The sequence below is a fragment of the Nesoenas mayeri genome (genome assembly GCF_963082525.1).
Source record: "Nesoenas mayeri genome assembly, chromosome: 12".
Classification (NCBI taxonomy): domain Eukaryota; kingdom Metazoa; phylum Chordata; class Aves; order Columbiformes; family Columbidae; genus Nesoenas; species Nesoenas mayeri.
Genome location: NC_137547.1, coordinates 23,282,716 through 23,336,201, shown reverse-complemented (window position 1 = coordinate 23,336,201; position 53,486 = coordinate 23,282,716). Strand labels below are relative to the sequence as shown.

The 53,486-nt window shown below is 47.2% G+C and overlaps 1 protein-coding gene across 8 annotated transcripts; it reads right to left on the bottom strand.

The window, feature by feature from the left end:
• Positions 1 to 3,227: 3,227 nt before the first annotated feature.
• Positions 3,228 to 52,780, bottom strand: SLC12A4 (solute carrier family 12 member 4). Of its 8 annotated transcripts, none has more exons than XR_013922655.1 (25): positions 52,329 to 52,779; positions 33,035 to 33,129; positions 30,443 to 30,574; positions 24,906 to 25,052; positions 22,973 to 23,027; positions 22,447 to 22,577; positions 21,761 to 22,002; positions 19,685 to 19,899; positions 18,582 to 18,746; positions 18,392 to 18,490; positions 16,355 to 16,412; positions 14,797 to 14,971; positions 14,320 to 14,438; positions 13,730 to 13,828; positions 13,261 to 13,380; positions 12,427 to 12,531; positions 11,262 to 11,430; positions 9,980 to 10,175; positions 9,158 to 9,327; positions 8,850 to 8,981; positions 8,647 to 8,754; positions 7,748 to 7,932; positions 5,084 to 5,217; positions 4,214 to 4,388; positions 3,228 to 3,608 (listed from the first exon to the last, which is right to left on the bottom strand). XR_013922655.1 is itself a non-coding variant. In XM_080351651.1 (25 exons), the coding sequence occupies exons 2-25, from the start codon at positions 36,839 to 36,841 to the stop codon at positions 4,297 to 4,299; spliced, it is 3,315 nt and encodes a 1,104-aa protein (XP_080207777.1). In that variant the 5' UTR covers positions 36,842 to 36,945; positions 51,714 to 51,807; the 3' UTR covers positions 3,228 to 4,296. The 8 variants fall into 8 exon arrangements, 6 of the variants coding, with proteins under 6 accessions (XP_080207777.1, XP_080207778.1, XP_080207779.1 ...); XR_013922656.1 differs by having other exon boundaries at positions 3,228 to 3,486; XM_080351651.1 differs by lacking the exon at positions 52,329 to 52,779 and adding exons at positions 36,670 to 36,945; positions 51,714 to 51,807 and having other exon boundaries at positions 3,228 to 4,388.
• Positions 52,781 to 53,486: the final 706 nt, after the last annotated feature.

Below are 53,486 nucleotides of genomic sequence, written 5' to 3'. Positions count from 1 at the left end.
CACTTCTTAGAAAATTTGCCACTGTATGCCCAATTTAAAGAGATTATTGAGTTGCCCTAAAAATACTGACAGGCAAGTTGTAGTAGATTGTGGGCATATGGTTAGTAATGAGATTCTAATTAGATTTTGATACTTAAGCCTGGTGTGAGAAGGGTCAGTCTCTTAATCGTGTTAGACTTTGAAGAGATTACAGGAGTGACTTTTTCCTCCTTACAGCCTCTGCATCAAGAGCTGACTCTCTTTAACTAGATTGTGACACTAAATGTAACTTGATAAACATTGGTGCATTATGCTGTATTAGCTATAAAATCACACACACAAATGTATTCATTTTGTAACCCCACAATAGTGAATTGCGGTATGAAAAAAGGGACCCCACGTGTACTCCTACTAGAATAAACTCTTGGCATAATCACAAATGTCCAATTAAACAAGCACTGTGAATTCTAACAGGATTTGTTCTCTCTGCAGATTTCACTGACAGAAGTGAATTAGCACGGAAACAAGACTATCTTGAACTTCAGTCTCCCAGTAAGTTTTCTTCAACTTACTACTTCTGTGTAGATCAGAAACAATAGTAAAGAGCATTTCTGCCACTTCTACTGCCATTTTTGTTCTAACTTCATGCAAAATAAGGGTTTCAGGAAAATGAATGCCACTCCTGGTGTTAGAGGAAAGCTAAAGGGGAGAGGAAATTGCGGGGGTCTAAACCCATGGCCTTAGAGGGCATGTGGCATAAAACCTACCACTTGACGTACTCATCTCACACACCTGTCCTTCCTCCACCTCTCCAACGAGTACTAGTCTTTACAGCCATGAGACACATTTCAAGGAGCTAGGTCTGTCTTAAAGCAGATTTCAACAGCAATAGCGTTTATTTATTTACATTAAAAATTGACATGTGCTTTAGATCAGAGACTGTACTTTGAATTAATCTCCCTGATTTTGCATGTAAGTTTACATCTATGGGGGTCAAGGAGCCTTCCCCACTGGGGACACAGACCCGCCCTTACGGCAGTTTCTCCAACAGTGACAGCCCTGCCTGCCTTATTTTAAGGGTGGGGAGAGCATTTTGGACAGAAGTTGCCAGCCATAGACTCCATTTCACTCGATCGTCCACAGACAGGGTATGTGCTGTTCAAAGAGCGGCCTGAGCTTGGAACTCAGTGTGACTATGATGGGAAATTTTCTTCAAACACCTGTGACCTGCCGGTCTGCGCTTTAGCGCTGAGTGATGCTGCCTGGCGCGCAAACCCAGAGCAACGGGGCGCCTGTCCCCCGGGAAAACGGCACCTTGTATGGCAGCATCTGGGCCAGCTACCGTGGGGGGGACAGTGACTCCAGAAGGGAATGAGAACTTTGGCCCTCCGGAGCACAGCACGGGGCAGCTTTTCCCTTCCCAAGGGAGCTCCTGCGCAGCCAGATGTTCCGGGTGACGCAGATGAGGAAAGTGAGGACGGGGAGGAGGATGGAGTGGTTACATTGTTATTTGTTTTTAAACTTATCGCGTCTGATTTCCGACCCGTGCATCTCGGATCGCGAGCGGCACCGGCGGCCCGGCCGCGACCGCTCCCGAGCGACCGGCACCGGAGGCGCCCTGGCGCCCCCTGGCGGCGTTCGGGGGCCACGCAGGACGCGCCCCGCGGCCCCCGCCGCGCTGCCCGAACCGGGGACTCGGGGAGTTTTCTGAAAAGATAACGTGGCGTCTTTGTGCCACAGCAGCATTTTTGCTAATAACTCACAAATTATTAAAACTATACCATAAAAGTATAATTCTGTATACCCATATACAGAGAGCTTAAATCAGCTTTGTCGTGTTTTAATTGCCGTTTTCTCATCTCCTCGCCAAAAAAAAGGGCTGTGGACTAGGGACACAAATGTAACATGGCCATTCAGTTACTCCCACAGAAGCTGACTAATCTAAAAATTACCTTTTTCACTCATGTTTTTCTTACACAACGTTTTCCATGCTACTTGCAGTTTTTACTGACATGCACCCCTGGACTCTGCACTTGGATATAAGCGGAGTCTCCGAGGAACTTATTTTGACCCTTTACGTATAGAGAGATGTCTTACATTATTGGAGCCTATTAAATCCTCATGGTCCACACAATACTGAATGTTAGAGCTTTTAAATCCACATTACATTCAGGGGAGATTCTATGCATGTGGAAGGATATTCACTTGGTTAGTTTGATGTTAAAAACATAATAAAAGCCACAAACAGCTTACCTGAGTCAAGTAATAGATGGCACAGAAATCCTTTTGTGGGGTAGAGTTACGTCATCCAAATGCCTAAAATTTCATAATAAATAAGTGTATATATTTCTCAGCATGTTTTTATTGAAAGTTTACATTTGGTAAAAAGAAAGTTAATGTCTCAAAGTTAGACCTACAAAAGTTTGAGGAATAAAGTTTTCATAAACTTTTTTTATTTCTCCTATGAAAGAATGCTGGCAAATAGGTGTTAACTGTCACGATTGCTGAACACCTGCATACTGCTATTCGGTCCTCCGAAGCTGTAAAAATGATCTATCTACAAGCAGCACACTGTTTACAAATAACCAAGCTTTCCCTTGGTTTTGAAATGCGAGTGAAATGAATTTTGGTTTTCAAAAGCAAAAGAGCAAAGGCACTTGTTAAATAAATCACTACCCACTTGAGAGCGCTCCCTGGAGTGGTTTCCTGGCTCTTGTCTTGCAGGCGTCCTGCGCACACTGGTGTCAACCTGCTCCAATCAGGTGTGTCCTATTTCACAGAGAGAACAAACTCAAGCTTTTAACTATTACATTCTTACAACATGCAGGTTCTTATGATGTTATTCAGGATGAAGACCTGGATAATTTCCCAGAGTTCAGTCTGACAGACTTCATGTTGCTACCTGTCCCCTGGTACAGGATTACTGCTTTCCCAGCCAGCCAGAGATCGTGGGTGATACTAGCTGGCGCGTGCTCCACAGCCCGCCGGTACAGAGATGCCCCTGGCATTTGCACAGGACTGCAGCTCCACACCCAGGAGCCCTTACCCCGCCAGGCTGCTTCAGACACCGCGCCGGCACCTCCTCGGTGCCAGCCGTGCGCCCTTCGGGAACACCGACCCCTCCGCCACCCACCTGCACAGCGGACCCACCGAGGCGCCAAAGTCTGGCCACAACAGCTCCGCACAGGGAAGGACAGGAGGAGTTTTCCTACGTAATTCACCATCACATATGGAACAGAGAATAGGTTCAAAGTGTGTGCATGTTTTATTGAAAAAATACGAATGTTCTGTACATAAGTACAATTCAACAGGCTCGGTAAAATCTCCAGAGACTTATTGGTTAATATAGGTCTTCTTTTCTTCTTTTTCCTCTAAGGGCATAAAGCATACAACGAAGCAGCAGGTCCCCTGTACTTGTGCAAGTGCAATCCCGTCGCTGTGCGTGCAGCATAGCACCTGGCTCTACGCACGGGACTCCAACATGCTCAATGTACTCTGATGGATGGTCTGCAAGAAATTTAAAGCATGGAAGAACTGCACAGAACTGGTCCTTCAATCCACTGATGATTCAAAATTTATTGTGAGATCTCTGTTATCCTGAACAGTCTGCATCTGCGTATCCAATATTTCTGACAAATAAATACAAAAATAAATAGGGATCTGGCCTCACAGAACCTCAAGTCTCAGAAGCAACACAATTTGTAGCAAGCTACATACATAATTTCAACTATATCAACATAATTTATTTAAATCTCTATCAATAAATGTATTAAAAGTATAAATTCTTATCCAATACTGAGAGTTTAGTTCTGGAAATAAACCCAGAAAAACAAAGCTTTTTCAGTCCTCTCTTACAATTTTAGTGTACTCTTAAAAAATGCTTTATAGCTGAACTTCAGCAGAAACTAGCTGCTATATAATGTAATTCTATTCCCCAAACCTAATATAAAAAGCTTTTTAAATCTTTTTACAGTAACTGGCTTTCATGTCCTAACTTTACATACAGTTACTAAAAATACTGCACACAGCAGTGCCAACTAAGAATAGGTTTAGTGTTAAGATTACATGCACAAATGCTGGAGTACCAAAGCAGAAACTGAATAATGTAGCAGCTTCACAATTAACTTATGTTGCTAATTGGATGATGTAACAACACTGCAATCCCAAAGATATGTATGTTGCAAACGGAAAGACAACGAATAGGAGTGGATGAGGAGAAAGTGAGGCAAAAAACCTTTTTTTCTTCTCCATTTTAAAGTGGAATGTCTGTTATCGCCAAGAAGGTAAATGTAGACCAGCGTTAGAAGTTGTACTAAATCAGGAGTAAATTGTGATGACTTCTCGGCCACCTCCTCTAACAAGTAATACTCTCTCCAGACCCTCAGTCAAGACTTCGAGAAACTCCATGTCTGTTTTGGTCAAGTTAAGGACAAATATCGAAACCAAAGGACACAGTGATTAACCTCTGTACTGGGTTTATGTGGCATGGTTTTGGTAACAAGGAGGCTGCAGAAGCATCCTCAGTGAGATGAGACATGGGGCTGCCCCACATCAGACAGAGCCACTTTCAGCCAGCTCCAAAATGAACCTGCACCAGAGCGCAGCCTGCGGCTCCGGCGCCGCTCCGAGCCAGGGGCGGGCGTTCCTCCGAGCGCCCGAACGCTGCGGGTTGGAGCCCTGCGCTCGGAGCTCAGCTCCCCGGTGCTGGGACAGGAGCTACGCCCAAGATACACCCTCTCCTTCGGGACTTGCTGTTCACTCGAGTTCAGACGTTGCCCTGCCCAAGGCGCTGGCTGCTGGGAGTGGCTTCTTACACATCTGCTATTGAGAATTAAATTACATAAATTAAGTTTAATTTAATTAATAAATAAATAAAATCAAGTGAGAATTTAGACAAGACTGATTATAAAGCTACAAGGCTTCCAGAGTAACCAGAAGCAACTTGTATGTTAAGAAATTACTACGTAACAGCCACAAGCCAGGACCCTCCACTCAGTGGACACTTGGTCACACTACAGCCTGACAGCATTTGTGGCAAAATCAATTCAGGAGCACAGAAGGAGGAAGATCTGCTACTTCCACCAGGCCTTGCCTACAAGGATACAGTTTTCGTCACCATCAGTATTCTTTGGAGGACCAGGCATGTTGAGAAGAACAAGTCTGGCATCGTGGGATCTATTTACAATAACTTCATTTAGCTTCACCGCTGTGTGCATTCTTCGGACATTAGACTGGTTCCTGTGGAAGAAGCACATTGAGACGCACCGTTAGAAACATGCCTCTGAAAACTGAATTATTAAAAAGCGCACCTTAGATCTCCTGAATGCCCTGTTAAATTTCAACTCAACACACAGTAAAATTTTTCAAACTTAATGAGAAAGATATGAAAGAGATTTCACAGAGCTTTTCAGGTACTGCTGGTCCATCGGTTTTAAGATCCCTGGAGTCAAATTCTCCAGTTCGCTAATACACTCTTTAAGAAGCACATTTTGTAAAGATGATTTATTGCCTTGCACAAGAGGTTAAGATGCACTTGCCCTGGCTGCGGCTGTGTGCCTGCAGAGCCCTCCCTGCTGGCAGCCCGCGCCGGATCCCCGCGCTCCACGGCAGCACCGACCGCGCCTCGCTGGGCTCAGCGCCGCGTCAGACCGGCACCATCGCGCTCAGCCCACGCTGCCCAGAGCGCGCTCGTCCTCTGGTGCTGAGCAGCAGCTGACGCCTCCAGAGAAAGCCTGGTTTCCTACCCACGTGCAGGCTGGAGGAACACCTGCTTGTGGGGCTCTTCTGCTGTACGATACGGAATTTGACCTTCCCCTCTGCTGGACACTGATGGGCCTCTCTGCCTGGCTATTTGCAAGAGAAACTTACAACCCCAGTAACTTTAAAATCTCAATCATGCTTTTAAATTTGAGTAGCCACTTGGTTCGAAAGTTGTGGGAGAAAAGGTCGTAGATGCAGCATGATCTCATTCATAAGCCTCTGCTCCTTAAGAATCCAGGCTAGGAGAGGTAACAGGATTAATTATTCAGAATATATCATCACAAAGTGATATCAATTCATGCAGTAACAGAACCGGAAATTGTCCTTTGGGGAGTCTGAGCCAGGGAATGTTTCCTTCCTACAGGAAATCAACCATTACTTTGGTGATGTAAAAGGAAAAACAGTACAGAAATAGACTCAAAGGGAGAATAGATTTGCAGCATTTTTTTCTTCATTTTAATAAATTAAAACCAAGTACTAGTAGAAACAAATTGAATACGAATCTGTAGTTTGGTTAATTCAGCTTTAACATGTTATGAGTGAAATTCTTCAGTAACCTCGCTGCTCTTCTAAATACTTAGGTTTGCAAAGAAATATGTTATGTATGCAGAAAATAGAAGATGCAATGGTAAGAATAATGTTTATTATACTAACAACACGATTTACACACTTTGAATTACCTCTCTGTTATTTCATGTTCCTATTTGATTTAGAGAAAGGATATCCCGTCTTCACCACGTCAGCATCAGAGAGCCAGGGACAACAGAGGCCAGATTGTGTTTACAGGAAAGAAGAAACTAGCACCAGAAACAATATACTGCTATTACCTATGTATAGTCTTGGAAAAGCAGGGAATACCAAACCTTTAGTTCTCAACTAAAGTGACATTTGAAATTTGCATCTCCCCAGTGATTTGAACGTGTAGGCTCTAAGACTGTTTACTGTCCAGAAACTGTCAGAAATAACATCACAACAGTGATGGGGAATGAGAGCTTCTCTAAATGAGTAACGTTTCCCATTGCTTGTGTCATACTTTGCTTAAGAATATAGGTTCAGACCCGTAATTGTTTCCTAGCGTGACTCAGTTCTTGTTAGTACAGCTCTTGTGTTTGTTACGTGCCATTTATGATACTTAGCTTAAGCGGCTGATCCAGCTCCCTTTAAAAACTTTGCTAAGACTGCTCAACTAACTCCTTTTCTCTTCTTCCATAATTACATATAGTTTTTCTGCTTTTAGTTGAGATAATGAAGTCTTCCCTCTCAACCATCTTAATGTACTTCTTAGTTAAATAACAAACTTACAAGTTTCCCCACTCTCTGAAAGCATGGAAGAAGAAAAAGTACAGGAAGTTAACACCAAATTCAGCAGAATTTCTACAGTATATAAACTATGTATGATGCATCCTAAACCAGATTTGAATTCTTGCGGATTTATTAGGAAGAAAAATCTAGAACTTTGCCAAGTACGCCAAGCTGAGCGAGTGAGCTCTTCATGTAAGATGTAGGACATCAGAGGTCACAGGAGACCACAAAGCCACAAACAGACCTTTACTTCTAGCTATTCAAGGCGCACACATCTGGTAATACTAAGGCTGTTAGTTCATGTCAGTCTGTCTTAGAGGGTTTTATCAGACAAATATTCTATTCACAGTCATTCACCATCTCCACAGCTTCCTCCTTGCTGTGTTAAACATCCCCGCTACACATTAGATCATTGAAATTATCAGTCTGGGTTTTAATTGTGTGTTTTGTTGAGATATTTGGAAGACGGGAGGAAAATTCTAATAGGATTTAACAGCTCCAACTTAGAATTTGGTTATACCAAGTAAAATATTGCAGGATGTGTGCCACATTTAATTGGTTCGAGATTCCTCAGGAGGCTGACTGCTGTCTTTTCAGTAGGCAGCTCTCATTGTTTATTGCACAAGTCTAAGCTGAGGATTAGGAGACAAAACCACAGCACATCTGGTTTCAGGAGGTGCAAGCTGTTGACTCTGACAAGACTCACGGCTTAATGCTGATGAGATCTCTAAAGCTTCCTACAGCGCTGCCTCGGTTCCGCTTCTCAGCGTCGCATTTCTCCTTTGTCCAGGTCATCTGGATGTTCTCAGGAACTGTGTCGGTCTCATCTTCTTCATCTGAGTAGAGGCTCTCCAGACGTGCTATTGAGTGTCTGTCCTTCACCAGCTGCGCCTGGAGGGCACAGGAACAACGTGGTGAACTCAGAAACTCTATTTTAGATTCTCTGGCTCCGTTTAAGCAATGTAAGAGTGTTTGCTCCATTGTATCCTTTATTTTGTACAGTCAATATAGCATTTAGGACAGCCCTAGCCAATAATCTTACATACCAAATTGACTTTAAAAAGAGTCTCTCACATCATGACGTGGTCTGAAACAACGGACGAGTCTGACTCAAGATTGACAACAAAAATAAACTGGACAAACACATGCCGAAAAATTAGATCATCTGCACCCTTCATAGCTACACGTCGTAACAGTCCAAAATGGAACCAAATCTTCAGTAGGAAAACAGGATAATTGCGACAAACCCCAGACATCCCATATATAGGAAAAACAAGGTGGAGAATGGGATGAGACTTACATCCTTAAGTCATTGAGTATCATTTATATTGCACATAAGAACACAAAAATCGTTTCTACAGCATATGTGCCACTATTTTTTTTTTCCCAAACCAAATAATTTCTAACATGCTTTTGCAAGGACAGCGAGGCTATTCAATGACTACATGAAATTTTGGGAAACAAAAAAGCCACACTAAAAGTATTTCCTTAAATCCTTAGAACACAGGAGTTAAATTTAAGCAGCAGCTATATAAAACATTACCGGCAAGGCACTTTGTGTCATCCACCTCAGCAGCCCATAATAATCAACCAGAAATTACATACCTCCCTTTCCCTCTCTGTTTTTGTCAGCCTCATTTGCCTCAGCATCTGAGATCTCTGCTCCATCATAAGAGTTCTCTCGTAAGTATATGCTGAAATATCACTATTGTGCTGCAGAAATAAGAAAAATACTGTGCTTGTAATCAGGTTATAAGCAAACACCACCACTGGCAGCACAAAGCGAAGATTGGGCTCAAATCCCTTACCATTTCTACCACTTCTACCTCTGCCTCTATTCGGAGCTGATAGAGGAAAGTAGCCAAGTCCTTCTTCATCTGGATGCTGTTATCGTCCATCTGAGCTACAGTAAAAATCCTCATTTTGCATTTTCTCCAAACCTGGTGAGGGAATGCAAACTCTCAGTGTTTGAACCAATACATTTTGCTCTAGGAAACAGAAACTTATCAATATATCCACTTGTGTTTATCAATACAGGCTCTGCTACGGGACCTCGTTTCTTTGAACTAGTGGACACAGAAGCTGGGGGACAAACATTCTTTTGGTAGCTCCTTACTTTGTGCTGTTTGAGAAGAAAAGGAAGCAACATCAACATGCCTCCATCGTGCACAATCCACCAGACGTCAATGTTGCCTTCATTGTAACGCTCATGGTTGCTGGGGTAAAAAGACACGTTTTTGGGAACCAGCAGAGCCAGGTGGGCTGCGGTTGTGCAGCGAACGGTACCTGCCCCAAGGGGAAGAACACACAGTTACTTCCGACTGTGCGACAGCTGCCTATTTTTTTAAATTTTTTTAAAGTACGTACAGCAACGCTTGTATAGACAGGTCAGACACAATGACAGAGCTGGGATAAAGCAGGTGAACAGGAACACGAGCACTATTTCATGTTTCAAATACAAGCGTCCATCTTCAAAGCTAAGTATGAGGAGAAGGCATCTGCTCTGTTCTAACTTGACTATATTAAGTAACTGGACCCCAGGGCAAGGAGAGGGATAGAGCAGAGCGTTAGCTCCAACAGTGAAAGGAGACAGGTAGCTTATGGCCAGTGAAAAGACAGATTACCTAGCGAACCAATTACAGCTTGCCATAAAAACAGTATCTCTCAAGTCTGTAACTTTTTTAAGCATCCATTAGACAGAGGAATATTAGCTGCTAGATTAATCTTTGAATATCTTTCATAAGTTTTTTTATATACAATAAGTGATATTTCAAACATGGGGCATTTTTTGTGAGAATTTATCTACTTCACAATTAATACTAGAAAAAAAACAGACTAAAAACCAAAGTCAGTTTCACAGGGATTCTGTTAAAATCCCCTGTATGCACCATGTGTGTAATAAACATCCGTCTGACCACGCAGACCCTTCAAAGCTCACCTATAAATGTCTTCCAGGACCTCGGGTCTTCGCTCTGCCTCCAGCCGTACGGCCACCCCAGAACCACAGTGTTATGTTTCATGCCACCGAGTCCACAGGACTGGATCAAGTGGGCAATTCCTTCTCGAACTTTATTAGCTACAACTACTTGACAAAATCCTTTCACCTTCTCAATGTCCATCATATTCTTAATAGTCTGCAAGACAGACAAGGAGAAACCTCACAAACAAGAGCAACCTTAACTATTTCTCTATCGTGTGATTACAGTGTAAATTCCCAGTTCACCCATCCGCAACACATTCCAAAGCAAAGTTCTGCTCATCCACTTTCCCCAGTAAGACAGAAAACACCCACTGACTGTGAATAATACTTGTTTAAAACACACATAGTTCCCTTCCAAACAGAATTATTTCTAACAGATTAAGATAAGGGCTTTTTTGCTTGTGCTACAATCTCTTATTCACAGCAGTAGTTAGTGATATCTGTGTTACTATCTAACTTTCCATTTTCTAGTCCTAAAGCACTCACCTTTTTAAACCCAAGGTTAATAACTTCATTCAGATTTCCATTTTCAGAGTTCTATGTAACCTGCTGTGTTATTACATGCAGTTTACAAACATAAGCACCAACTCCCCCCACCTTTCAAGAATACCACACCCTTTATTTGTTTAAAAAACAGGCAAACCTGATCAACACGCAGGCCCATGAATTCATTTTCCCTTTGTAACAGTTTTCCTGTATAAAAAGCCTCTAGGGATGAAAACAGTGATGTGCTGGTACTACATGGATGTAAACAGGGCTATGATGTCGTGTTTACACAGTGAGGAAGATTAAATGATTTCTTAACAAAGTTTCAGGACCATCTTTCAATGCTTTTCGTAATAAGTTTATCACCACACCAAAAGACACGTAAGATTTGCGACTTTTACAGTAACTGTCAGCTATTGAAATGTTTCTTGGTATGCTGCTCAGAAAACTAAATAGTCCTCTTCCCTCCATTAATCAGCATACATAAATATCCTGGTAATTATTTCTTAAAAACGAAGACAGTTTTATGCAGTGGGGCTGTTTACACAAGTTGCAACCGCTGATCTTATTACATTCCCAAAGCCACCACTGGCAGCTGAAACGTTCACAAGCCCTTTACTGAGCTACTACCGCCCAGCCGGCTGTTTCCCGGCAGCGGTACCGATGCGCTTCTGACCCGTGGGGGACTATGAAACTTTTAAGCTATTTGCCCACTCGCCCCGTTTTACTTTGGGAGTTTGTTTAAGGCACTGACCTGTTCAGCAGCCTGGGCTTCTCCATAAGTTTCCAAGAAATTCCCTTGGATCACTGATCCTATGATAGTCAACCCTTTGCCAGCTTTCAGCTGAGATGCAAATGTTAACAATCTAGGGTATTTCACATGCAAATCTTCATCAAGTTTCAGAAGCACCAGCAACTGAGGCCTGGAAAAAATCAAAAACTAAATGTATTTTTTACAAAGGCTTTAACAAAAACACTTCCGAAAAAAGCTGCCTCTCTCATCACTTTAATTGTGCTTGAATATTAACTCTGATACAGCACATTCTTTCTGTTTCTCACACTTTAGAGGGGTTTTAATTAATATTTTATTTCTCTTGATTAAAAGCAGATTTGAAGCACTGAGGGAATTCTTCTGCTGCACTGTTTTGACAAACAAAACCCGTTCATGTACTTAGTTTAAGAGGCTTGCATTACTGTTTTATTTATGCGACTGATTTTCACGGCTCTGTAAAGTACTATTGGAGCGCGCTGCTGATACTGTAAGGCTGTCCTTCCAGACCCACCTGCAGACTTGTGCCAAGCAGCTGGGAAACGAGTATTTTCATCTAAACGCAGATCCCACCTGCTTTCTTTCCCTTAAGGTATTGCTGCATATGGAGTTATTTTCTCTCTTAAGCTACGGCTGAGCAAGTATACAAAGATGCATAAAATTCTCCTCTTTGGTAGGTTCTTGGTCCTCTTGTTCAGAGCCTAAGCGCTATGCAACGCATGACTGAGAGTTCGTAATCTGTCTTTAACACACAAAGCCAGAGGGTGAAATGCTTTCCTCCGTTCCCATTTTCAGTCCTAGAATGACAGCAGTGACTGCTTTGTGCCCCCAGTGCAAATTACCACGGGCTTCTGGACCTCTGTACTGAGGCCTGCACTGCTCCCCCAGGCTTCACTTCCCAACTCACCAACGTCGGAGGTCAATTAAAGACCAAAGGACACAGAAGCGCTGCCCACACGGGGCCCACGCAGGAGGGCCTGGGCAGCGACAGGGCAGCTTACCACAGGCTCAGCGCCTTTTGTTTTTTCCCTTCAGTATTCTGGGCATTTAAATTCATTCACAGAGCCCAAAAGCTCCTTGTTTGAAGTCCAGTTTAATTCCATAAGTATGCAGATAATCGTGACCGTGCATTGCTAGCTGAGGGTGGTACCTCCAGTTCTTGGTGTGTGGAGGCCCCTCCTCCAGCCGCAGCAGGGCGTACCGCGCCGCGCTGAGGGAAAGGCCCCGGATGCCGTCGCCCCATTCCTTCTCCGCACTGTGAAGAACACGTAATTCAGCCAACGTATGGTTTCATGAACATTCACCTGCACACTTACAGTCACACTGCAGAGATTATCATTCCCTTATAAGGAGTTTAATAATGTGATCCATAGCACGCACTGCATGTACATTTATCATTTGTACATGTATGTCTGCAATACTTACACATATCGCATGAGAGAAATGCAGTGTTTTAGCCAAATATATAACCGTGCGGTACCATAACACGTTCTGTGTTTAATTTGTAACCAAAAATCCACTACAGATGATGCTTCCCAAGCACAAACAGGCATTTCAGCACCCATTTTGCTAAAAATTAAGTTACACGGCCTTACGACATCCTGACTCCATCAGGTATTAACCATCTCAGGCAACCGAAGCTGCAGATTCAGCTTGTCAAGGACTGTTCTAGACAGGCTTTTGCACCAGGTACATTGGAATAAGAAGGGTGCCCTCAGGTGTGAGACAGCAGAAGGGTAGATCCCAACCAGGGTTTCTGCTTCCTGTGACTCTCAAGTGTTACCAAACACCTTTAGAGGCTTAACAACAAAGCACTTCAGGGGCTTTTGTGCAGCACTGACACAGTAAAACAATGGAAAAAATAAGGGAAACCCTGTAAGTCGTATCTCTGCACAGTTTCTTCTCCAAATGTGAAGGCCAGAGATAATTCATCAAAACTAGACCCAATCTCCTTCCTACCTTTTCCTATCTAGTGAATACTTACCCTTGGTATTCAATGTACTTGTAAATCATGCCTGCAATAAGCATAGCTACCAAAGCGTAGTACCAAGATGAAATGAACATCAGTGCCAGGCAAATACTCATGCCTAAAAATGAGAGGGCCCTAAGACAAAAAGAAAATATATTAGTGAATAGTGGGGTAGAAAAGCTGAAACACAAGTCAATTATCCTCTTGCTCTTTTTTCTTTAAATTGTCTGTTCTGACCTGACAGTGAAAGTAAAGCTTCCCGTGAATCTCCCTAATCCCAACAGTTTTAGCATCCTGTTGTTGGAATGAAACTCCGATGCCATTAACTATCTGGGTCTCACGCACAACAAATATTACATCCCAGTACTCTTGTCTAGGCCTGATATCCAGAGGAAAGAGAGGTGCCCACGCTCCTCATGGGAGGAGCGACTCCGAACCCCACACCGTAGTGCACAGCCCAGGCACCGACTGTTCTTGTGCTTACCAGTGATAGTATTTAAATCGGGGCCGCCAGTTGGGAGTTCTAAGAAGTGTCTGCACAGCACACGCGAGATTAACGAAGAGGTAGCACATCAGGAAAAACCTGCAAGGAAAGACGCGAAAAGCCCTTCAGCACACACAGAGATCCTGGCAAATATTATAATCACATTCATGATTTACAGTCAAAATATGGCTGCCCTATCATGTGTGACCATTCCTCTGATTTTTATTAGCTCAACTATCAGTAAAAAGTAGTTAGAACAGTTTTTTAATTGAATCAAGTTAGATCTATATTAATTCTGGGATAACAATAACATTTCCCTAAAGAAAATAACAATCTAGTTATAGTAAAAAGATGTTTATTCAGAGCATATTTCAGACTAGAAACAAACAGACTTACACGTAGAGCCTCACATCAGATAATTCACAGAAATAACAGAAGTGGAACTCAGGCTCCAATAATTCTCTTTACTCGTGTAAGATATGGTTCTAGAAGGCCATCCAATTACCAAAACTCATTAGACTGTCAGTCTTTCCCAGCTGGCCCCTCCCCACCCTTTCTTCTCTTTTAATAGCAGCCACCCCGTTTCTTACATGGAGAGAATTGGGGCCACCATGTCAAGGGAAGCAATAAGGATTCCCAGCTCGGCAATTAATGCTGTTAACAGAAGAGCCCATGTCGGTTCACCATTCGCTTTTCCATGACCAAAAATCTGAAGAAACAAAAATATTAAGTGTATCTTCCAAATATTTCATAAGGTTATAATGAAAAAAACCACCCACATTTTTAAAAAAAACCAGTTATTTTCTTAAATACTTTTTTCTCTAGAGCAAGGAGTCAAATTATTCTAACGGCCTTGTGCGCTTCACTGAATTAAATGTTAGACTTCTTCATAAAATGATCATATATGTCTATTCAAACTCCTTTAAAGTTATTCCTAGTTTCTAACAAAATAAAATAAAGCATTAAAATAAAAAATATTGACTTCACTGGAATGCTGGACAAACCAGGGAAGATCAGTTTCACGTCCGAGAGCTCAGAGACCGTGCGCGGAGCTCTCCCGCACGCACCCAGAGGAAAGGAATGATGTTGTCCTTGGCGATGGCCTGCAGCAGCCGCGGCGCCCCGGTGAGGCTCTGCAGCCCGGCGCCGCAGGTCGAGAAGAAGGATCCCACCACGATGACCCACGGCGAGGGCCACGACAGGGTGCCCACCACCAGGTTCTTGTTCACCGCGTCGCCGTACCTGCAGAGGGACACCCAGACGTTCACGTGCAGAGCGGTGTTTTACACTCACGTTTGTTCTTTTGGGTCCGTTTTAAGACATCATTTAAATATTACTAAATATTACATATTTTCTTTATTAGGAAAGATTAAAAGTAGTAAGCAACCCGAGTTACTTTTGATACACAGATAGGAAGTGTCTGCAACCTGATTTCAACAATTCAAAAACTTTCTTCTGCTTATGTATCATAAGATTTACATTATCATCACAACATTATTTTCCATTTTCATCTTGTTCTTAACAAGAACTTAAGTTTAATGTTTAAAAGTCCCAACACAATCCAGTATCAGACCTCCCTACAAAGGACTGGAGGGTTTATTTGCTTGGTTGGTTGGTTTGGGTGTGGGTTTTTTTCTCAGACAATTATACTCACAAGCACTTCATTGCTTATGCCCTGGCAAGAGTCCATCAATGTGAGGGAAGCTGTCAGAGAAAGCACTTGTAGACTCCAGTACTGGGAACACTGTTGTTTGGTTTATAGACAGAAATGTCTGATAACTAATAATCCCAGGGCAGAGATAACCACACACCCAACTTTATCCAATTACAGATATCTGGTTGCATTTCTTAGTTTGGCTTCTATGCAAGAAAATAATCACAAATGCTATGAGGAAATACTTCATCCTATGAATACCAGCTACGAATACAGCGTATGCAGATAGAGATGTGTGTTATCTGCCTGTCTGGCACATTATACTAGTTGTTGGCTTGGTGGACCGTGGTCAGCAAGCACAAGAAAGAGCAGCTTTGCAAGCTTTGCTAACGCACGGCATGCTGGAATCATTCGGCTTGGCTTGCCCCGCTGGCGTCACCGTGCCGGCACGAAGAGCAGCAGCAGCGCCTCGGACAGCGGGGAAGCCAGAGAACAGCTCGCAAAGGCAATTTTGCCAAACTCAGTAATTAACAAAAACAGGACAATGAATGAGAAAAAAAAAAAACCAACAAGGTTCATCTGGAGAAGAACAAAAGAAAAACAACAGCTTGTTGTTGTTGTTTTGTATGTTGGTTCCCTAGGGAAGAGAGAAATCAGAAATCTGTGATGTACTGTTAGGGTCCTGGTCTCTGAATGAGTGCCCCAGAAACTGAAAAGGGCGCGCTGACACGCGGCAAAACAGTTTTGGGCAGGGTGGAGGAAGGAACCAAGACACAGGATGGAAAGTCCGTATCGAATCGAATACACAAGAGTCTCAAAAAGTTGTTGAGAGTTTACATGCAAACATGGTTTAAAAGGTGCCCAGAAGTAAAAGTAAAAAAAAATAACAGTAAGTGGGGGAGGGGACCAGCATGAGATGGGCAAGAACACAACCTCCCTGCAGAAGAGAGCGCTGAAACGGCAGCACTTACTTGTCTCTCAGGACTACACCTTCTATGCAGGCTCCAAATAATAACACACAGCTGAAGTCTGGAGAACAGGGTGTGCTAAGGAAGTAACATTATTTAGACATGGCCAATGAACACAATTGTAGAAAGTGTTGTGGAAAGTCCAACAAGTGTCTCTGTTCTACAGCATCTGCACTGCAGCATCTCCACAGGCACAGGGCAAGGCTGGTGGGTAAATTACGGTCTCACTGCTCACATATACCTTCTAATACTAAATGATAAAGTTACTATTCTAAGTTTCAATTTTTTAAAAAGTTTAAAATATTATGATAAAGAAGATCTCTCCAGATACAAGAAGAGAGAAAAGAACGATCTTCCAATATCAGTTTCTGTTCTATACTAGCAAATTAAATTGATGTTTACATTTAAAATTACTTGAATATTCGGTTTCTTATTAAACTGTACTGCTACTGCATTGGGGAGTACAAAATACTTCAGGTTTTTTTGATCCAGCCTTACAGTAAAGTTTTTGATCTTGTGCTTTACGTTTATATGAATGGTTAAATCCTGAACTCTACCCCCGAAATGCAGTTGTAAAATACAAAGAGTAACAAACATTGATCACTCCTAAAAATCAGGGTGGAAGCCTTCCACTGGGTGGCGTGTTAATGTCTACACACGGAGTCACCGGCCACAAAGTGAGTTCTGATCTGCAAGTATTTTAACACCAGCGCTGGGGGGATGTCTGTGACCTGGTCTAAGGTCTGTTGAATTCCTAGGCAACGCAGACTCCTTGGAACAGGGGCGGCTCCCAAAGAAACATCTGCAGGAGGTGCACTCGAGGGGCTGGGACCCTGACTTACCGCTCCGCAAGCCGTGGCAAAAGCCAGGTTCCCGACAGCAGGATGCCCAGCAGAGCCCCGTCCTGGCCAGCTGCCCTTGGAGTGCGACCTTTCCAGAAAGCTCTCACAAATCATTTTGGAAGTCCTTGCTCATATTAACTGCTTTTTGCTTTTTTTTTTAACCTGCTATGTTGACAAATTGTAGTTTAAGACACCAACATCTAGAGGAAGCTGAAAGAGCTTGGCTTCATCTTTTCTCTATTAGGAGAGATTAAGATGGCCTTTCCTAAGCAAAGCTCCTGTGGTCCTAAGCCCTGAAGAGTTCAACCACGTACAAAACTTAACAACTTCAACTGGGAAAAGGGTTGTTCCTCTGAACACACACTCAGCACCCACAACTCTGGTATGAGGAACATCCTCATATTCTGAAAGTTAAGTGCTCCGGGCCCAGTGGAAACGGGCAGGAAACAGCGAGTCTCTCACAGCTACAGGAGCTCAGGACCAGCACGGTGCTCGTGACGCTTCCACGCGTGCCGGCCGTGCCGTGCCGGACAACCGCGGAGCAGCACTCAATCAGACGGCTGCGCTGAAAATCAAAGCGGTGGGGAAAAGCCCTGTAAACCGACGTCAGAGCATCTCGTCTCACTGACTTCAAAACAACTACATAAATTCATTGGTACCAGCGAGCAGCTGCCCTTATGGCTTTACATACGAACTTTCTCTGCCCCACCCCCCAGAAAAACCAAAACCAACACACTTGGGGAACATCTAATCTAATTTCTAACTCCAGTTTATCTTGCCCTAAAATGTTCAAGAAAGCATATACTCCTTAATGTCACACAAAGGCTTGTTTTCTAAGGAACTGAAATTTATGATCTCTCCCATTTAAAGCCTTGCCTCATCTTAATAATCCACTGCACGCTAAGAAAAAAATATATATGTACCTGTATTCCACCAGTCTGAAAAGCTATAGATGACTATGTATCAAAGAAAAACTACAGAAATGCAAAAGAAAACAAAAACCCAACACAGAAAGGGAGATGGAAAACAACAGGATAATAACTCTGATGCTTTCAGCGCAAGGACTCTGGTTTTTCTGACTGACCAGTCATACTCACATTGGTATTTCAGCCACCCGAAGGCAGTTCCACAAAACAGGTAACGTGGTCATTCATCTGAGTCACAACGTGCCAGGACTCTACTCATTTTAAAAGGATACAGACTAGCGATGTGGTGACAATGGCAAGAATTGTCCCAACGGGAATGGATTTCTGTGCATCTTTGAGGTCCCCTGATCTGTTTGAACCAGCCATGATACCTGAAAATATATTTGGACATAAGATCAAGGGAGAGAAGAAACCTCAGAGGCCCAGGATGCCCTCTTGTCCCTTTTGTCCCAGAGTTCTCACCAGTCACTGAAGGAAAGAAGATGCCAACCAGTACCATGAATGAAGTAGCTATATCTGAAAGCACATACAGATGAAGGTTGTTCTTCTGGCCTGGTACATCAACAGACGGGTGATGTGCTTTCTCCAGTATCTCTCCTTTCTCCAAATAATTGCTCCATAAGTTGTCTTCAGTGTTATTATCACACCACAGAAAAGAAAAGCATGTTTCAGTTCAATCCTGTTGTCATTATAATGGGTCTACAACTGAAGAGTACAACTGCAATTCATGCAATTCAGTGATCAACACAAATTAAGGCATATACAAGTTACATGAAACACAATTAGTATTGCATGCCTTCAAGGGAACCTGTAACAAAACCAATAAATATGTATGAGCAGTCTACAGAAGTCTAGGCCCATTTTATCCTTTTGTATTACTAAATGTAACATGAACTTCACACCTATTTTAACCTCAAGAAATACATTTAATATCTTTAATGAATGACCATGCCCACGCACGATAGCTCAGAGAAACCAAAGCAACAATGACCAGCTTTCTAAATATAAACAGATTTGTTACTCAGACAGAATTACAAAATCGTATGGGTGACATTTAAATCTCGCTAACAAGCGCTGAGTCCATTCTAGAAACCAGACTAGTGGCTTCTGTGAAAACGGGGACCTGGGGCACTCAGCACCTGTTCTCTGGAGTCTGGTTCAATAGTGAACACTTCTCAATTATATTATAATCAGGAGCAGGCAAAGGAGGAGGTATGCGACTTTTATACAAGGACTCTTACATTTCAGGACATAATCTTAACCTGTCTAAAATGGAGAGTCCTAGCTACAGAGAGCTCTGAAAAACTTTAAACAACTTGCTCATGTTAGCAGACTTTCTGCTGAAATTATCAGACGAACAAGGCAAATTTAATCACTTTTAGAGCAGACTAGTACTGTATCAGGAAAAAAGTGCCATCTACTCTTTCTCAAGATTATAAGGCTTGGTTTTCTTTACTGAAGATAATTTTCTTCACTGTAATTACATTTCTTCAGTCCCTCTTCCTTAAGCAGCAGGGAACAGTTCAACCCCTTTTTGCTCAGCATGCCTCAATAACCTGCCATACCTTTTAAAATCCCGCTGGCGGCCCCTGGAATTCCTGCTATCTCAGAGACATTGTTCATTAGGAAATAGTCATCACAGTTCTCCGTGGTTAAGTTTCTAGTGTGGCAGAAGAGCTCCCAAAGCTTAGAGGCCACAGTAACGTTATCCTTGACTATGGTTTTGGCACAAACATCAAACTGATCTCTTGACAAAGTCCTGTTGCCCAACATGCAAATCCTGGAAGGGAAACATGAAAAACAGTGTTATTACCTGGTACCGGGAAGAGGAAATCCACCCTTCCCCATCGCTCTTCTTTCATATCATGGGAACTTGAAGTGGCTCTGGTCTGCTACACTATTTCTCAGCTTGAAAAAGCTGGTGGTACCAGGACAAAGACTCTGTTTCCATTGAGGGTCAGAAGTACAAAGCTACTTCTCCAACAATTTTGAGAGAGGTATAAAAAGCTACACTAGTGTGATTTATTTAATGTGGTAAATTTACCTTAAACAATGAAAGGGAAAGATTAGGCAACATTTTTGTTTTCATTTCAACAGAACTACTGGAGTGGAAGAGATCTGAAAACACTATTCATTCAGACTGCTAGATCTTTCGAATAGCTAAAGATAGGTGGAACTGCACTGTCCCAGTTCCTGCCCAGGAGCACTCTAGTGACCCCTGACAGTGTCGTTTAAGAATCAGGAACGTACATTTCAATCACAATGAGCAACGATTCTTCTTGTCAGAAGGTACAATGCATAATTGCTGAAATCCCCCAGTGCCCGTTGCATTTCACCTAACCACAAATATGGTTTATTCCAGTACTGACAATTTTTAACCCACTTGTCCAAAGATGGTTCCACAAGATACGATGATACAACGTAACAGCTTTCTGCCACTAAATTTTCATTAAGCTTCTCTTCCCGATGCCAGAAAACAAACAAACAAGTTTTGTTTTTTCCTTTTTAGTAAGTTTAATTCTTTCACAGGTCTCATCAAGCACCAGAGCCAGGAAAACTGAAGATGCGGGGCCATGGCTGTCAGGTTTGCAAGGCTGTGAACTGTAACTGCAGAGAGGGCTCCCCTCCGGAATTAAAAATCACAGTATCCGGTTACTCCAGCAGAAGAAAATCCAATACAGCCCAAGGGAAAAAGGAGAACATTCAAGAACGATCCAAGAGATAATAAGGGGGATGTAGAGACACTGCTTTATTTTTACTGCTGTAAACCTGCCACTGTTGTAAAACATTATAATCACTGGGCCCTAAATATCTAAAGGGAGCACTTGAGGGTTGCAAGGACTCAGTTATGGTCACGACATTTTAAGATGAGAATAATTATGCAGACTCAAATCCTCTATTTCCATTCCATTCATCTCTTGTCAGCAGTATCAGGAAATACTGTTTGCATTTCTGGTAAAGCACACGTATCCACATTATTGCTGCTCCTGCTCCAAGTTTAAAAACCACATGACATGTTTAACTGCCAGCACAGCAAGGCACACGCGTGCTGCGTCCAGAGCGGGGCTGTCCGAGCAACCGCCTTCAGCCCAAGGGGCGGTTTTGCAGGAGCCTCAGCACAGCCCCCCCACACACCTCCCGCGTTCCTCGGGGGTGTTCTGCTTCTCAGCAAGCAGCTGCATCACGCAACCGCTTTCCAGCCACGACGGCAAAACATCATGTCTGACCGGCCTGCAAAAAATGCACCTGCCGAGCTGCTTCCTGCCGAGAAAGACGGCCACAGGAGCCCAGAGGAACTCTGCCACGATTTAAGTCGGCAGCCGTGGGCTATGGTACCGGATTGTCTTTAGGGGAGGCAGAGAAACGTCAGCCTCCATCAATCTGTGTACTCACCACGAGACTTCATTCTACCGAAACAGGTAGAGAACGTAATAACGCATTCATTTTAGCGTAAGAAATGCGTATGCCACCAACTCTGCAAGCAGAAGACTATCACTGTCACTATGTACAGCTGAAAAAGCTAAATTCACAAAAAAGGTACCTTTGGCAATGTACAAAGCACAAGTTTTAAGTAACTTCCATTGAACCTCATCTTCCAGACCTGTAGGCAAAGTTATACCCCATTGAGAAATATTACTCACGGAAATTCAGGTGGATCAAAGATGGACTTGATAGCTCCAGCATAAATGGACAGTATGGATATTACTACACAGGCCAAGAAGAGGGAAGCAAATTTGTTAACATATTTCACGCCTACAAAGACCACCACTGCCATTAGGATGAGGAATACAGTTCCATACACCCTCATGTTGTTTAGCATAGCACTGGACACATCGTGGGCACCAGAAGGATGAAAAATCGCTGCTTGTGGCACAATATATGTCTGAAATGAGAAGAAAGCAAGCTGAAGGAACGCAGGAACAGAACTCTGCCTGTTTACTGTAGTGATCTTGTACCTATGCTAGAAATGTACATCAGTTTCCAATTTGCAACCTGTCCGTCACCAGAAATCCTCAGTTTATTGGAAAAGGCAAGGGCTAACAGCCCAGGCTATTTCAGCAGGACAACTGAGGCAACTCTATCAATGACACATGCGTATCACTGATAAGGTCGTACTTCCACCTGTGTTTTCCGCAGACCTTCCGTTCTGGATACCTGTGGAGCGTGCAGCTCCCAAAGGGAAGCACTAGTGGTACGGAATTGGACACCAAGAAAATTAACTTCTGGTCTCTACCTGCAAATGTGTGTACGAATAGGGGACAAGAATACCGCAGCATTTTCTATGTGCCGTTTGTCTTAAAAGCAGGACTACTCTGGTACTACTCACCAATAAAATCTCAATGGCACCAAGGATATACATTGCTCCTGCAAACGTCGTTCCCAAATAAAAGCACAGCCCTACAGCTCCACCAAACTCTGGGCCTAATGACCTGGATATCATGAAATAGGAGCCACCAGCTATGAAACAAGAAAAGTGAGAGTACAATTACAATTTATTCATTCTTATGAACTGTAAAATATTCACAACAAGAACACAACAAAATTATAGACTGTGTATCTGCTTTCCAATACACAGGGGGTTCAACTGAGGTATCTTTTTGTTAGCATAGGGGTAACTAAAAACCAAATGAATTAATCTTTAGCCTCACTAATATCTAGTATTTCTTCACAGTATCAATTCAGGCTTTGTATCGCAGCTTGAACAAACTTGTCTGGAATAAAACCACATTAACAGCACAGAGCAACTCCAAAAAAGAAACCAAACCAACCAACCAGCGGCAAAAAACCCAAAACAACAACAACAAAATAAACGCAAAACCCACACAAATGAAAAGTTTGCTAACTACACTTACCTGGAACAACACCATTTGTGGCAATAGCACTCATTGATATGGTTGTCAGCATAGTCTGGGAAAAACAAGGAAAAGCAAGCAATTGTGTCAACCACGTTTTGTAAAACATCACTTATTTCTCGATAGAGCAAAGCTGCCGCTGCATGTAGGATAAAATATTTCTATTTATTCTGCCTTCACTATCTGAAGGAAAGCAAGGGCAGCAGGAACCGAATCGTCAGGTTGTCGCGAGCTCGGCCCGAGAGCCGAGCCGAGCCAAGGGGCGCTCTGCGCCCGAGAGCCGAGCCGAGCCGAGGGGCGCTCTGTGCCCGAGAGCCGAGCCGAGCCGAGGGGCGCTCTGCGCCCGAGAGCCGAGCCGAGGGGCGCTCTGTGCCCGAGAGCCGAGCCGAGCCGAGGGGCGCTCTGTGCTCCAGAGCCGAGCCGAGCCGAGGGGCGCTCTGCGCCCGAGAGCCGAGCCGAGCCGAGGGGCGCTCTGCGCTCCAGAGCCGAGCCGAGCCGAGGGGCGCTCTGCGCCCGAGAGCCGAGCCGAGCCGAGGGGCGCTCTGTGCTCCAGAGCCGAGCCGAGCCGAGGGGCGCTCTGCGCCCGAGAGCCGAGCCGAGCCGAGGGGCGCTCTGCGCCCGAGAGCCGAGCCGAGCCGAGGGGCGCTCTGTGCCCGAGAGCCGAGCCGAGCCGAGGGGCGCTCTGTGCCCGAGAGCCGAGCCGAGCCGAGGGGCGCTCTGTGCCCGAGAGCCGAGCCGAGGGGCGCTCTGTGCCCGAGAGCCGAGCCGAGCCGAGGGGCGCTCTGTGCCCGAGAGCCGAGCCGAGCCGAGGGGCGCTCTGCGCCCGAGAGCCGAGCCGAGCCGAGGGGCGCTCTGCGCCCGAGAGCCGAGCCGAGCCGAGGGGCGCTCTGTGCCCGAGAGCCGAGCCGAGCCGAGGGGCGCTCTGTGCTCGAGAGCCGAGCCGAGCCGAGGGGCGCTCTGTGCTCGAGAGCCGAGCCGAGCCGAGGGGCGCTCTGCGCTCGAGAGCCGAGCCGAGCCGAGGGGCGCTCTGCGCCCGAGAGCCGAGCCGAGCCGAGGGGCGCTCTGCGCCCGAGAGCCGAGCCGAGCCGAGGGGCGCTCTGCGCCCGAGAGCCGAGCCGAGCCGAGGGGCGCTCTGCGCCCGAGAGCCGAGCCGAGCCGAGGGGCGCTCTGCGCCCGAGAGCCGAGCCGAGCCGAGGGGCGCTCTGCGCCCGAGAGCCGAGCCGAGCCGAGGGGCGCTCTGCGCCCGAGAGCCGAGCCGAGCCGAGGGGCGCTCTGCGCCCGAGAGCCGAGCCGAGCCGAGGGGCGCTCTGCGCCCGAGAGCCGAGCCGAGATGAGGGGCGCTCGGCCCGAGAGCCGAGCCGAGACGAGGGGCGCTCTGTGCCCGAGAGCCGAGCCGAGCCGAGGGGCGCTCTGCGCCCGAGAGCCGAGCCGAGCCGAGGGGCGCTCTGCGCCCGAGAGCCGAGCCGAGACGAGGGGCGCTCTCTGCCCGAGAGCCGAGCCGAGACGAGGGGCGCTCTCTGCCCGAGAGCCGAGCTGAGACGAGGGGCGCTCTCTGCCCGAGAGCCGAGCTGAGACGAGGGGCGCTCTCTGCCGCGTCACGCGCCGCAGACGCAGCGGGAGAGGAGGACGCGGGTCCCTCCACCTGCAGAGCTGAAATCCCAACAAGAGCCAGGCGGCCGGGACCGGGACCGCGCAGGAACCGGCTCTTTGCTGCACGAACACCACCTTTAGGACCGTGTCTACACTAGATACTCGTTGCCAGTTTAGAAACACTAGGGGCGAAAACAAAACAAATCACATGGCTACAAACACAGCAGAAGGTTTTGGCGTTAATCTGGCTTTTCTTCACACATACATCTACAATGCAGCCTCTCCAACTTTCTCAATAGTTTCAGAGGTTATGTCACATGCCTTATTTTACCTATATACTTACGCAACAGCAGCAGAGTAAAACAATCAGGAAGGACTGCAGAACTCCGGCCATTCCGACCATCCAAGTCAGCCGAAGGAAGAGAATCACCCCGAAGATATTCTGCATGCACGGTAAATACACCCCCATCAGGGTGCCCATGCTGGGTGACTGAAAAACAAGTTAACTGGCATTCATTAACTGGAATTATTCAAAGCACAGATAATAAAAACATTCTACAACTTCAGTTTTTCAAATGGTAGAAATTTGGGAAACATAATGTAGACACACAAACACTAGTGTGCTGGGCTTCCAGAAAACACGAAGCAAACTCCTAACACCAAACCCACAAATTTCTGAACAAAATCCTGTCCCATCTTCACATTTCAAGTAATTCTACTCAGCATTTAACACCAATTACTAACAACAGAATGTACATGTACTGGTTTTATTGGAGGACCACAGAGCTTCCAGCATGAAACCTGCTGAGAGCTGCGAACCTCAAGTACTGCAGATCCTACCCTGCTCCCCAAAGTTCACAAACTGTTTCATGGGAAACATACTTTTGTGACGTTACAGCTAGAGGAGATCTGGACACAATCTGGAGACATGCAAAATGAATTTTCTTCCATTTTATATATTCCATGTAAAACTAACTATTCTACCTTTCTTATGCTTAGCATTAGCACCAGACTCTAAGTTACTTTTAACGGCGATTGAGAAAATACAAGTTAGTGAATTCACAGGAACCGCACGTGACTGGCATCCAACACCACGTCTTATAGAATTATGGTCAGAGGACAGCCAGATCTGTAACGACGGTATCAAAACGCCACGGCGAAGGGGCTTATGTCAAGGAATACGAAAGCGACCCCCGCGCGGGCACAGCTGGGATGGGCACGGTTCCGAGTCTCAAATCTCTGCGTCTTCCTGCCAAGATGTTCATTCCTTCTACATTCTGAATTTTTCTTTTGCATTTAAAAATCACGCAGAATGCTGAAATACAAGGGGAAGAGAGAGTGGAACTTTTCAAAGGCTCATCTCTTCTCATCCTTCTTCCTATAAATAAACCTCAGTTCCAGGACATATTACAGATAAGCAGTATTTAAAGAAACCCATGAACCATCATCTAAATATTAAAGGCAGGTGGCAACACTTGTTCAAATTTGACTCCACTTAGCATTAACTAAATGTAAAAATAAATAACACGCACCCTTAAAGACAAATTAGCCCTGAATCAAAAGCAGTAGTACTTAAGACGAGCATATTACTCTTACAGCAATAAACACCTGTCAAAACTTTGCTCTTGCCTTCTTCACTATGGAAAAATTTAGTTACCTAAGGTAAGTCAAGACTATATTTTACTACACAAAGCAAAATACTAGAAAAATCAAATAGTTATAATACGACCACATCTAAATAAGTAACCTAGGCATTTAGTGCTTCAGCTTCTAACTACAGGTTACAATTTGAAACTTCCTCATCTGCTTTCAGAATTTGCCCCACCAGAGACGAAAGAAAACTGCGAAGACCACGATGCGAGCACGTCTCTGTGAGAAATTCCAGGAACTGCTGACCGAATGCTTTGAAGTCAGCTTTTAATTCCTTGTGTTACTAAAGTTACATTAGATCAGCTGCACTTGCCCCATAGACACTTCAACTCAGTTGAACGTCCCGAAGGAAAGAGGGCAACAGAACCACGTGCTGATGCTTTGAAACGGAAAACGGACTTACTATGAGACCTACTAGCACGGGGCCAGACAGATGCTACTCAGCTGTTCTGGTGTCACAGTACAAAACCCATAATTTAAAAAAATCCCTAAGACATCACCTGTCAGTGTACAAAAACTACCATCCTATAGAACTAACCTCATTATGTATAAGGACAAAAAGGAATTGTCTTCTGCTACTAACAGAAATGACACCTGTACATAAGCATCACGATCAGGGTCAGGTAAGGATATTTTAACAAGTTGTTCCAATGCTACAGCATATCCTACTTATCTAAATATCTTCTATAGCATCTTGTAATAAGTAACCGATACTAAACCAGAGCTGAAGTCTCAACAGAATGCAATCTGAAATAAGGAGGTTATTATGCTCTATCTAGCTACCAAATGACAAAAAAAATAAACAGCATGGGCTGCACAAAGGAAATAAAGACAGTTTGAAAAACACTGTTTTCGATCACCCAAGAAGGGACAGAAAAATCTCAAAACCAGTCTTCGTTTCGGCAATGCAGATCATGTTTCCATTCACTCTAATCAGCTGCAGACACATAACGACAGGAATATTGACCCGAGTCTGAAGGACACTGTTTCCATTGCCCGCGTGATGGGTTATCAAAGCGCTCGGCTGCGGGGCCCAGGGACATCGATGGCAGGGCAGCCCCTGCGGCTGCTGCGAGGACGGACAGCAGCACTGCCTTATGAAGGACACACGGACTAAAACAGTTCATCTCATCCTTCCCATCATGAGAAGGGGGTATTTTTACAGCACTGAGATTGCTAAGTGCTTTAATACAATATGGTATTTAGAACACACAAAAAGTAACCCAATTTCTACCCTATTACATGGACTAGTGTCAATTTTACCTGATGTGTTTTTAACACATCATGCTACTATCAAAAATAATGGGAATGCTAAAACAGGGTAATATGATTACATTAAGCTGTTTTGCACTGAAATTATCCTGATCTTTATTTGCATCTTCCACAAACTGCAGCAATTATTCTAAGAGATTAGTAGGGGGCTAGTCATGCAATATATTTTCCAGAGCTTGTGGAAACATTCAGGTTTCTTTTATCTTGTCACTCTAGAAAGCAGGTGCTGACACCACCAATCTCCACAAGCTGAAGCACATCATTCTCTAGTCCTTTAAGTTGAAACTCTGTAAAAGAGATCTGGTTTTTTTGATACCCTACCCCTCGGATATCGGGCCACTTCATGCGCACGTAACTGCCTTGTCTCTTCTTTTGTGTGTCTGTGTTTTTTTGCCAGTTTGGGGTTTCTTTGCCATTTCAGTGGATATGATTTGGTGGGCAGTGGTGTGCTAGGTCACAAAAAGGTATTCACTGAGAAACCTGTCTTACCTGCTCGGATAGAGAATTAAATATTCACTTATTGAAAGGACCGCTTTCTTCACTCGCCGTTTTGAACATCAGCTGCAGAGTGCGCTCGGGCTCCCTGCTCCAGTTCTCGTCTATGGGGCGCCAGCTCCAGAAGCGGCGCTCGGGACGGCAGCGCCTGCTGTCACTGTGCGCCCAGCACAGCACCCGGCAGCAGACAGAGCCTGCCGCTGCGCTGGGGGGACATTCGCGCTCCTGTACTAATGCTCAGTTGGGACGGATAAGGTAACAGCAGCGCACTGAATTATACCACAAAGACGATTAAAAACAAATGTGTAGAAGAACCCCATTTGCACAGCTTCTGGATACCTTGGATCCATAGCATTGTACAGTTCCCGCTTCTAAATTCCCCGGTTTTAATAGTTGTAATTATTGGCCAAGTTAGAATTGAACCCTCTTATATTCTACAATATATTTAAAATTTCTTATTTCTTATGGCAAGAAAGGAAGAAGAAATTCAAACTACAGTTATAATATTGAAGTTGATGTAATTTATCCTAGAGACATACATACTACTAGGCAGAGATTCCCTTAAGGAAACCACAGCATTTACACAGAAAATACTTAGATGCTAACACAGGATGATATGTCACCTTTGGAACGGTCACCCAATCCATTCTACAAAAAACAATCTGAAAGGCACGCAAACACACATTCTGGGACACGGGAAAGCGGAATTCAGGATGACCCAGGTATTAAGCCCAAACTCTGTTTTACCACAGAAGCGTGGCTCTAACAGGGACAACAGTCCTTTCTTAGGGCAGTAAGCACTTTGAAAATACACAAGCGTTTACATAAATCGTACCTAGATTTAGAAATGTTAACACCAAATCGTACATGTTACTCTACCAGGGATTTAAAATGACTTCTCAGTTTCCTTTTATTTGACCCGCTTTTACCTTATGAAGCTATACTGCATTTGCTTGCATCAACTTCACACTAGAGATCACCCCCAAATTCTCCATATTCTTTTCCCGACAGGGAAGTAAGTGACTGGCATTCGGGTTAGACTGCACCTTACACTGGTAACCTGGCCAGGTAATTAATAAGGAAACAGCAAAAGTGATCAGAACTTTCTCAAAATAGTAAGGACCTGTTGTACCCCCCTCCATTCTATCTTTGTTAGGGTAATAATCAATCTACTTTTAACAGTATAATAAGAGGCTGAAAGTTATTTTAGATTATGCAATAACATCATATTAACAGCTGATGCCTGACATTATTCCCACCAACAGCATGCTAAACCAGCTATGCGGCTGACACTTCATATTAGGTAAAAACTCTGGACAGACTCAGCAGTCTGACACCAAGTACCACACTAAAGAAATTCACAGTTAAAATGTTTACATTGCTTTTTTAATGCAGGCTTATAGTGCCAGAATGCAGTCACTGAACCCAGACAACCGTCGCTCATCTTGTAATGATGTCATCTTACTCACAATGTTACAGTACTTTAGTACATACCGTCTCAGATAAAAATGAATTCTAAGCTTGATGTTGCCTCAGCACCTTTTCTAACTCCAGAGTAGAACAGTGCAGAGCAGGGAGCTGGAGTGTAAGGGAGCTGGACCTGGCGTACAACACGGGGTAACACGCGTTCTCTTTGAGAACAATGTGCTCTCTTTCAACATTATCCCTGCCATCTCCTTCTGAAATGGCTCAAACTTTGACAGAGCAGTACTATGAAATCTGTAGAATTCAAGTGCTATCTTAGCTTTTTGGAAAGCTTTCTTTTGACAAAATCTGCAAGCAAACTGACAAGTGCCATAAAATGCAGCCATACCACCTGAGGGCTTTGAACGGACTGAGACACTTGCCGGGCTGCCAGAGCATTAGAAGAGCAGTCAGAACGCAGCTCTCCTGATAGAAATCTAACCACCAACAATCAACTCCACTTTCTACCTAGTTATTTACAAGGCCAGCCCAAATGGGCTAACCGCCTAAACGCAGATCCTTTGGGGCAGAATTCAAGTGCCCGAGTGCCTAACACCAGAATGACACTTCAGCTGCCCCAGGGTGTCCAATGTGACCTCCACCCAGCACTCCAGAGGGTGGTGTATCCTGCAAGCCTTGTTTCATACCTGCCAGGCTTGTAGAGATGTCAGATACTGCTGGGCAGCTGAAACAGCACTAGGAAAAAGCTGAGGTTGTTGGTTTGTTGCTTATTCAATTCACTGCTAAAAGCATATCCTACTTATCTAAATCCATACCAACCAAATGTAGCTGCACTGTAGCGCACCGTGCTTAACCACTATATCAGCCCCAGCTCTTTGGTAACATCTGGTTATCTGCAGAGTTCCATGTTATTTCTTTGAAACACCATCATGGCTCCCGACAGAGGTTAAGATAAAGAAGAAAGAAGTCCAGGTCCCCAAAAATCACATATGGAATCACCTCGTTCATCAGCTGGCCGTGGAGAGAATCTTTACTTACTTTTGATACTTTCTTCTTTGAGCCATCAGTACTTTCTGCTTCTTCATGTTCCTTAACACCTTGGGTGAGATTCGTGTAGTTGACCAACTTGCCAAGCAGAGATGACACCTTTGGTCGTATATCAAGTTCCTCCTGTGGAAGAAGCAACAAGTCAACTTGTGCAATGCACAGCGCCCGCGGGGCGGCGGCCGCGGCGCAACGCACAGCGCCCGCAGCACAACGCACAGCGCCCGCGGGGCGGCGGCCGCAGCACAACGCACAGCGCCCGCGGGGCGGCGGCCGCAGCACAACGCCCTGGCCTGCCTGGAGCTGCAGGGAACGCGCCGGCAGACACTCCACCGGGCCCAAACCACGGATGGGAGGACGTGATTTGCAAATCTGACAGGACAAGGCTATCCCAACAGGTCTGCATGCTTCTCCTTAGGCGCTGAAAAGCATGAATTACAGCAGCAAAGAAAAAGTCTCAGCCTTGGGACTGTAAGAAAATGGACATGTACTTTGCATTTATCTCTACTGAGGGCGTTTACTGACGGATAAACTTTTCAAAAGTTGCCACATAAATCAGAGATTTAGTAATTAAACTCCAGTCGTAGGCATGCATGCACTCTGATAATTTGATTACATTTTTCAAACTATGTAATCTAATCCACATGGATCTAGATAAAAACCCCAAAAGCCACACATACGGAGGCCTCACACCTTTACATTCATCCCATCCAACTTCTGTTTCTGAAAGTAAGTTCAAGGGGAAAAAAGAAAATCAGAACAAAATCATTCCCTTCCCCTTTCTCTTCAAAATTAAAACGTCTACGTGCCTAATTGCACAGTAAGTAATGCATGTAGAGAAACAACTTTCTACATAGGAAATAAAAAAACATTTTAAAAAAGATGTCACTGTCCTGAGTTTCATCCTATCTTCATGGATCCTCACCGCTCCTGAGAGGATCAGTAGCACTATGTGCTTTGTACCTGACAGCAGAAACTGACCCCAGTGTCCCTTTTCTTATTCCTTCCTCTGATCTCATCTGCAGGTCACATCTTTAAAAACCTGATTACTGCTCCTTCCAGAAAGCAGCTGAAGCAACACACGCTTCTAGTTCAGTTGAGCAGCACGGCCTTTGGGATGCCACCAGCTCCTCCTCTTCAGCAACACCGCACTGTCGCTTACGACAAAGGCAGCTGTGTGACCAGCAGCAGCCATGCTCTAAGCGGCCAGCTCTTCACCACCTGCAAGTGAGCGGACGCTGATCACACATCTACCGGCCTTGCAGGGAGGAGACACCTCAGCTGGGAGCACGCTTCCAAGTCAGACATGGCTGCAGCGCTTCCACAGCGAGCTCCTGCCCAGCAGCAGGTCAGCGGTGCTGGCGCGGGCTGCACGCCATGCGGCTGCACGCTGCGGCGCCGACCCAGCAGGACGAACGGCCGGCCCGGCTGCCCCGCGCCGCACAGCGGGGAACGCGGGGGGACCCGGCCCGGCGCCCGCGGAGCGGGGAGCGCGGGGGGACCCGGCCCGGCGCCCGCGGAGCGGGGAGCGCGGGGGGACCCGGCCCGGCGCCCGCGGAGCGGGGAGCGCGGGGGGACCCGGCCCGGCGCCCGCGGAGCGGGGAGCGCGGGGGGACCCAGCCCGGCGCCCGCACAGCGGGGAACGCGGGGGGACCCGGCCCGGCGCCCGCACAGCGGGGAACGCGGGGGGACCCGGCCCGGCGCCCGCACAGCGGGGAACGCGGGGGGACCCGGCCCGGCGCCCGCACAGCGGGGAACGCGGGGGGACCCGGCCCGGCGCCCGCACAGCGGGGAACGCGGGGGGCGCGTGGCCAGCGTTGCTGTGAAGCTGCCGCTCAGACGCCCAGCTGGAAGCAGCGGCAGAGCTGCATGCAGACCCTGCACCTCCCCAGCACCGGAGCTTCTGAAAAGATGTCGTCTTTTTTTAGAAACTTGCTGCTAGTGCACGATGACATATTTGCACTGAATGCAGTGCCGGTGAGGTGAGGACGTGAAGGAGGATTCTGCCAGACTTGGCGTGGCTCCAACGCGCCTCTCACATGAGACTGGTCCTCCTTCCTCCACCTGGGACCAGCCGTACCCTCCGTCCCACACCGCCAAGTGCGCGGAACAGCCGAGCTTTTCCACCTCACGGGCTCTCTCTGCCCACTAGTACCTCAGACAACATACACCCGCGAAAAAGCACAGAGGAGAAATGTGTGTTACAGATATACTGCAACTGTAATACAGGACCCCCAGGTTAATTTGAGTACCTGAATTTAGGCACTCTCCTACAAAATAACACAGCCTTCCTTAACGCACTAAATCAGCTCATGCTTATTTTCCCCACGCTGATTAGCTCACAGTACCACAGCTTCACTGTCTAAATTATTCAGGTTACCTCTGGCACCATTATATTTTGTAACGTCATAGACATACCCCTAAAACGCACCAATGGCTCTAAGGTTTGGCATGCAGCGAGAGTCAGGTACCAACACTGCCTGGATACTGCAACGCTCTGTCTTCCACTTAGTACGATGTGCTCAATCCTTGCATCTTGGAAGATCACAAATCACATTACAAGTATGAAAAACAGTTAGAAATTACCTCAAACAAGGCCAGATTTCTGTCATAGTAATCGCCTCCCTTGCCAGCTTCTGCACTGTTCAGGAAAGGGCTGTTTTCTTTATGGTTGCCATGACCTGCAGAGAAAAAGAGAAACAGGTTTAGATAACAGCAGAAAGCCAGATATCCCAAGGAAACTTCATAACCTTGACAAAAACCGCAGGGAAATAACTTGTCTGATCAGTGAATCTGTTTCTTTTCAGTATCTAACGTTATGCAATGCTATTCATATTAGAGGTGCTGCTCTCAAAGTAGAGTTTTTTCTGTTTCTACTCCTCCATTTTCATTAAAATGGAATAACAGTGAATGCTACCTCAAAGAAAAACTCACAAGTAGGGTCACAGCTACACCACTATTCTGCGCCTTTATTGTCTAATGTTCCTTTTATAACTGTGTCTTATCTAGAATGGTGACAAGTGAAAAGACAGTTCTCAAGCACTCCGAAACAATTACTATGAACAACTTTTGAGCACTATGTCCAAACAGATTAGGTAGACCAAACAACTCATTCAGACTAGATTCTGCTATTATTACACAAGATAGGTAAACATCAAATAAAGCCCCCCCAATTTTCTTCTGCCCTTGGGATTTCGTCATTGTTTGGGTTTTTCACTATGCCCACTCACCCCAGACATCAAACCTGCTCACTTGTGATGCTGTGACCCGTACCGCATTTTGAACATTAGACTGGGCATGCTCCAGACTACTCTGATAGTTTTAAGTTAAAACCTAACATCAGGTACAATAAGAGCAAAACATTCACATATGCAACGTTACAACGTTAAAAAACAATGTTAAAAAACAAAGATGACATGGAAGATCAGTAGAGCTTTTTGTAAGAAGAAGTAAAATGGCACCACAGCAAAAAATGACCTCTGGAAGGTAAAAAAACAAACCAAAAGCAAACCAAACAAATCAAAACAAAAAGCACAGAAAGGAAAGGGGGGGAATTGATTCCAGCATTCAGAATTTCTTCGACCTGTGGCCCCGTTACAGGCCGTGGCGGGCAGAGCCCTTCCTGCGGCGGTGACGGCTCGCTGTGAGCCAGCGGAGCAGGGACCGCGGTGCCGGAGCAGGGCAGGGACCGCGGTGCCGGAGCAGGGCAGGGACCGCGGTGCCGGAGCAGGGCAGGGACCGCGGTGCCGGAGCACCGCACACTGACACCCCACTGAGACCTTCCGGTGAAAGAAACAGCTGATCGTCTCACGTGAAAACACTGCAAGTTAAAGAAGCACTGTACACTGAATATGGAAAATCAAGAGATTAAACAGCTGGATTTTTGGTGCATATTTTCAATGATTAAGGTAATAAATTCAACAAGGCTACACCACATTATTTTAATATAACTGAAGTGAAAGTATGTCTGCATTTTGAAATCTGGATCCACTTACAAAATTAATCGAACAGGCAAACAGAAACATCCTCCTACACACAGTGATGAGCACCCATCGCACCGTTAGGAAAGTAACCGCTGTACGTTATGAGAAGGTTGGGTGCTGCGTTACTGAGGGGGAGGGTGCGCGGGAACAAGCGCGATGTGCTGGAAATCGCTCACAGATGCTTCGAACAAAACTGCTGGGAAAACAATATTCACAAATAGAAGTCTTCAAGTTTCTGGAAGCGACCAGCCAGCCAACCAAGAACGGCGCTGGGAGCGCTCCGTGCGCCCACACGGCTGCTGCGCCGCGGCTGCTGCCTCGCGCGGGCGGGCTCGCCTTCCCTGCTGACCCCACCTGCGCCCAAGAGACGAGCACGTTGCTGTACACCGTGCAATTTTCTGCACAACTAGAAAAACACCAGTGATCTTAGCAACACAGTATCAAAATAAAGTGTTTATCAACATCAGTAAAGGTACAAGTTTACTAAAAAAATGCAAAATCTATTTGCTTGCTCTGTTTGTTCTGTCTGTATCGGCAGCAGGAGTACACAAGGTCATTTGCCGCAGTACGTGTAGAAAGCTGTGCTGCAGTCCATTCTGTCCCATTGTGGTCAAAGTACATTTGCCATTTTTGCTGAGGAAATGGAGTTATCTACCATGTAGGTTTTACTCATTAAATTGGACACAGGAGCAACTGACAATTAGAACACCAACAGAAGCACTGTCTACTTGATTCTTCAAGACTGGTCTGCGGTATCTTCTCATCATTACACTTACCAAACACAGGAAGGTCATGAGCAAATTGGTTTTATTTTGCCATTTCCTATATACTGGCTCCAGTAACTCAATGTTCGGGAAACAAAAAAATAAAATAAAATTTAAAAAAAAAAAAAATCAAACTACCTCCTTTTTTTTTTTAAATCACCGAATGATTTGTAAATCAATTATTTGCCGTCTTAAGTTTTCCTTGTTCTTCTATCGGAACCTTACCTTACAGATGCAGCTTACCACTGTCTCAAAAAAGTATAATGGGTGTTCCTCTACTTGTGACACCTACAGAAACTCCCACCCTTTCTATGTCTAAAAATCACAGTGTTGTCAAGCTATCTCCATCGCAGATTTTTATACAGGATGACAATCGTTTCACCCTTTCAAAATGCCAAGTCTCTCTTTACTGTCACCAGCATAACCCCCGCGCAGTTAAAGGTCACTTCCCGCCACCCCTGCGAGCCTGACGAGGACCAGTGACTCACGATCGATCTCCAGGTTAATCAGCATCATCTTTAGATGCATCGTCATTTTACCCCCAGTGGATCTCCCAGCTGTCTCTTCAGAAGCTTGCTCGCTCTCGGAAAGAGCTTCCAGCTTCTCTCTCATTCTCCATCTGCGTTTTCAAGCATCTCCCAACTCCATCTCATTAGACTTCCTCTCCAAATTTGACTCCTTGGTGTGCTTGTTTTACTTGTCTTTCTGCCCCCAGGAAACCCAAACAAAGCAAACTTCAATAGAAAAACACCAACAGAACTAGCGATTTGAAACAGAGGAGCGCTACTGATTGGAAATAGAGTATTGGTTTTGCAATTTCTAGGGCATGCTTTTCTTTCAATAGAAAAAGTCAGATGATAGAGGGGTACAGCTGTTTTTTTACCACATTCACAGCACCATTTCCATTATCTTTAAAGTATACACAGATTACGAATTACTGCAGACAATGCAAAAATAAAAGTGAACTTTAACACTACATGATTCTACTGATGCAGTGAAGTGCCACATTAAGCCCCCTCTCAAACACAGCACACTCCTTCGCTCCCAGTTGAAAGTGTAACTTCATATTCAAGTTCTTTACAATGACACCCTATTTTAACTTCACCAATACGGAGAACTGTGTGCTGCAGAGATGCGTGCCGATTTAAGAAGAGTACCACGTTGCTAAGTTAAATACAGCTCATCAAAACATAGCCAAAATCACCTCCACCACAGCTGCATGTTTGGTGCAATCTCTACTTTTCAGACAGCCCAAATCACAGTTCGAAAGTGTTGATCTCATTTTCTCTCTTTTTGTATTGTTTCCAATTTCATTAGTAAAACCTATTGCAGATGACCATTTCCTCCACAGGAATCACAAATGTACACCGACAAAACGGAACAGAACGGGCTGCAGCACAGAATATAACACAGACTGCAGCCCAGCATATTCCGTACGCCAATGAGCAACACCAGCAGCTTCAGAGAGACTTACTTGCATGGGAAGAGCCTGTTATCGCCGTCAGTTTTGGAAGAGAGCGGAGGTGACCTCGGAAAGCTACCGCGGGGAATCCCTGCCCCGGCTCCGTAGCAGGACAGGTTACCTTCTGAAGCGCGAAGTCTCCCGGGCAAGCGCCATCTCGTGACATGCGCACGGCTTTCCGCATTCTGACTTATCAAGTCTTTGGTCTTGGACAGTAGCTATGTGGTGTTAGCTTTCATCATGCAAGGTTGTTTGCAAGGAACATTTCTTAAAGAAGAGCTATATACTCTGCAACAGAGAATAATTTGTTTGCCTTAGTCCCCAATTAATCTCAAAATTTGAGGCACGTAAGCTATATTCCAAGTAGATTAATGTTTCGTCTTTACTTGTTTCATTGTTTATCAGTCTTCATTGTCTTTTGATAATTACGGCACTTTTGAATGCTCTTCCAAACCAAATAATTCTATTTACAGCCACCACTACAATTATACAGTTTATTTAAAAATCACCATATTCCCTGAACTTTTTAGAGTTTTCCTACTCAGGTACAGACACAGGTCTGTAGAATAAAATTCATCATTATGTGGATTACACGAGTTCTGTGAACAAAGATGGTCCATAGAACAAAACCTAAAAATCCGAAGTGTGCATACTCCACCATGCATACAAACACACAGCCCACAGAGACTGAATAAAAGCAATAAAAGGATGCCCACACGTTTGCCTAACTTCTATCTCATTGCCAAGAAAAAATACTGTGGCAAAACTGTACCAGATAGTCTACTCCCCGCTTTTATTTTGTTCCTCTCCAAAAGGTTCGTGTTGTCTCTAAGAGCAGATTAAGGACGCAGACGGCCGTCCCGCGGTGCCGCTGCCCCGCTGGCAGGGCGGCCAGAGCCGCGGGCGCTGCCCGAGCGCGTCCCGCCAGCCGGCGCCGCTCTGCAGTCACTGAGGCACGAACACCCGCGCTCGGAGAGAGCTGCACACAAAACACCTATACAAAAGTAACTACAAGACAGACAGATTAGTGGACATAGACGAAAGCTGAACAATTAGGCACAGTGAGACTATTGTAAAGAAAGATGAAGAAGCTTCACAAAGTCTGCTCAGCTGACTGCTAAAAGAACCAGCCCTTGGAGAAGGTGGCAGACCTGGCTGCATGACTCAACCTGTTGAGGTTTTATTCTCCTCTATTGTCAGTTTCTGAACGCCCTTAAAGAAAACTACCACTCCCCTACTCCATCATGTTCAGCTAAATAACTGGAAATGAATACATTTTAAAGCACCTTCAGATCGCTCCATTCGGACGTGACTAACTCAGAGACACACTCATCTAGTTCCTATGGAGGCTCTATTTCTAATACCTGACAAGTTACGGCAAGCTGGAGGCACACAGGGACATGGTCTGACGAGCTTTAGTCTAGCCAGTGCAGAGAACAGCAGCACTGAAAATACAGTCATGCCAATTTAGCTGCAGTAAGGCCTAAAACTTAAAAACATATCCCAAGAAGGCCGCACGGTGATCACCAGCCTGTGGCACTTGGCTTTTACAGGCGCGTCTCCGAGCTAGTCAAGCCAAGCGGGCAGAGGCAGCTCCGCCCCGCGCCGGGCAGGACGCGAGCCTGCCGAAGAACCGCGGGACCGCGAGCGCCGCCCGAGCGCCGCGCTCGGCAAGCGAGGGAACCTGCCGGTTCCTTCACCTCTTTATAACCGACAAACAGCACATGTTCACTAGAAAACTAGCGCAAAGGAAAGCCCAACAGTCCTCCCCTCAACGTAACTTCATTTCTAGAGGAGCATGAGAGCTAGTATCTCACTTGTAGCTGCACTGTGCATGCACAGACTCCTTTGCGCACACCGCGGTTAAAGTAATGAAACAGGCTGCAGGGCCGCTGACTTGTGTCACTCAGACAGCACTCTGCAGGCCTGGCCACAAGGCCTGTGACAGCCAGGGACAAGACGGAGCTATCTGCAGGCACAGGGAACGTAAGCTACACTTTCCTTTTAATTAAAAAAAAAAAAAAAATCAACCCTTCTTATTTTTAATATTCCATTTAAAAATCACTGTAATTTAAGATTAGAAATTAGAGTTGATATGCAAGCAGTTGGTGTGGAATTCCTTTAAGCTAATTTCGGCTATGGAAACAGCAGGCAGCTGTATTCGATTAATCGCGTAGGGCTGCTTTTTCCCCAGGCAGAGGCGGCGCAGTTACGGTCCCCGCAGCGCCCCCGGCACGCTCTCGGTGTGCTGCACACCCGGCACGCTCTCGGTGTGCTGCACGTCACCTCCGACCACAGCCCAACTCAAACCACCTACCAATGAAGTGTTTCTTTAACGTATGCAAAATTTATCCTGCTTCAGAAAGCAAGGCGGGTCTGTTCCAATTGATTCACGGTCTTCCAGAATTTCATGTGTCAAGTTCTTCTGCAAATTTCTACACAACTGGTAATTCAGCCAGCATTTTGACCACAAAACCAAAATAGGTTGGCTACATTTACTGTTCCCATAAGGCCCAGAGGCAAGCTAATACACCCAAGAAAACAAAGTTAGAGGAACAGTGGGATTGCTGCAAACAGAAATTACGTTTGGGTCGAATATTTCTTCCTTGCATAAAGAGGTCATTTTATTAGTCACAACATTATTTTTGAAGACATTTGTTCACAGCCTTAAGGATAAAGTTTTACTACAAAAAGCTGTCTGTGACCATTTTTATTATGCTTCAGGGCTTTGGTTTGCTTGTTCCTGCAAAAGAAACTGTTTTAACACAGTTCTTGAGAAAGCACTTTCCAGATGTTACCAGCGATACTACCTGCCCAAGCGCTTGTGCCGCGAGATAAACCTCGGTTGTCACACGAGGCCGCGCCACACGCAGAGAGCGCCCGCCCCGCTCAGCGCCCAGCGGGGACACGCTGCTGAGCAGACAGCCCCGAGCAAGAGCCCCCGCTACATCAGAACCCCGACGGACGCGCTGCTGAGCAGACAGCCCCGAGCAAGAGCCTCCGCTACATCAGAACCCCGACGGACGCGCTGCTGAGCAGACAGCCCCGAGCAAGAGCCCCCGCTACATCAGAACCCCGACGGACGCGCTGCTGAGCAGACAGCCCCGAGCAAGAGCCCCCGCTACATCAGAACCCCGACGGACGCGCTGCTGAGCAGACAGCCCCGAGCAAGAGCCCCCGCTACATCAGAACCCCGACGGACGCGCTGCTGAGCAGACAGCCCCGAGCAAGAGCCCCCGCTACATCAGAACCCCGACGGACGCGCTGCTGAGCAGACAGCCCCGAGCAAGAGCCTCCGCTACATCAGAACCCCGACGGACGCGCTGCTGAGCAGACAGCCCCGAGCAAGAGCCCTCGCTACATCAGAACCCCGACGGACGCGCTGCTGAGCAGACAGCCCCGAGCAAGAGCCTCCGCTACATCAGAACCCTGACGGACGCGCTGCTGAGCAGACAGCCCCGAGCAAGAGCCCCCGCTACATCAGAACCCCGACGGACGCGCTGCTGAGCAGACAGCCCTGAGCAAGAGCCTCCGCTACATCAGAACCCCGACGGACGCGCTGCTGAGCAGACAGCCCTGAGCAAGAGCCTCCGCTACATCAGAACCTCGATACGTCCACATTTTGGCACCAGAGCATTCAAGAGTATTGCTAAACTACATCAAGACCCTGTGATACTAAGATAACCTAAGAAACACGTAGGTGACAATTTGATTTCAAATACATTCTAAATCTGCTTATGTATTTTACTTATGCAGTTCCTCACATATGGCTGGACTAAACCAAACTCCTATTCACTCTCAAAACTGTTATGAAACCCCTTTCTTGGTTCATTCAGAAGACCATAACAAATTATTCAACTTACAATTATATTTTTGCAGAAATGGTTATCTATAAATTTCATAAACAGAAATCAGATATTGCTGCTTTTCTTAAATTACTCACTTCCAACTGCTTAGCAAAAATCCTAATTCAACACTGGTAACAGTCCAAAGTAGAAATCTTATTTAAAAATAACAGTAATTTTAAAAGACAGCCCATTCGAAACGTCTGTTTCCTCACGGACACCACCAGCCAGAAACACAAAGCGTTTCCAGCATGAGAGCTCTGATCACAACCTCATTACCGGCCGCAGAGCAGGCAGCTGGCACCACAAACCTGACACCCAGGAATACTTGTTTTCACTCTGACTACAAAGTAGCCAATATTATCCAAAGCACTTTTTTCCATGCAAAAAGTAGAAAGCCATGATTTAAAATTTAACTTTCAGATTTTTCAAAGCTAAAAACGAGAACTTCATTATTTTGCAGTAGCAAAAGATTGACAGTGACGTTCCAAGCTCAGAAAAAACAGTTCTCGAAATTTTTTGAAAGCTTCTTTAAGTTTGGCTTGGAGGTGGTGTATTTTTGGTATTTTTGGTGGTGGTGGGTTTTTTGTTTGGGTGGTTTTTACACCAGGAAGAGGAGAAACAGGAAATCAACAGCATTGCCCCGGTTAGACAAACTCGCTGGCAGCGGTGAGGGACAACTCGGCGGACCCGCTGTCGCCGGCCCCGCAGCGCCCGCGGCCGCACGCGGAGGGCGGGCACGGCGACCCGCCGTCCTGGGACAGCCAGAGTCGCGCCGCACAGCAGCCTGTGCAACGAGACGGCCGCACCGGAGCAACGAGCCGCGGCACACGGGACACGGCCGTGCCCAGCGCCTTCGGGCGGCACAGAACCCCTGTCCCCTGAGCGCGGGCTCCAACTGTCAGTGCACAGCGAACCCAGACACGCTCCATCAGGAACTGCAGCTTAAACGGCAAATACTGACATTCATGAGTATTTTAAGAACATAATGTGTTCACCATCCTAAGGCTAGTACATAACATTGTTCACTGCTAAACTGACACTGCCATTAGAGTTTGGAGTTTACTGAATACCCAACGAGTAATGGTGTGCTTCCTAAACTTCTATAAGCACTATATCGCAGATAGCAGCACATATTTATAACCAGCTGCAGCTTCTTTTCACAAAAGTGACATCAACAAAGCACAATTTCACTAAAAAGTAAATTTAAAAGCTGTATTGTTGATAACATATTAGTTCTTCTGCAACGGAGCAGAGTTCTAAAGACTCCACGTTTGTGTTCTGCATGAAAGAAACAGCCAAAGCTTTCCCAGACAGTAACTGGGCAGCAGAGCACAGAACTAAGTGTACAAGGGAGCACAGGTCTTTGACAAATGTGCGAAGCTACCGCCAGGCCCTCACCGCGCGGTACGGAACAGCCTGACCAGCCGAGCCCACCGATTCTACACAAACCAAGGACTTAGCAATTCAATAATCCTGCGCTCCAGAAAGCACAACAATTTTATTCCTCAGTTAAGACAGACTGATACTATAAGAACACTATAATCCTTTGTAGGTATTAATATCAACATGAAGTACTTACCCTTAAGCAATAACTCTCTGCCATTTTCAGTAATTTGGTTTACCATTATTCTTCTCTCTGTTCGTAGCACATGCTTTAGTAAATGCCTTCTCTGTGAAGTCCTGAGGATCGCGTGAGTTTAATAATATCGTATTCCCAAAAGAACTTTGTTCTGCTGCAACGTTCAATGAGACCGATCTTCAGGAAGCAAAAGGGTTTCTTACAGGAAGCTGAACTGACACTGATTTAATCCTGGAATTATAATCCTTTCAACACTGATAAAATACGCAAACGTCAGGATCTTAGTGCGCGTGCTGTTCGCGAACCGCGACGGCAGGCTCCGTTCAGAGGCACGCTGCCAGCTGTTTGCACACTTGTTCAGAAAAGCCTGTGCCACAAACCTACCGCTGGGAGCGTGGAATGTGACAGCGTTTTGAACCTGCTAATGCCATGAAAAGTATAGCTCTGTGACGTGAGCCCTCCAGGCACTGCAGCTTTCAAGTGAAAACAGTGATGCATTTCTTTCCATCTTCAATACCTTTTAATATTATTACGCATTAATGGACAAATAATACACAAGATCACCAAAAAAAGCGCACATCAGCATGATGGAGTCAAGGTTTCTATAAGATACATGAGTAAATACTGACTTCATGATTCTGAGGAGCTGATGATACCAGAATCCCTCCATCCTGCTCATCCACAGGGAGATCCTCTGGATCCTCCACCCAGCCCGACCCACGTTGCTCCGCAGGGGCAATCACCAAGAACGCCGGTGCCATTAGAGACGCCCAGTCACTGTTGAGAAATTGGGTTTAGGAACTCGCATCACTTAGGAGCTTTCATAATGTAACTTGTCATTGCCAGCCGAAAAAAAACACTATAAAAACAACCTTTGTACTTCACTGTAATCCACTTCAGAGGTTCTTTCATGTGGAACAACTCCAAACCACTTCTCCTGACTATCCTCCCTGAAACTCCATCCCTTCACATGCACGAAGGCACCTCAGATACAGCACGCCCTGTATCAAAATACAGCGAGAAGCAGCATTCCAGCATTTCCCTGCCTCAGGAAAAGCCTCTTCACTTGCTGTAAAGCCTTCCCACTGTCTCTGAGAGACAGCAACGCGGGGCTGGGAGACCAGCATGCATGTTCCATGCAATATTCAATTCACCTTTCTCTCCGATCCCCAATACAGAAAACTGCTTTCAGCCCTATAGCTGTTCAACTGACCACGGCCGTGCAGCGAGGAAGAAAACCCCGCAACGCGCACCACCGTTTCAGACACGTCTGCTCCCTTCTCCTGCTCGGCCTGTGCAGGGAAACAGCTGCACAGACACGAACCGCGGAGCGGGAACAGGGACCGTGACGCTCATATTGCCACCGGCTCCAAGAACTTCCTGCAGGAAACACGCGGAGACAGAGGAGAAACGAGCCAGGGTGCTAAGGGTCTTTAGACATACAGAAAATGTAGGTTTACTTACTCCGAAAATTTCAATGTATGTACGTTCTCTGCCTTACATACCATATAAATTACATTAACAGATATCTACTATCCATTAATGGAAGACAGCACAAAGACATCTGTAATCAGTTACAGCTTATTGTGAAGCTCTGAATGTTATTATTAAGTTTTCAGTTAACTCATATAGAAAGTGCTGAATATCACATTTTTCTTACATTTGAGAAGTACTTTGTTCCATATGAAAACAAAATGTGTGAAAGATTTCTTTTTCGCTAAGGAAAAAAAAGACAAAAAGCCAGAGCTAAGCTTGTCTGCGCTGCACGGACCAAGAGCCGGCACCGGCCTCCGGCGTGAGGCGCCACAGCCGGCCGGCCGCCGCGCCCCGCTCAGCGCCAGGGCAGGCACAGCTCAGCGCCAGACCTCCCCAGGCACGAGCCCCTGCACCGCACCGAACGCTCCAGAGGGGCAGAGCGCTCAGCCGGCTTGTTAACCATCACAGCACAGTGCTCGTCAAACACATCTATCCCAACACACACTCACGGAGAGCTCACGGGCCTTCCAAAATAGCACTAGACACTTCGCACTGTGCGACACACGGCACAGACCAAGGCACGGCCGGGAAACCCAGAGGTGGACGCTGCACAAGTGACAAAGCTCAGGCTGCTCAGCCTGCAAGCGCAGACAGGGTCATAACAGGAATCAGTGTTGCTATACATAATTCTATGAAAAACAACTATACTCCAGGGCATAAAAATGTGTTTTACTGCAGTAATCAGCAATTTAAAGTATGCAAGGGCAAGTCCCAACAAGTCTGCCCTCCTTAGGAGTTACCTCGCTCAGCAAACGGGCAGCTTCTAATGGCACAGCACAAAAATTGGTTTTTTCCTTGACGTGGACGTAAAAGACAAAAGTTTTGGATGGCCTGACCTGCTCCACCCTACGGAGGCAGCAGTAATGGCCAAATGATGTTCCAAGTCTCTCACATAAACACAAGAAATTGCTGGCTACTGGTTGAAGAAAATGAAGGTTGGTAATTAGACTGTAGGAAAGAAACAAGGTACAGTTTTGTTCTGGCATAATTAGCTTGAACCTACACATAGTGCAGCACGGCTGTGCCTGAACACCCCGCTCCGCGCCAGCTCGCCTCTCCGGGGACCCCGTCACGCAGCCCGGGCTCCAGCTCCCCGCAAGCTTCCCGCAGCGGCCCGCGGCGCTGGCTCTCCCTCGCACAGCCGTCGATGGACTGCGGCCTCGCTACACTGCGGCCGTGTCAATCGATGGCAGAGCCGGGCCTGCAGGACAGTGCAGGTCACTCGGGTGGACCAGGCAGGAGGAGGCAAATGAAGCACCGCGGATGCCAGGGGACAGACCCGCGGGAACAGGAGGCCAACCCAGGCCCCGAACGCCTCTGGCAATGCTGCTGAGCCCTACGGAAATGAGCTGCTCGCTCCCCGGCCAGAGCGCTGTGATCACCAACACGAGGTGGGACGATGCCCGTCCCCACCAGCACCCATCTCCTCCCTCGCCCAGCAAAACGCCGTTTCATGTACGTTTCCAACAAGCCTTGGGCTGTCTCCAGCCAGCGAAGCGCGGCTGACCCGGCGGAACCGCCAGGCTATCAACCTTCCCCACTCCTCCATAAGCTAATTGAGTCAAAGCTCTTTTGGGGTAATTAGTGCTTTATTCTGCACATCAAACTCCGCCTCCCTGTCCTACAGAGCAGAATGAAGATCAAGACATGATTAAGAAAAAATTCCACCAAGTACCTTTAATAGCAGCAAAAACTTTTGGGAAAAAAATAAAAAGTATTCCCAGAACTGTTCTAGCCTACACCTCTGCTGCTCAGACGGGAAATAGGAGTGCTGGAAAGCAAACAGCCTTCTCCAGGACAAACCTAGTAACCTGCCACTAAACCCAGCACCCTATTACATGGCCTATTAGGAACAAACATTACTCCTTTAACACAGTCGTTTCTTTTTACGGTTAAGAAACGACAGTTTGAGACGCAGGAAACAGCGTTTAAAATGAGAGTCACTCAGGACTAACAGGCGGCACCCAGCTTACAACACAACCCGCGGATGGCTGTGCAGAGGGACCAGAACCACACACAACAACGCAACCCGCGGATGGCTGTGCAGAGGGACCAGAACCACACACAACAACACAACCCGCGGATGGCTGTGCAGAGGGGTCAGAACCACACACAACAACACAACCCGCGGATGGCTGTGCAGAGGGGTCAGAACCACACACAACAACACAACCCGCGGATGGCTGTGCAGAGGGGTCAGAACCACACACAACAACACAACCCGCGGATGGCTGTGCAGAGGGGTCAGAACCACACACAACAACACAACCCGCGGATGGCTGTGCAGAGGGACCAGAACCACACACAACAACGCAACCCGCGGATGGCTGTGCAGAGGGACCAGAACCACACACAACAACAGTATAGAAACGCTATCACATCCAAAATCCTGAGAAGTTTACCTGACATGCATTGTAAGAGCTGTATTTTTCCTGGTCATGTAGACATTTTATGTTTAATGACAAAACATATTAAATGTATGTCAAATATTTGATTTTGCTAAAAGACTAGTATTTTTTGTGTGTGATATTTCTTTATTTTGCTTGCTTAAAAAGAACATGGTGTTTGCTTAGCCCTCACTACAGCTGCCACTGTGAAAGATGCACAGTTCTCCGTGCATGACAAAGCCCAAGTACACTGAAACAAATCATCCAAAGCAGCTCAAGCGAAAGAAGAACAACAGTACTACTCATTGCTAATGGGTCACTTGGCATCACTTAATTATTAGTTTTCGATAGGCATCTGTTCAAGAGATTTTACTAAATCAAACGAAAAAAATACTGAAACTTTCTATATCTGTGAGAATAAAAAGATTCAAAATTTCCAATGTAAACATTACCGAGGACAACTGAAATGTTCCTACACTGTAATTCCAAGAGGCTTCAAACCAGGTCTTAAAATGGTGCACTTTTCTCTCTGTAGCTCAGGTCACAGATCAAAGTATTTGAAGAAAAACCTTGAACCACCAGGTTGAAGACACAAATGCTTTGATGAAATAAATCTTGCTCCCACATATTGGTGATGACAGCAATTTTTATGTAACATAAATAAGTCTACACATGAAATTATCTGTTACATCACAGTCAAGTAGGGGTGTAAATCTTGACTTGGTCTTGGAAAGCAGAGTCCGCAGTGCAGCTGCTCGCGCCCCGTGGCGCCGGGTGACCCCGCTCCGGGACGGCGCTTAAACAACGCAGGGACCACCGGGCTGCAGCCTCCGCAGGCCGGCGGCTGCTCTGCAGCGAACTCCGTTTATTACCTTTGGCTACATGTCCCAGGCCACGAGGCTGCAGAGCACCTCCATCTCCATTCCACAGGGAACTTTAGAGCAAAAGCCAAACTTAAACTTTACACTGAAGAGCACGCAAAAGCGTATTCTTTAATTTTGCTGCAGTGGAGTAAAGAAAGAAAAACCACTATTTTCTTTAAGGAAGAAATTTACAAGAAGAAATTGCATAAAACGCACACAGATCAATTTTATATATGAGAGAGTTATGTACTACAAACACAAGGAACCCCAAAATGTATTTGAATTTCTTTAGAAAAGTGCAGAGATTGAACAGATCAACAAGAACTCCCCGAACAGCCTGGACTCAAGCTCCAAATGGGCGCTGGGCAAGTCAAAAGGGGCGAGCACTTGAGGCAGGCCCAAGGCAAACGCGGTCCCTCCAGGCGCGACCGCTTCGCCGTCGAACGCGGGCGCTCTCCGAAACGCGGGCGGTCAGCGGCCGCGCCAGACCAGCAGGTGACTGATGGGGGTTTTTAAATCTTCTCTTAGTTTTTTGCAATATACAGAACCACACATATGCAGTTATGGGAGTTGCTTTCAAATTACTTAGACCTATCACGAAGATCCTTCCCAGAGCTTTTCCAAACACCTGCAATACCAGAGCACGCACACAGAGGCCCACGTTCTCTGTGTCCAGCCGGCGCGCAGGCCCCGGCACGGGACAGCCGCCCCTCCGGCCACGGCTTCACCGACAAGAGGGGCGAGACACGTGCTCGCCAAGAGCAGCAGCTTATGCAGTAACATGCACTTCTCTCTCTCCCTAGACAAGTGTTTTTGTGGATGAACGAAGCCCTGCAAAGCTGCGTGCCGCCAAAGGGAACTTCAGGTTTCCACCACGGACTCCAGTAAAATGAGCTTCTCGGAGAAATTCCTTCACTTAGAGGCTTCAAAGCAAGCATGTAATACCATCTCCCCCACCCACCCAGGTGTTATAAATAGCTAATCATGTCACAAGCTCTCCTGCACTCTGATTTTTCACATACCACACTCTTATCTTTCCTTATCTGAAGCAAGAGTCCACTTATCTATGCACCTGTATTGCTGAAACGAGCATTCTGGAGGCTGGCGCTGGATCAGTTCTGTCCCAATCGCTGATCGCACAGAGAAAACATAAACGCAGGACTTCACAAGGATGACCCTGTTGCTGAGACCCCTTTCAGAACCTGCATTTCAAATTATAACCACTGCTATGCAACCTACAAGTATCCTTTATGGAACAGGAACAAATATTGACATATTTAGCTCCAAATTTACACATTAAACTTTCCAGAGAGGGAAAACAAATACCAAGCTTAGCAGAACAGGAAAAGCCTCGCTCATCAAACTGCAGCTCAACTGAAGAAGATGCGGTCCCCACACCGCTTTCAAATCGCCAGAAGACAGTTCAGCCACCTCAGTGTATTTCTATTCTCAGGCTGCTGTATTTCCTCACAAACAACCCCGAGCCGCCGCCCCGGCTCCTCCCAGGCCCCCTCCCCGACTTCGTTCTGCGGTTTTGAAGCAACACGGAAAACGCTGAAGATGCACGTGCCACACAGGTCACGCAAACACACGCCGATGCCACCGCTGCAGCGGCACCGCCGGCCCGCGCGGCACGGACCGGCACGCGTGCTGCCCAACCCGGCACGGACCGGCACGCGCGCGGCCCAACCTGGCACGGACCGGCACGCGCGCGGCCCAACAACCCGGCACGGACCGGCACGCGCGCTGCCCAACCTGGTACGGACCGGCACGCATGCTGCCCAACCCGGCACGGACCGGCACGCGCGCGGCCCAACAACCCGGCACGGACCGGCACGCGCTTCTGTCACTCCTGCTTAGCTCTAGTATCTAAAGCATTATATGACTAATTTTATCTTATCTCTGGACTTTGCCAAAACACCTACATGTAAGAATTAAGCCCTTTCAAAGGAATTTTTGAATTATTTGTGTAACCTCATTTAATGCATCTCCAAACATATTTTGTATGCGCTTTATTTCAAGACTTGCAAACTACAACTTTTACTAGTAAGTTACCATATATTACAAAAGCAGTGAACCAGGAAGAAGCTTAAAGTAACACTGCACTGTTGCCACACCAGAACTTCCTTTATCCACGGTCTCCAAACCAGGTTTTGCCACGGCCAGCGCCACCCGTCAGCGCACGAGGGCAGCGCGCACGCTGACGCGGGCACGGGGCACGGGCCTGCGGTCAGGTTAGAAAGCTGGTGCTGACAGGAAGCGAGTGACAACGGGAACACAAGCAGAGCGATCCGCTGGCAAACCCCAGGGCGCAGCCGCCGGAGCTGGCCGGTGACACCGGCCCGAGCAGCGCTGCCCCCGCACCAGCAGAGGCCTCGGGAGGGCAGCTCCCCACAGGCCGCGTGACGCGGCCGCGCTTCGGTTCGCAGGGCGCGCGGCCGCCGTGGAGCTGAGACGGCTGTTAAAGCAAAGCTTATTTGGTTTTTTAAACACCATTCAGACCCTCCTGTCTCTCTTCTTACCCTGTGAACCCAACCTAACATGTTGGCATTATTTCAAAGACTGAAGAGATGCCAAATCCACATTTCTCATCCTTGGTGATCCATGAAGTAGGGCTCACGTGTTTATCATAGGATCACAGGATAATTCTTTGTACTTCTTTTTCTAAATAGATGTCAAAATCTGTTACAAGAAGTGGCAGTTGATGGAACTTGTTTAGGAAAAAAAAAAAAAAAGTCTGATTTTATTCCCAAGCAAACACCGGAGCTATCTGGGAAGGCTAAATTACTGCACACTAATATCTTCTTCTAGGAATGGTTGCAAGAAATTGTGTTGTGTCACTTCTGCAGCATTTAGATGACACCGTATCACTTGATGTCCCAAATAAAGCAAAACTCAGAAAAAAAAAAAAAAAAAAATCAAACCCAAGGCTATGACGAAGCTGGAGAGAAACGGTGAAACAAGAATCTGCCGGCGTCGCAACTGACAGCCTGAGAGACCGAGCAAGGAGGCAACGCCAGCCAGTCCTTCCACGAGCCCCGTGACCAGCTGCCACAGCCGGCTTTGGGGGGCCCCTCTCCCTCCCACCTGCAGGCTCCAGGCAGCACCACGCAGCTGCTGCGTGTGCGGCCGGAGCTGCCCACCCCCGGCGCGGCGGCACCGCGCTCCCCGGCGCAGCGGCACCGCGCTCCGCGCAGGACCTGAAGGAAGCGCCAAGAACCAGAGGGACCACACGAGCGAGTGTGGAGTCCCCTCCACAGAGCCACAAACCCAAGAGACCTAGGGAGAGACAGAACAGCCCAGTGGGGAACAGCACGCTTGTCAGTACAGGTAGGCAAGACAGCATATCGTTATATGTACACCCTGAGGATATGAAACAAGACTTAATTACTGTGAGAGTAAATTAAAAAATAGAAGGCAGTTATAGTTCAAACAGAAACAGAACTAACTACCATATATTAATAGAGATGTTACTAGATATTTATCGGTTCTATAATAAAGAGTCTCAGCTAACTTCAAGCAGCACGGTTCCGTGCTGCAGTTGGAATAGCAGCAGTAAGAGATCAGTTTTCCAGCTACTGCTGGACTGCGACAGGGAGCTGAATATCTTGAAGAGCGCTGTTTGCATACATCCTACAGGCAGTCTCGTATCCAAATGACAGGCACGTTGAGTCGACCTTCCTTTACCCACCACGGCAGTAGCTTCCCCAAGCCAGACTTACCAAGCCAAGGCTGAAGCTAGCTAGTGGAGAAAGCACCCTGGGGGGTCTCCACCTCAACCTGCTGAGATGGGTGAAAAACACCTGTTACTTTCATAGACATAAACTATATGTTAAATAACCTGAGAATAAAACAGACCTTGTTTAAAAAATGAAGTGATGGCCCTGCTCCGCCTTTACGGCTAGAGCCTCACATTGCCTGTGATAACAGACGAGCTGGGAAAAGCACCTACCTTTCATAATTCCAAAATGCGCACATGAGAACTGGGAAGAACTGACATAGTGAATATGAGACTTATATAAGCTATGTGGTATATAAAAATCAAATTCCTTTGAAAACTATGCAAATAAAGACAAAAATAAATGGTACATATTTGAGATTGAAGCACCAGTTCACACAGAATTGAACCAGGTGACAAGGCAGAAATTGGACCTTGATCTCATGACAGTTGATTATCCCTCATCAAAACAACCCTTTTCTCTCCCTTAAGCCCAGGTCTGAGCAGCGCTGCCTCCCTTCCGGGATTACTGCGCATCCAATAAAATGCGCGTGTTGAAAAGTTTGACTGCACAGGCAAGGAAGAACAGGTCAGGTGTTTACTGCTTTTTCTTTTGTTGCCTACAGTCACACATGATTCACAGAGGGCAAGTCAGACCCACCGCCTGAGCCCTTGGAAGATCCTCTTCCTAAAGGTTAAGGAAGTACACATACCCAAGGCAGAAAAAAGAAACAGATCCCAAAAAGAGCTAAAACACCCTTTTACCAGAACTACTCCGCTCTTCAAGTCTAAGTGTGCTTAATTTTCTCACTAGAAACTCACTGCATTTAAATTGATTTATACCTAAGAGTCACAGCAGAACACCAAGACAGGCCAAGCACTACCATTAGCTGCATGATTAAAGAATGTACTTTTCGCCACCCAAAATCCCCTCCTACTTACGTGATCCTCTTCAGTAACTGGAATAAATTAACCGCTAACAAAAAGCAGCTCTGCCTAGCAGGAGAAGTTGTGAAAGCCACACAGGCACAATACACATGCTGTAGTGTTCAAGGGCCCGGTTTGAGAGAGACATAGCCGGGCAGGCGCATTTTTTAAGATGACATAAGCAAGAAGAGCAGTCACCTGAGGTTCGGCTAATTTAACTGAATTTATCACCCGTCTATTTTGGCAGCGAGGCACTGAAAATATGCGAGCGTATCTCCATCCACGTACTCTTATCACCTCTGGAGACGGCGGTTTGTGGGAGCAACGATAACACCCGTCCCCCCGCGCCGGCCCCGCTCCCCGCTCCACTCCGGGTTACAGACAAGTGGCTGCGGAGCGGAGCGAACCCCCGGGGCGGATCCCCCGGTGTCCGGCCCCGCCGCTCCGGGCAGCGAGGACACCCGGGCCACCCGAGGGCACCCGCCGCAGCTCCGCGGGCTGCGCTGCCACCGCCGGCTCCAGCCGCCAGGACCGCCAGGCGGGACGAGGCTCATCCCCGGGCCCGGCTCCCCGCGGGGCTCGCCACGGCAGCGCGCCCCGGCCCCGGCGGAGCCGCCGCCCGGCCCGGCAGACCCCGCGGGGGCTCCTCCTCCGGGCGCGGCGCCCCCCGCCGCCCCCGAGAGCCGCGACGGCACCGGCGCCTTTGTCTGCCGCGGCCGGCGGTGGCGGAGGGGAGCGGGGCAGCCGGGCTCGCCCCGGGACGCCCCAGAGCGGCCGCGCCCGCCGCCCCCCGCCCCGGCCGTGCCCGCTCACCGTCGGAGCTGACGGTGTCGTAGGCGTCCGCAGCGGCGGGCGCCGCGGCCGGCTCCCGGTAGTCCACCCAGCTGAGTCCTTCAACGCTGTCGTACTCGGCGCGGTGCTTGTCCTCCACCGGCACCACGGTGAAGTGCGGCATGGCTGGCGGGGCGGCGAGGGCTCCCCGCGGCACCGCAGCGAGGCAGGCGGGACGCGGCGCGGAGCCGGCGGCGCATTCCTGCCCCGTGCGGTCACTTCCTTTCAGGAAACCGCGCTCCTCAACTCCACCCATTCCCCTCCGAGCGCCGCGGCGGCGCGGCGGCCGCCGCCCCCGGAGCCGGCGGGTGGACGGGCCGGGGCCGCCCCGCAGCGACAGCGGGCGCGGGGGAGGGGGTCGCTCCGCCGGGCGGGCGCGCTCAGCAGCGGGGGCGCGGAGGAGGGGCCGGAGGCGGCGTGGCGGCGCGGGGAAGGGGGAGCCTTCCTCCCGCAGTCATCGTGACAGGAGCCGGCCCGGCGGGAGCCGCTGGGAGCGGGGCGGGGCGGGGCGGGCCCCCTCCGCCCGCGGCCCTCCCTTGCCGGCGCTGCCGGGCCGCCTCGGGGCGGACATTTCCCTCCGCCGTGCCCCGGGCCGCCTCCGGCCCCCTCCCCCCGCCGCCATTTGCTGGGCAGCGGCGCTGCGGGGAAGGCGCTGTCGCGCCGCGCCCAGGCCCGGGGCCGCGATTCCCGGTGCTGGGGCCGGCGGCCCCGAGGGGGCGAAGCGGCGGTCCCGCTGGTGGCTGCGGCGGGGGCTCCTGTGCGCTGCGGGCCCGGGGCGGGTGGGCGCGGACCCCCCGGCGGGCGATGCGGGGAGAGCAGCAGCAGGAGGGGGCGAGCGGGAGCGCTGCTGGGCTTGAAGGGAGCAGAGCGCGCCAATTAGAAACCCTGGCGGCTCCCAGCAGACCGTCAAACCCGGGCTTTGGGCTGATCAGCACCCAAGGGGTTAAAGGCGTGTGTCGCCCCCGGAGCGGGGCTGTTTTTGTGCAAGCGGCCGTTCGGTTCAGATGCGGCAGCTGTCCCCACTTCCGGTGTCTGCGGTGGTTTCTCGTGTGTCGCTCTCTGCTCCAGCTGCGGGAAACCCTCAGAAATAGCGTGGCAAACGGAGCGAGCCCGGGGAGATGAACCGTGGCTGCACAAGAG

Excerpts from the sequence above, each read along its gene's own strand:
- SLC12A4 (XM_080351649.1), bottom strand. The coding sequence starts at position 52,602 with ATGGGTGGAGTTGAGGAGCGCGGTTTCCTGAAAGGAAGTGACCGCACG. Across the intron at positions 33,130-52,328 it reads CGACACCGTCAGCTCCGACG|GTCATGGCAACCATAAAGAA; the intron begins GTGAGCGGGCAC and ends TTTTCTCTGCAG. Across the intron at positions 4,389-5,083 it reads TACTGATGGTGACGAAAACT|ACATGGAGTTTCTCGAAGTC; the intron begins GTATCCTTGTAG and ends TGACCAAAACAG.